At 46.1% G+C, this 72089-nt stretch overlaps 2 protein-coding genes across 2 annotated transcripts; both read right to left on the reverse strand.

Annotated features, from left to right (window-relative positions):
• Positions 1-2974: 2974 nt before the first annotated feature.
• Positions 2975-20946, reverse strand: alg6 (ALG6 alpha-1,3-glucosyltransferase). Its single transcript, XM_086161936.1, has 14 exons — positions 20815-20946; positions 20556-20640; positions 19700-19789; positions 19127-19215; positions 18961-19043; positions 18750-18817; positions 18388-18570; positions 15937-16072; positions 11503-11588; positions 9637-9721; positions 9442-9512; positions 8709-8777; positions 6141-6333; positions 2975-4200 (listed from the first exon to the last, which is right to left on the reverse strand). The coding sequence occupies exons 1-14, from the start codon at positions 20894-20896 to the stop codon at positions 4003-4005; spliced, it is 1518 nt and encodes a 505-aa protein (XP_086018062.1). The 5' UTR covers positions 20897-20946; the 3' UTR covers positions 2975-4002.
• Positions 20947-26236: 5290 nt separating this feature from the next.
• foxd3 (forkhead box D3) lies at positions 26237-28302 on the reverse strand. Its single transcript, XM_086161733.1, has one exon. It carries the CDS (start codon positions 27964-27966, stop codon positions 26692-26694), a length of 1275 nt encoding a protein of 424 aa, XP_086017859.1. The 5' UTR covers positions 27967-28302; the 3' UTR covers positions 26237-26691.
• Positions 28303-72089: the final 43787 nt, after the last annotated feature.

The raw sequence follows: 72089 nt of genomic DNA on the forward strand, positions 1-72089 counted from the left end.
ATTATAACAAGGGGAGGCTGGCACACTCTTGGAGGGAAAAGATATTTAAAGAGATGAGTAAACCAAATAAAACAACACACAAGCAGCCCTTCATGGTTTGCCGGAAGCAGAGCTGAGAGGTCAGCTGGAAAACACAAACAAGTGTTTTCTTCTCACCTTTACAGTCATCACACAGGGATCCAGCATTTGAACTTATGGACTCCCAAGTGCACCTGTTGACATTCATTGAACGCACAACTAGTTATTCAATCATCATCTATACCTTGTTTTCTCAGAGCGGGGCCAGAGGCTGACTAAGCTGTCATTGGCCGAGACACGGGGTTCACCCTGGACCTGCCAATCACCGGGACAGATCTACAGGACTGTCTCAGAAAATTAGAATATTGTGATAAAGTTCTTTATCTTCTGTAATGCAATTACAAAAACAAAAATGTCATATACATTCTGGATTCATTACAAATCAACTGAAATATTGCAAGCCTTTTATTATTTTAATATTGCCGATTATGGCTTACGTCTTAAGAAAACTCAAAAATCCTATCTCAAAATATTAGAATATCATGAATAAGTAATTTTTGTTTTTTTAATTGCATTTCAGAAGACAAAGAACTTTATCACAATATTCTAATTTTCTGAGACAGTCCTTTAGACGCACCACCATTCGCCTTCTCATTCACACATCACATAGAGACACGCAACCGTCAACCCGCTCTTGTAATTCGTGTAGAGACGTAGGGTCTCCAACCAACCTTCATCATGTTTTTGAACTGCTGGAGGAACCCTATGTAGATGCAGGGAGAACCCTGAGGACCAGGAGGAACCCTGAGGACAAGCCACCCACCAAGTCTAATGCAGAACTACCGTATTTTTTGCACTGTAAGGCACACTTAATATCCTTACATTTTCTCAAAAATCGTCCCTACAATCCGCCTTATGTATGAATTCTTGTGCTGACTGACATCCAACCACTTTTAGGTGGCACACTGCGCCCAAACACCTGTCAAAATGTTTTACTGCAACTTAGGAAAGCGACCTAGCCGCTTCATTTGATTGACTGTCGGACCGTTCCCTTGTCGTCTTAAAGTCGGTCCTTGGTTGAATATGGGTTGCAACATCAGACAACGTTACATGTTGTGCTGGAATACAACGTCGTTCAACCGTCACGCAAACTTCAGGGCGCCACCATCGCTGGCAACTATAAACCAATCAGAGAACAGTACGTAGCACGCTTACATCCGCCATTTTTTTGCAATATTGGAACGTTCTCCACTTCAACAGAATATTACTGAGGGCCCCCAAAAATGGCACCTGTTAAGAGACATGCTAATGAAGCAGAATTCAATCTCAAGGCTATCAGTCACGCAGTAGATCATGAGAATAGAATAGCCGCCAAAGAATTCATTATGAATGAATCAATAGCGGAAGTGGAGGAAGCGAGCGGCGAGTAAAGAAGACCAGCTTCTGAGGGAGCAAAGCGAGATGGCCACAAAATTGAACAGTGGGCTATTGAATCTGTGAATGAGTTGAGTAAAGTTCGACTAAACTGACTATTTTGTTTGGCTTTATATACTGTATGTTTTATCCTGAACCTTATGTATGAAAATTGTTAATTGATATTGCATCTTTTGATGCGCGCGCCTTACAGGACGCAAATTATGGTAGTTTCATGTAAGCAGGGAGGGAAACGTGCCAATGCATTTATCAGCGTTACACCCAGGGATGTCAAACGTTTGGCCTGCGGACCGGTACCAGACCCCCTAGAGGTCCAATTTAGCCCATGGAATAAATCTACAATTTGAAAAAAATACATAAAAATCATTAACTACTTTTTTAAAAATAAAATTGCAGTTCCTATATTGTTTGCTAGGAGTGCACTGTTTTAGTCAGCGTTAGCAACATGGCATAACTATGTGACTCAGAACTTGTAGCAGACGGCAGCAATGCAGCTTCCGGATCTGTAAATAGTATTTTTTTTACTTTTTATTAGAAATGTACCTGGTTTTCAGTTGGACCCGACACCCTCATCAGAAAGATGTCATTGTCAAAAAAGAGAAAATGGACCACATCTTATTTGTTCATTGAGGTTAATAAGATTAATAAGAGACTTGTATGCTTGGTGTGGCTGTGGCAAGTTTTGTTGCCACTATAAAACTCACCATGACGAAAAATACAACAAAAATTGAGAAGACAAAAGTGAGGCATAGTGTTGTTACTTTTCTTCATGAATCTCAGGTTGTTCGTCATGTACTTTTTAAATGAACGGTTCATTATGTACAACGATTTTTACCATTTACCTGCTCTCACTAAGGAAAAAATTTGGATTTTGTGTTACTTTGAGGTAATTACGCTATGGTTTTACTGGTCTGGCCCCCTTGACATCAAATGAGGCCACATGTGGCCCCTGGGCCAAAATGAGTTTGACATCCCAGCATTATATAAACATGAAATGTGTGTGTGTGTGTGTGTTCCCCTGAAGTCTGCCGGCCCCTGCGGCCCGTCATTGGCCGCCGGTACCTGAGACACGGGCGGCAGCAGCCCCAAGTGACCTGATAACATTTATAGTTGTAATGGAGGGGTTTTATGCTCCTCATTAACTCCCAGGGAGGCGGAGGTGAGACGCTGCTCGCACCTTTTTTTTTCCCTCCTGTGGTATTTCAACTTTATAGCATTATGTTCAGATATGTCACCTTCCATCGGGCTTTTTAAGGCCCGCCCTGTCGCAGGCTTTGTTTTAAACGTCTGGACCCCCCCCGCACCCCTGTGTGGGACCCTGGCACTGCGCGAGGCTCAGAATGAATATTTAATGATGTTGAGTAAAAGCTTTGAAGATATAATTTCGGTCCAATTATTGGCTCCGTCTCGGCCAGACAGTTAGGGGTGATTGAGCGGACCGCTCGGTAAATGTAGACAGTTTATGCGAAGCTGCTCCAAATCATATCGTTTTAACAATGCAGCGATAAAACCGATATTCACTTTAGGCCAGCGGCGCATTTTATTCATGTTCAAGTTTGTGCAAAGTAACTTTGATGATAAGTAAAGAAAAAAAAAACGCGGAAAACTGCAGAACGTCCCAGCAGCAGGTTCCTCCGGCAGACGGTAAAATCCCAGGATTGCAATTAGAAAGAGACTCTTGGTATCACAGCTGGTCGTCTCAGACTAATTTCTGGTACGGGGGATTAAAACTAGTAACTAAACTAGTAACTAAAGTATGGCAACTCATCCAGATTATCCTACTGGAATTTGTATTGGTCCAAAAGTTGGGGTCTAGAAAGGAGTTTTGTGATGGATATCTATATATATATATATATATTTGACATCCCATCACCTGCGGCGCTTCGTGATTGCATCACCATCTCCCGTAAATTAATGAAGAAAGTCATGATTGTGACACCTGTGACAGTGACATGAAAACAAATTTCGCGCGGGAACGAGCTGGCGAGCGACGCGGACGAATAAGTTGTCAGCCACGCGGCGTTGTACCAGGAAGATGTTTACATTCGGTTGTTACGCCATGGTGGACTGTGCTACATCCGCTTGTGCCGTTTCTTGTGGAAACTTTTTTTCCCCGAGCGTAAGTCAGACTTCTGACAGCAGTGCTTGGAGGAAAAGGAAAGCTTCTCGACAGATGCAGGAGCAAAGTTACAAGAAGATATTGGAGGAGGGGAAGATGGCTTTTTTGCAGCCTGGCCTGGGACGTTTTTGCAAGTAGAGAGTAAGCACCCGTACCCTACACCTCCAAGGCCTCTCCATCCTACACCGTGGAATGGGATGTATTGTTTTGTAGACTTTGGGAGAAAATCGCGTCGTAGGAATGGAATTCCACCAGAAGTTGAGGACTGGCTGTATTTGTCTGAATGCTAATTGTAAGGAACGTCCGGCGAACTGGTCCCGCATCTCCCCTGAGTTTTGGAGTCGTATCGTCCGGTCGTCCCACGACGATGCAACGCTCACGCGGCTGATTCCGAATCCGCCGATCGTGCCTCCGAGTCCACGCGGCTCCCGTCAGCTCTGCTTCTTCTGACTCCTCCCGCTGGACGGTGGACCCAACTGGACGGCGTTGAAGTATACGAACGCCCCCAGGAAATGCAGGAAGGCCAGCGCCGACACCAGCACGGGGAACAGGTCGGGCAGGTGCGGCGGCGGGACGACGGCGACGCTGGCGGCGCTCAAGCAGCCCATGGCGGCAAGGCAGGCGTGGAACTAGAACAGGGACGGACAGAACGGCGGGTTACGTTGCGGCTTGAACTCCAAGAAAACATGCTAAAGCGGCGTGGAGCGACCCGCGCTCTATCTGTTCATGGACGCCGTCCCGCGATGTACAAATGACCTTGCCCGTCTCCTTTTAGGAGGCAACTCTAGTTTAAGAGATAAAAAATAAAAGAAATCTCAACATTTACCGAGGGGATGAACGACCTTTCACAAACAAATATCCTGCTCAAAATGAATCAGGCGAATCCTTTATGATGATTGGATTATTCTGCTCGGAATCACCTGATTCCAAGTGTGATTTGTGATTTGTGTCTCTGGTGAAGACCCGCACGCAGGAGGATCGAGGTTGTTATGCGGGCGGCGATTTTTACACATCCAGATCAATTAGCCGGATTAGAGGAACTGAAAAATAACAATTGAATGTCTTCTATGGCTCGGAGGCTTCGGGTCCAGATGAATAAGAAAAACATTTTGAACGGCAGTCACGGGCTTCTTCCCGCCCGACGGCTTCACGGAGGCAGACGTGATTGATTCCGGTGCACCACTGCGAAAAAAAAAGAAAGGAAACGGCGAGAAGCGGGCACTTCGGGCCGCGACGGCGATCCGCCGAACAAACTAATAACTTCTTTTACCGCCGAAGACGACGGTGAGATCATTTATGTGTCTATTTAGGCTTTACGAGCCAGAGATAAGTTAGTAAGACGGAGGAAATGCATGCTGCCCGCGCCCACAAAGCCATGAAACCCTATCGCCGTCGTCGGGACCCGCTATTTATGCTGCTTGTGTAAATAAATATATCTAGGCAAACCTGTGTTAATGACGCGCACTATAAAAAGACACCTTCTCTTAATCTCTGACACCCTACCGGTGCCCCCTGTTGCGGCGCTGCGGCCACTCCAGACGCCGTGGAAACTTAAATAAGTGATAAATAATTCTTGGCCTGGCAGCGGCTCTCATCCCCGGACAGCTTACACAGCTTACGGTGGTACATGATCTTTATTTGTACAGTTGGGCGGATCTTCTCACGCGCTCGCGGTTTACAAACGCATCAGCTGCGCAGGCTGAAGCCTCCACGGCGGCGTGAACCGCCACTGGGTCGGAGGTCTTCACTTAAAACAACTTCCTGTAAAGCAACAGCATATGGGCTGTTCCATCACATCCAATCATTCATCCACCGTCAATACTGTCATTGGCTGACAGGCAGGCTTCACCGGCCAATCACGGGCCTCTAGTAGAAACACGACCATTCACGCGTCTCCGTGGGAATCCAATCAGGGGTCTTCTGGCTGCGGGGAGGAAGCTCGAACTCAATTGACATTATCGATTTATTTATCCCCCGTCAGCTCCGGGTTAGCACTGTTAGCCTTGCATCCCTCACTTGTCTTCATGACGTCCTCTCAGAAACCCACCGACAGAGTCACCATCCATCCATCTCACGAGGAGTTGCGGCCAAACAAAGGCTGCTTGCGTGGAAAGCAAGTGCTGCAACGTCTCGGCAAAGCACTGGAGACATCAGCTGCTTCCAGACACAACACTTCCAAGAAGTGTCCAGCTCCAGTTGGCTTCCAGGAAGGAGCGGTGTCACGGTGTGACACAGTGCACATTGAAGCTCCACACTCCAAACCAAACCGCCCAAGAATAAGAAGAAGAATACGACGACAAGGAGGTGGAAACCGCCACAGTGTTCATGGAATCATAACCATGGGCTATCAGATGATGGGAGTGTTTTATCTTCTCCCTGCACTGCTTCGATGGCGAAGAACCCTGTTAGCCGTTAGCTAACTCTGCACTTATTCTGGCCAGAATGTAGATGTTCCTCTGCGAGCCTTTGAAACACCTCTGAGGGGTATCTCATGAGCAGGATTGCTTTTAAAACTGGGCTTCCGGCAGGAACAGCCCTTGCTAGGGAAATCCCGGCGTCCGATACTGACCTTCCACCGCACCAGCAGGCCCAGGTCTGCTCCCGGCAGGCAAGGCAGCAGCGTCCGGTAGAACCCCAGCCGCAGCTCGGCCTCCGAGCAGCGCTCCAGAGCCGACAGCAGGCTGGTGGCGAAGAAGAGAAAGGCCAGCGAGGTCACGGCGTAGGGGATCAGGAGGCCGTCCTTCAGGAGCAGCGGCAGCATGCTGTGGAGAAGCAGCACCAGGACATCAGCATCAAAAGATAGCTGACGGACGACACCAATCATGGATTTTCATTCGTCGTCCACCTGTTTGCGCGTGCGTCTTAGTTGAGCGACGGGGGAAAACAGACAAGAACAACAGTTGACTCACAGTAAATCGCACCGGCTTGTGAAAAACAAAACAAAAAAACACACAATCGCGCACTCATTCCGGTCGTCGGGTCAAACAATAACGCGCAAGTCAGCGGATAAATGTTGAACATTTTTTAGAAATACATAGCTAATCCGTTTGCGGCACACAGTCCGAGGTGTGTGCCTTTTCCAAACGGCCGTGGCATGAGGATCCATTTTGCCTAATTGTGGTAACAAACGGCGTTTTTTCCTTTTTAAATCCGGTGGGGAGAAAACGCACGGACTGTACGGAGACTCCAGAATGACCTCCTGTTCCCAAACAACGCGCTCTCAAGCGGCAGGCACGCCGGCTATGCCACATAATCCCCACATATCCTTATACTAAACCACACGCACAACAATTAGAGCTGCCGGAAGAATTTAACGACAGCTGGTGAAAGTTAGATGAAGCATTCGCTACGCTACTTGTCTTCTACCTTAAACCCCCCACCCCCCACCCCCCCACACACACGCATGCACGTGAACGGCTGTCGGGTCACTCTTAATGTTTACGAGTGAAGTAGGAATGATGAAGAGGACGGGTTCTCTTTGCCCAGTGCTTGGACTTGCAGGTTGTGTTGACTTTGGCAGGCATTCCTGCAACACTAAGCCGCACAATTGTGCTCTTGAAAGACACCGAGCTTTGAATGACCTGCACGGCCTTCAGAAGTTGCACGTGACAGTGGAGGTTCTGATTTGAAGCCGAGGATTCAAGAACAGACTGGTGCTTAAACTTCTTGAGGTCACCACAGCCAATCATCTGCCTCCATCTAACCAACTAACTCCCTGTCCTCTTCACCTCTATTCATAATCTCCACATCTTCATCTCTGCTTCTCCTCAGTGTCTCCAACCAGACACCGTTGCTACTCTTCACCTCCATCTTCTCCACCTTTCTGATAATCTTACATCACACCTGACGCTTTTCTCCGCCTCTAGATGTTCCCTCACCTGCTCTGACTGAGCATCACAGTGTCGTCGGCAAACATCACGGCCCTCACGTGCGCTCTACGGAGTATTAAAGAACCAGCTCGTGTCTGCTCTTGTCGTGGCACCTGGACTTGAATTTCTTCACGTGAAGGCTTCCTAAAGAGCTTCTGCAGAAGCTTCTGGGATGAGGGGTTAAACATCTTCAAGTGAAGATATTCAAATCCTAGTGACAGCCATGGCTGACGTTTTGACATTTTTGGTTTTTTTTTTCTTTCCATTCCTGCCATTCTAGCAAATAGAAATTCAAATGCCTCGCTGTCTTGGGGCAGATAGGGATGGGCGCATTGTCTTTTAAAGTCAATAAAATAACTTTACTTTATAAAGACACATAGAGCAGGGGTCGCCAACCCACGGCTCCCCGCGGCTAGTATTTAATTAAAATGTATTTTATTTTAATTTGTTCATTTTTAAATGTGAAGCTCTTGTGACATCTCAATGAAACGTGTTAAAATATTTTTGGCGCTCTTAATAAACGACTGCACGCGCCAGTAAAAGGACGGCATTTTTGTTTTTTCTGCCGATGGATCATTCAGTCATGGAGTATTTTTCTTAAAAGTAACCTTCAACCAAATGTCTTCAAAATTTTCAGTTGCATGGAGAAAATGTCATTTTGTTTTCTCTGCAGTATACATTTATTTTCACGTGCACAGTGTAGAAAGCCATTTCCCTGGACAGTGAAATTCCTACTTTGCTGTCTACAGTGCATTTGCATACATAGCATAAAGGCAAAAAAAAATATATATATATATACTGCTCAAAAAATAAGGGAACACTTAAACAAAACAATGTAACTCTAAGTCAATCACACTTGTGTGAAATCAAACTGTCCACTTAGGAAGCAACACTGATTCATTTTGACTTGTTTTAAGGACATTGGATCAGCCTGTAGTGTGTTTTTCACTTTAAAATCCAAATCCAGACCTCCATTGGTTCAAACATTTGATTTCCATTGATCATTTTTGTGTGATTTTGTTGTCGGCACATTCAACTATGTAAAGAACAAAGTATTTCATAAGATTATTTCACTCCCTCAGATCTGGGATATGCTATTTTTGTGTTTCCTTTATTTTTTTGAGCAGTGTGTATAACGTTATATGCCGCGTGGCTCCCGGTGTCGTCTTTACAGTGAGGAAACGGCGCCAACGGCTCTTTGAGCGGTAAAGCTTGCGGACCCCTGAGATAGAGCGTAAAAACGACAAAACGAAGCCTCGTCGTCTTACCTGAACGTCGACGCCTGCAGGAACCAGATGGCGATGAGGGGAACGTCGCTGAGCACGAGGCAGACGGCTCTGGGGGGAAGAAATCTGTATGTCAGCGGGCGCCGCCACGTACGAACGTTGAATTTTTCAGCACGGGCGCTAGCGGTGCGCTCGACGGCTCCGAGGAAGGCCCATAATTACAGCTAGCGCTCTTTTCCGATCCTGCTGCAGCCCGATAATTGATCCTGCACAAACAACGCCCCGCTGCTGCTTTCTGCCATTCTGCCTTAATCCCCAGACATGCATTACCAATTGATTCAGTGGGGGGGCCTAGTGGGAGATAGAACTCAATAGTTAATAAAGAAACAATCTTCCCTAATCTAGATTAATAGATGAGCTCAGATCTCGGCACCAAATCCCGCGCTGTGGAGTCTAAATGGTAATGAACCCCGGACCAGCTCATCTTCATGCATTCATTCAGCTTGATAGATATGACGCACTTGGATATTAGTGACAATGGAAGTTGGCAGTGTGACGGCGGAGCTCTCATTTAGCAAAATTGCCCTCTAATAGATTTTGAGTGTGCGGCACGTGGACAGCGTCAGTTTTACAAACGTATTCCAATCATAACTAGGCTGCTGGACGGGAGACGCGTCCTGTCCTTTCTGAGCGGGAACCAATCAATACCTGAAGCGGACCAAGAGGTGGAAAGAGAAGATCGTACTCGACGCCACGGACGCGGATTTAAACTCACAGCGACGCCAGGAGGACGGACTTCTCGTGGACTTGGAAGGAGAAGAGGAAAAAGGCCAGGGAAGAGTTCACCTGAGCAAGACAGAGTTTGAGGCAAAATTAACCCAAAAACAGAGCGAGTGATAGGAAAAAGACAAACCGGTCTGGATTGATCAGTGTCACATGGCAGGAGATACGAGAGGCTGCGTTCACTCACCAGAGCCACTTTGAACTGCCAGAAGGTCGGCTTGGTCAACAGTCTGATGGAGGATGGCAGGACGGCGAGAAGGGTGCAGGCCAAACTGGAAAGAACCAAAAACAGAATGCAAGTGGCATTTTCTATGGACATGAGCTGACAAACAGCCAGTCCCGATGAAGATGGCGGGAAATATTCATCATGTATACCAGTCAGGGACACGGGACAATGTGATTGGGCGATAGGCGTGGTTGGACCTATCACAGGTCCACATGTAGAGACATCTGACCATTCGCATGTTCTGGACAATGAAGAGTCTCCACTGCACCTCCAGCATGTGTTTGGACCGTGGGGGGAACGCAGAGAACGAGAACATGGAGACTCCACACAGAATGGTGGTAATCCAACCAGGTACCTTCTGGCTAAGCGTCCCAGAAAACACATGATGCAGAACTCTGACAGTAAGCATGTTGACGGCTTCTATGAAAATGCATGTGCAACATTTTGGACAATTTGTTTTTCTGGAAGGCTAACTTTAGCATACTTAGCTCCGCATTTGTAGAATGTACTCTTCGACAACCGACACTTGCATGCGTTTGACCTTTTAAGATGTTCTTGCGGGCCGCATAAAATGACATGGCAGGCCACATTCGGCCCGCAGGCCTTGAGTTTGACACATGTAGTTTAACCCTTCAATTGTCACCTGTCACTGACTGAATGTGTTGAGACCTCTGGCATGTAAAGAGAGTGTGTGAAGGCAAAGAGCGCAATTCTAGAAGACACGGGGAGAGTGATCAGACAGTAGAAGCTCCCTGATGGCGTTTTTCAGATTGACGACTCCTTCAAAGACTGCATGTGTTTTAATGATATTACCCTTTGCAAATAACAATACTTTCATCAAATGTTTGAGATGTCCCTTAAGCTTGGAGCCTAGCTGGTTAGCGACCCCTCCGCCACAAAGACAAATCTTGCTTCTCATTTGTCGTAAGTGACCGTCCAATTCTGTCCCCCGACTTCACGGGCTAGAATATTGTGAACATAGAACCCCGACATTTAACATGCGGGGTTAATGAGCCATGATCCACCGTGAACACAGCTGTTACATCAGTGTATATATATACATATACACACACACTGATATATATATATATATGGATATAGATATTGTATTTTCTCACAGCGACCAACCATACGGGACCTTTCGTTTTGGTTCGAGTGACACCCAAACACTTGTCGGGATGTTCTGTGGATGAGTGTGAAGGAATGCCCCACTGGTAAAACCTTAGTTCTTACGAAAACCTAGGGTTTGCTAGGCTAGTAGCTAGTTCTGCTGCCAAAGTAACTCACTAAGGGAGATCCCATGATGCTCTTCTCTCATTCCTGTCACTCTACCGATTCCGTCTGCACTCACAGTGCATAAGAGTAGCCTCCAATTGGCTCTCATTGGTCAGGTTCACAGGGGTGCGTGGCATCATCGACCGCAGCTTCTCGCCAGGCGTCCACTTTGGTAATTTCTTTTATGGATGTATCATTTCAGCATATTAATCAATAAACTCTGACTCCGCGTTTCAGCTTCCTGTTTGACCGAAGAAATGTTTCCATTGGGTTGCCTTGTTATCTCTGTATATGACACATGCTTCGGCAGCTCCCTGGGCCATACGGCTTCTCATAACTTCTAAAAACAAGTGTGACTTCATGTGCAGAAGCTCCTCACAAGATGTTTCCTCAAGGGATGGTCTGGTTTTGCACACAGCCTCGATTCCTGGACGAGCCCTGCTTTCCGAGGAAACGAGAGGACAAGAGATCGGAGGAGGGGGGCAGGAAGACAGAAAGAAGGAAGGACGGAGAGAGGATAGACACAGCAGTATGATGGAGGTGGAGGATTACCTGAGGTGGAGCTGGGAGTCAGCGGACAGGATGGATCTGATCTTTATCAGGGAGTTCAAGCTGCACCAGGCGTTGGCCACCTTATCCTGCACACACGAGCAGACCGATCGCTTCCGTGAGGAACGTCCATCCACTTGTCACATTCATTTCAGCAGGGGTCTCGGGCAAATAGGCCCGCGGGCCGATTGCGGCCCTCGGGACAATATTTTGTGGCCCCCTGGCTGAAATCAAATCTTTGTGTTAATGCGGCCTGTACGTTTTTTTCTCACATGTATCTGGGGGTTTTATACAGTGGGTTTCGAAAAAAATTGGGCAAGTAAAAAATAAAAAAAGGAACTTTGCAATTTATAATTTGTTTCAAAATTTGAAAACAAAATGATTTTTTGATGAAACAAGGTCTTGTGACAGTGTTAAAACGATCTTTTCTTATTTCTATAAAAAAACACAAAAGCTGGCAAAATTAAAAAGGTTGATTTAATAACCAGAATAGCCACCATTAGCCTTGTAAACATTATACCTTCTCTTATACATGCTAATAATCAATTTTCTAATAAATTCTAGTGGGAAATTTTCCCACAGTGACAAGATTTTGTCTTTTAACTCAACAATACTTCTAGGGTGTAATTTCACCAATTATTTTTTAATAATCATTTTTAATATTAATTCATCATGTACTTTTTAGAGGAACAGTTTATAACATATAAACATTTTTATAATTTACCTGTTTACCTCCTTTACACTAAAACAAAGGAAAAAGTAGGACCTTTTGTTACTTCTCTGTAATTTACTGGTCTGGCCCCCTTGACATCAAATTAGGCTGTATGTGGCCCCCAGACCAAAATGGTTTTGACACCCTGGCATTTCAGTTATCAAAACAGAAAAGAAGCACCGGCCCATTATCAAAACAGTGGACCCTCGCTACTTTGCAGATTTTTTGTGTGATTCGGTTCTCGCAATTTATCATTCTTTAGTGTTATTTTGCAGTTTAGATTTTTTTTCCATGATGAAATAGCCACATTCTAGCGTAAGACAAGAAAAAAAAAACAGTAAAAATATAGTAAAAATTTATTTTATAAAATAATAAAATACAAACTCAAGATGATGAAGTCTGTCGGCAAGGAAGAAGAAGAAATCGAAGAGACCGGTCTCGCGCTCGAACAACTCGCTGCTATGACAAACGCCGCAAAAGCCCTGCCAAATATATCGCAAGATCAAGGACGACGACACAGTTCGGTCGGTCCGTGATCGACGGGGCCGTGGCGGTTTATAAAACTGTTTTCAACCAGGAAAAAAAAGCAGAGGCGGCAACTGCCTATAACCATGTTTCTGAAGGAAAAAAAATGCCAGTATGTGCCAGGAGGTTTGTAAAGGGTTGAGTGTTAATATATCTGTAAATACAATCAAAATGATCACGTCTACTTTCACTTTTTTACTTTGTAAGGAAAAGTGAGGGTCCACTGTACGATTATGATCACCCATCAAACTCCAGGATATGCTGCGCTCCAGTGTTTCTAATAACACTTAACATTTTTGATTTCATTTGCGAGCAATTACAACCCCTGCCGTGAAAACATGCTCTCAAATGATCAACTGGAATAATATTATCATCAGTTTGTGTGCTCACCCTTATTTGCAAATAGCTCACAGTTGCAAATACATTATAAATATATATTCCTTGCAGTAACACTGTTAACTGTTTATCACATGTATTTAAGTGCATACAAAAAGCTGAAATTGGCAAATAACTGTAATTGCTGCAACTAATTATTTCCCTGCTGAATGAGCAATAAAAATTCCTCGGGGCATTCCGGGATGACATTTGCACAAGACAGCTCCGAGGTGTGTGTGTGTGTGTGTGTGTGTGTGTGTGTGTGTGTGTGTGTACGCACGCGTGTGTGTGTGTGTGTGAGACCCTCGATTATGAATTTACGACCCCGGTCAGAAATAGCACGGGACTTATTTGTAAACTTGAGGATGCCGGGGGTCGGAGGTCAAGCCGAGGAGCGAGGCGTGGCCGCTGGGAGCTGTGTCTAATGGTGACGGTCAGAGCTGATTAGGTATTTCCAGTCCCGTGTGAAAACCACTTCATATATACATAACATTGGCTAATTATAGCGAATAGCCCGGAGGCAAATCTTTCAATATTAGTCCAAGAAGTTAACAAATTAAACAGATCGAAGAAAGAAATAACACATTCTCGCCGGGTTATATTTATCCCAATTACCTGCAAGCTATAAATGACTGTGGATTCATAAAAGTTTCATCGGATTTCCCTCCAGAAGCTTACAACTTTTAGCTCCTCGTGTGTGCCCAACTCTGTTGGATGTCAGTATTAATAAATGCTGCGATGTTAGTTAGTATCTTGCTTAGCGGTTAGCTTAGCGCGTGCCGAGGAAGGCCTCGGGGCGGGGCGTCCTGTTCCTGTTGTCTTCTGCGCCGCAGCTGCTCGCGGCGCGGCTCTAACTGTCCGCCAACTCAGCAATCCGCCACCAAGCGTTGTGTTGTCTCAGCCGCATCCCCGCGTTTCGGCCCGTCCTCGCCGCCCCTGCAAATAACCGCTACCGGGAATGTCCCCGGGGGGGCGACGCGTGAACGTCTCATCTGGCAAACGCAAAAATTTCCCTCGGGGGGAGCATTTGGTGCTGTATTTGTAAACCGGCGGCAACCCGAGACGGCAGAATGCCGCCCGGCGGGTAAACTTACAACCACCCCTTCCCCGTCCCCTCGTCCCAAAGCTAACGCTTACGTGCACAGTTTCACAATTAGTGCGGAACAGCGCGCCCCGGCAGGCCCCGTGCTGTCGTCACACAGGGCTATAGTGTCTCTCACACCCGCCGTATTATGTTTGCATCATATCGCTGAGCAAATCCAGCGCCGTGGCGAGCGCGACCATTGGCCGACAGTCCCCCCCCCCAACCCGGCTAGATTTTTCAATTACCTCTTACATCCATGACACCTCGAGGTGGTTGCCACCTTGAGGACAGGGACCAGATGATCCCTTAAAGGGAAACCTATGACACGCGTGCCACACACAGTTACTTTACCTCGGCCAACCCTTCCAGCGACGGAAGTACTCTTTATCACCGTCCAGTATCCATTGCCTTTTAATTAATATCATATTCCAGCCCTGTGTAAAGCGAGGACTGACTGACAGCAATTAATTGTGTGTGTGTGTATGTGTAAACTTGTGTCTCGGCGAGAGGCTCTCCATTAATGTCATTGTAACACCTGCGTGTACGTACGAATCCAACCTCCCTCCCGGATGCGCCGCGATATTCAGAGCTGGCCCCGTCACCGGTCCGGTTTACCGCGACATAACTGCGCCGTGAAGTGCTGGAAACGCTGAGGTCATAAATTAGCTAAGATTTATATCTGCACGTCAAACCCCGAGCACCTCCCGGGGATAGGACGCAGCTGATCTCCTGACCTTTTCCAGATTTTATTCCTCCGTTTTCTCTGATCCTGCGGCGTATCCATTTCCGAGCGGCTAAGCACCGGCGGATATAAGGGTGTTCGCCATGCTGAGAGTATGGAACAGTGTGGAGGGCACGAGGAAAGTCAGGGCGCGCCTGACTTTCATAAAGCATTAAAGCATCTAGCTATAAATGTTTTAACTCCCATGAAATTAGGACTTAATGTTCTTGGAAAATAAAATGTCAGCGCCTGGAACACAATTGATCACCGTGCACATTTGAGCGTAAATAAAACAACAAGGTGTTTTATAACGCCAACCCCCACCCCACCCCCCCGTGCAGTGTCACAAGTCATGATTCTAAGTGTTGTGGTGAGCCTGGATCGGGGTTACTGACTAGCTAGATGTCCGTGACCGACCCTTTTATTACCGTCGGTCAGCAATTTTTAAAGAACAGCCGCAAATCAGCGCAAGAAAAAAAGATCTTGGGTTATTGAAACCCTTTACAGCAACAGGCTTGAGGGCGTGCGCGCATTCAATAGCTTCTCTGTCGGCCGATGGCAGAGGAACACGCGGCGTTGTGTACATTTTCCACGGGCATAAAGAACCCATTGGCTTGAGTCAAGCTTCATTAATTTATGTTGGAAATTGATGGAAATTCCGTCACATTTATTCTCGGCTTTCTCCGCCATTTCTCACATTCTTGCCAACCACACTGGTATACAGTGTATCTATATGCAGATATACTGTAAATATATATATTTATGAGGGTGGGAGGTTTTACCCTCGGCACCACCTCAAGGGCAAGATAAATGGAAGTGTAGGCAGGAAGTGTACATGTGATCCTCTGCTATAATCTCCAGGCTAGCCTATGTGTTCCAGGTATTATCCTCCACCACATGTTGCTGCAGATAACGTTTGAATTACAAGTTGCGCGTGACTATTCTTAGACGACGGTGCAAATGTTGTGTTTTTTGTTTTGTAAGAGCAAGGCGAGGACGGCGTTTCATTTTAAGAGTTACCTCAAATAAACCGCGGGCCACGGGAAAGATTCTCCTGAGCACCTGTGAGGCCTGGTTGGGGTCAGACAGGAAGGGCAGCCAGCAGAGGGTAAAGGTCACCAACACTGCTGCACCAACTCTCACCAGCAGAAGCAGCCTGCACTCGCACACATGCACACACACACACACACTGTCAGATACAGCTGAAATACTTACATTTCTTTTTGTAAAACTCGAAATATCTTGGCAATTTCTCCAGTTAAACATGCAGACACGTGGGCAAGGTGTCATTACAAGGCCTCGTAAAGTAAAAAATATAAATAAAGTTGACATTTTCACATTGTCAAATCACACTTTTTTTATTCTTTTATATAAAAAAAAAAAACAAAAAAACATTCACTATCAAAAGAGCTCATTGGAAGCACTAACCGCTGCGCCGACCCTTCAATAAAAATATCTTGTCAATCAGCATTCAGCAGAGCTACAACTTGACAAGACCACCTGTAAGGTCGGGAGAAATTAAATAAAGGTGGTTTCGGTTTGCGTCACACGGTTTTTGAGGCCTTAGTTTGGATATTGAATATATGTGAATATACGCGAGTGGGAGAAGCCTGTGGTGTATTAATGATGTTATATGACAGAATAAGGAGCCCGGGTAATATTTAAATGTAAAGTTGTGCATTCCTACAAGATGGTCGCCGGGCAGCGCTGCTGTTGGCGCGTTGATGATGGGGTTGAATGCAGGCGCTGATGTCAACGTCAGAACATCTAAATGCCCGTCACTTGATTTAGCCTCCGATGACAGATGTCGTTAACATGGCGTTATTGCGTCCAAATGTTAACCTGACATCTTTTGACATTGGCGCATTTGCAGGTATCCGAATCCAATCGCATGTCTCCGCGTGTCCAACGTACACGATCGTTAGATACTTTTGATATCCCGGGACTCAAAACCGCTCGCTTATAAAAACGCGCCTCTCGGTATCATCGCTTTCACTATTCTTATCCCACTTACGATGTCCTATCTGCGAGCGCTAAATCCGGCGTTTGACCCGCGTGTTGGGGAATGCGGTGAAAGCCATGCCTCAGCTGAATGTCTTCGGTGGAGGTCAGTCTTTCTTGTCAGCTGTAGCTGCGAGGCTGCCGGCTAAGTCGCGCACGCAGGCATAGCTGAGGAGTTTGGGCAAGGCGAGAGTGTCATCTGGACATATCTTCCCACCGGCCCTTCTAATCCGCCTCTGCATTTGCTACCACATACCCCTGGTACATTGTTACTAGATAAACAGACACCGGGCCCACAAGTAACGGCAGATAGCCTGATTACCTCAATCACTCTGTAGCACCCCGGAGAACAACCGTCTCACTGACGGACATCGCATATCTGCTTTGAGCGCCGGTTGACAGGATGACAAAGCAATATATTGGAAAGAGTGTATGATTTCATAGACACACACATGGACACACATACACGGACACGGCTCCTCTTGATTTATGAGCCAGGCTGGGAATATTTTGTAACTGAAGCCGTGACTGCGACGGGCGGAAGCGTGAAAATCCAGTTGCTCTTCTCTGGTTGTTGTTTACTTTTTCCCCCTTTCACATAATTAATCATCTCCAGTATGTGTGTGTGCGTGTGTGTGTGTGTGTGTCCATGTTTAAAAATAAAAATAAAAATGTACAATATTTATATTCATACTCTAATTATACATTCTCCAAGACACCTCACCAATTACCGTTTCATTTCTTATGATGCACATCATGTTCACTGTTCACTTGATATATACATCCAAAATGGCGCCGCGTATGGCTGCTGTGCGTGCTGTTTTGTTCGTAAACTCGCCTGTTACATGTTGTCTGTTTCGCACCGTTAACCGAAGCAAATTCCTTGTTGTTGCAAAATTACTTGGTGAATAAAGCAATTCTGATTCTGATATCCTGTAACCACTCCCTGCACAAGGCATTTCTTTGATCTCTTCTTTTATATTTTCAGATTTTGTACTCTAGTGTGACTATTGCCTTGGCTTATTTGTATCTGTAGCCTGAATTAATCTTCTTTTATTACTATTTGCGCACTCTTATCCCCTGTAATGCTGCGGTGGCAATTGAGTTTCCCCATCGTGGGATACATAAAGTCTATCAAATCTCATGAGAGGGTGAATGGTTGCATGTCTCAATATGCTGCCCTGTGATAGGCCAGTCCCAGGGTAAACCCCGGCTCATGCCCAATGAGCGCTGGGATAGCTGGCTCCATTCCCCTCGCACTCCTGACTGCAGGGTAAGCGGTGTAAATGACAAATCAATAGATGAATTAACGTTTGCAACATTTTCTCCAACAATAGATAGCGTGAAATGTAATATCATTCTATACTTTTGTATTTTAAAACCGCTAAGTGTTATTCTGCCAGTGCGTGTCAAAATAGCAAAAAAGAGAATCGGAAGAAATCGAGCAAATAAAGAGTGTGACAGACTCACCCACGGCCCGTCAGGCCCTGTTTGAGAGACTTTCCCAGGAGGTAGCAGAAGAAGGGCAGAGCGTGGTACAGTTCCATCTGTTTGTAGTTGAGAGCCAAGCAGAAGGCTATGGAGCCCAGAGCATCCCAGCCCAGACCCAGAGCCAGGACGCCCCACAGGGCAAAGCCCAGGCTGACGGCGTTGTACCCAACACTGTTAAGGCTAACGTTTGATTGTTGGATGGCTTTCAGAGCATATACTACAAGTTGCTGATCAGAAATGACAAAGGATGAAGAAGCTCTCTGCGGATTTGGCTTCATGTCTCAGGATGTCATTCTGTCCCCAATCACACCACAACCACAACTGCAGCCGTGCATGAAGGATACTGGAAATGTCCGTAGTCTATGAGGATCAGCCCGGGGTAGAGCAGGAAGCAGAGCAGAGTGCAAACCTGGGAGGACGAAAATGACAAAAACACGGTGTCATAGCAACAATCACGTTCAGAATGAGTGTGTGTGTGTGTGTGTGTGTGTGTGTGTGTGTGTGTGTGTGTGTGTGTGTGTGTGTATGTGTGTGTGTGTGTGTTGTGGGCACCTTTTTCTTAGAGGATCCATCAATCAGGAGCAAACAGTACAGAACCACAGCGGGGATGTAGATCAGCAAATCGGCCACCAGCACTGACAGGGAGAAAACATTCGGCTCTTTTGCAAATGGAATCTGATCACGCAAAGACGACGCAGATGGAAAGAGCGACACATACCTGTCGTTCTCATGAACAACTTGTGCCTCGGACTCTCGTACCCTCTGGATTTATGCAGCTCCACCCACTCGGGGTTTATCATTTTTGCTCTGTGGGAGAAAAGGGAACATGGTTTGGTCATTGTGGTTATACGATGATACTCATTACACAAACACGGATACTCATAATACAAAAAAGGATTTTTGTGACACGTTTAGAAGGGCATGAGGGCATTTACAGGTGACATCCAGTGACTTCATAAACCCGGAGAAGCCTTTATCCTGGATTTGAAAACCAGACTGTAGTGCTGGCTTATGAAGTGACATATATTCATTTTGTCCCGTTCTCTGAGAGCTCCCTTTAACCAGTGAAATAGCAGAAACACAGAATATCTGGAGGCGATAAGAAAAGTACTTGTGCTTATCTAATGCAGTAATAAGTCGGATTCCAGAACAAACCTCTGGGATTCGAGCATTTGATCTCAGTCACGGCACAAGAATACGAATCTGGGGGGGGCACGCACAGCTGTATATTTAATGATGTTTAATTCGCACATTTCATTTATGTGTTATAGTCAGGTAACAGTGCACTTACACGTGAGCACAGATCAGGCTGTGATAGGCAGTGAGCGGAGGATAGTCAAGTCCCCAGTAGTTCAAGTCATTGTCAGTGGTATTGAAGTACCTGGAAGAGCGGGATAGTTATATGCGTTTATTATTAGCAACAACAATTGCCAAATACTTTGCAAACTTTAGTCCTGGTGATCGTAATGTTCACGATAACGATGAATTCCGCATGTTCCGTGTCTGAAATGCCCTGCAGAATAAGATGGCTTTAGCAAGATTTGGGGTATTATTTTTAGGTGAGCCACAAATATTTGTACCAGACTTCTTTTGGACTACAATGTGATTTATTGAATTACTTCAACATTGGTTCTGATTATTGCATTGATATATCGACCACATGTTGGGACTGTGGCCAGAATCCATTTATCTGTGAACAAAACAAACCACGGGTGTTTATCTGATGACGTGGACGGAGGTTATATAAGAGATCCTTTGACAAATGGGTTTGATTTTTGCACACCAACGGTCCAAAAGGATTTTAGTGGACACTAGATCACTGGACACAAGCTGGGATATCAAGTCAGAGTAAAAACTAAATAATAAAATGCAGTTTTCTTCCCGTCGATCAGCTTTTTAGTGTAAGCATCATTGCTGTGTTGGATAATGCCATTCGTATTTTAAGCAGAAGTCCACGATAAGGGCACTCCCCAAGATCCTTACAATCCTCCACAGGTGGGACAATTTTCAGAGTAAAATGCTAGACTGCCACGTATCACAGTGTGCCACTATTTTCCTCAGGGTTGTTGATGTTTAAAATTAAGATTATTTTTTCTGTGAAGGACTCAGGACCGGACTGAGTTGCTTTTGGACACCTTCAGACTGACCATTCTCGCACTGGGAGGTTGTAGGTCACTTCTTGCCAGTGTCTTTGTGCTTCATAGTCGCCAAACATGGGTGGCTTCCCAGCTCCTGGAGGGGAAAACAGCCTGTTAGTCTGATCTCTGGGAAAGTAAAGCGGCTATTGTTACACTGGGAATAGACGAATGGCGCTAAATACAAAACTCAAGTGACTTTGCAGCGAGAATTGCACAGGGGGAGTCACAAGAGGTAGCGATAATTGTGTGTTAAAGGTGCGTTTCTTACCCGAATAAGAATTCAAAGACACGCCCCATCTCACCACGACCCCGAGCAACACGGAAATGGAAACGAGACTCCACGTTTGCATAACTTTGCGCTTTAAAATTAGCTTATCAGAACAAAAAAACGCGAGTAATGTGGTTCAATGTGGAAAAAGTGCTCTGTATGCATTTCCGGGTACGTCACCATAGACTGCTTCGTTGCGTGTTCTCATTGGCCAATGTGCGATGACGTATGATTCGAGGGCCGTGAGACGTTCAGGGACAGTCGGAGGATTTTCATCCGTTTGACAATCTGCACGGTATTCCCGCGGGTCGGTGACGGATAGACTGACGGATTGATTTAATATGATTTGTATAATTTGCATAGTGACTCTCCCCCCTCCTGCTACTGTTTATGTATAAATAAATTGAAAGATGGAGTAAATCATAAAACCTTAATTTTATGACTTATACATGGCAATAACATGGTTAATTATATGAGAAAGAAAGGGAATTTTCCAAATCAATTACTGGTGGCCGAAGTGGAACCGCCCTGATTTCCTCATCACTCCAAGCAAATAGGATCTATTTTTGAAGGCCTTGGTTTTATCACATTGGGACAAATCAGCCCAAACCATCTTCAAACATCTGCAGCCCACAAAAACTTATCACATCTCTGTGCAAGTTCTCTCTTGAAACGTTGCTTTTTTTTCAGTACAAGGTGAATTAGGCTTCATCATGACTGTCGTTATTCCTTTTTCGCTTAAACGGTCACCTGTTTCCTGCCTGGGTTTCAGTGACCTACACCGAGCCTCACGGTGTCACCAGCAGCGGTCGACAAGACGTTTGCCGTAACCTTCTGTATACAGATGTGCGGTTATGACCCTCCGCCCGCCGCCATCCTCCCCTCGCAATGTAAATCTCAGCCCGGGGCCATCCGCTCCCCCGTGACCTTTCCTTCTGTTGACACCGACGTCTTTGTTCCCAAGGTGCCGGGATTTGTTGGCCAAGACGTGTTCCTTGTGGTTTCCGGCATCAATTATGCATAAATAATAATAACCTTGGACAACTGCTGATTTGCAATGACACTTTCATTACAACAGGAGCAGCCTATAACTCACTGGCGGCCATTAGTTATTAATGCCCGGCCACGCCAGCTTTACTTTGTCATTTATTGCTTCATCTCTACGCCTTTTTAAATATTCAGTAACTGCTGTACCTACATTTACTGTCTGCGCCGTTGCGCCCAGCAGAAGGCTGCAGCTCTTGCTGGAGGATGACCTAGTTATGATGGAAGCCCGGGCCTCGCCTGCAACGCCATGGCGAGCCTCCCGGTCCAAATTGATCTTATTTCTTGCTGATCTGTCGCTTTTCTCAGTCAATGTGGCGTCTTCTTGTCCCTCTCAAGGCCTAATAAGGTGCTGATTACTCTGTCATTATTTACCCAGCTTATTTTACTGCTAATAAGTGTATTTACTGTCAAAAAGTGCAGCATAAAAGATATACGGTCACTTTAGCAAACATTGTTCGAGCTCTGAAAAAGCATAACTTGAAAGTTGCTAAACACACAATAGGGTCTTTATTCGAGATGCATCTTTCCCGCTCGGACAATGCGGGCCTTATGAGGACTTCATTGATCTTAAGACGCAGATGTCACGCTTTAGACGCGGTCACTGCAAAGAGCAAAGGCGACTGCGTGATTAAAATATGACTAATTTATAATACAATCTGTATCAACATAATTTAGACAAAAAAAAAAAAAAACTGTTGAAAACAATATTTTGATCATCCGTTGCTTACAGTTCCTGTTGACGCCTTCATTAATGTGGAATAAAAGCCTGAAAGAGCATAAAGGATTACAAAATCACAATAGATAGATAGATAAATAGCTGACAGTGATCTCCTCCTGTCAGTCTCCTGTATCTCCAACGTCATCCACAAAGGTGCTGTTTGCATTGCTTCAAGGTGCTCACTAGCGCCCCTAGTGGCGACAGTCGGGACGACATCCGCTGACATGAAGGTGAGAAGATAGATTATAGATGTGAATAACAGAATATTAAAATATTAAATTAATCCATTCATTCATTCATTATATACATCCATTATCTGCAGTTCCAGCTGTCATTGGCCGAGAGGCGGGGTTCACTCAATCCCAGGGACGCATATCGAGACATCCAACCATTCAGCCTCTCATCAGATTAGATAGACTTCATGAATCCCACAATGGAGAAATTCGAATGTCACTGCAGCATTAAAGGTGATAAAGTACGCAAATAGTAATAATAGAAGATGTGACAGGCACAAAAAAAAGAATTTACAAACAAAACAGCGGACACAGAAATAATAGTGAACATGAAACGGGAATAAATTAGGTGTCTTGAAAAATCTATAATTATAATACAAATTATAATACATTTATAATACAAATGTTGTATAAATGAGAGTGGTGCTAGTGCAAAAAGATATTTTTGTGATTTCTTTAATTTACACAGTTGAGCAATACAGGGTCTCCAGTGAACCTCCTGGATGTGTTTGGACTGTGGGAGGAATCTGGAGCACCCTGAGGAACCCCTGAAGAACCCCACGCAGACAAGGAATCCAACCTGGGAGCTTCTGGCTGCGAGGCGGAGGAGCTAACCGCTGCACCGCCGCAATGACCCTCCCAGGAAGTGGAGAAGAGATGTCTGACACGAGAGCATTCAGATGTCAGATTTGATTGTATTCCTTCAGAAGGTGTTCACAGAGAGTGAAAAAATGTTGAACCTTGAAGTCCCTGCTGGTCTTCAGAGGACTTGCACCTGCAGTTCCTTTGCCCCTCCCACCCCTCAGCTCCTCCCAGTGTCACAGTTTGCCGCGCTCCCTTCTCATCAGATCTCAAGGCCTGGTTCAACGCCCGTTTTGTGGCTCCCACGGCAACCTGCATTCCCTGCTCGCCATCTGACTTTGAGCTCTTGCGATCCCGGTTGGACGGCGGGTGGGTCCGAGGAGGGGCGGCTACACGCTATGTAACTCCATCATTTCAAAAGCGAATCATGAAAGCGGAGCTGTCGAACCTCAGCTTCAGTCGTGAACCCTGATTCCCCCCCTCTACACACACACACACACACACACACACACACACACACACATGATTAACCCCATTATTCACATCAGCGCCTCCTCGAACGACCACATCAAAGAATGTATGCGTTTGGACTCTGTGACCTCTGCACACCCCGGCTTGACCCATTCAGAAAATAGACGTGGATGTTTGGTATTTGTAGTTCATATCATTGCTCATTTTGTAGTCCATTGATGGTTTTTGCATCTGAGAAAAGAAAATGCGGGTCAAAATAATCCAGATTTAATTGTTATTCACTGCTGAAATAGTGTTATTTTACTGCTATTTTTATTTTTCTCTGCTTTTAAATGATTTAAATTTTATGTAATTATCTAAATAATTTTTAACACATATTTATTTATGTGTGTGTGTGTGTGTGTTTGTGTGTGTGTGTGTGCATATTGGCTGCAGGGCTGCACGGGGTAGCTGAGTGTCTGCCCGGCCTGCAGAGAGGCAGTGGGATTGTTTGCTCTCTCACTGAAAATAGTCTGCCAGCGGAGTGTGTGTGTGTGTGTGTGTGTGTGTGTGTGTGTGTGTGTGTGTGCGTGTGTGTGCGCGTGTGTGTGTGTGCGCGCGCGCGCGCGCGTGTGTGTGTGTGTGGTGTAGCGTTGAGAAGAAAACACCCCTGGACCCGGGTCCCCCCCTTCCATCAGCTGGACCCCCTCCCTGATGCCACATGCCAAGCGGGAACGAACCGATGGGGAAAATAAAATAAGAATATTTAATTCACCTGGTATCTGATTTTGAGGAAAAAATTGTGAATTTTTATGTATTTTCTTAATAAATGTTAGTAATGTACTTTTTAACTAATTAAATTTCTAATTTCTCACAACGATGGAATATAATATAATAAATCGATAATGTCATCATTTTATTCATATTCATTTTTTTTTAACCTAAACTGGCAGGTTCTTAAATACCAGCCGTTTTATTATGTAAAGAACAAATCACGGACGCTCATGTTTTCACCTAAATGTTGATTTTTCACCCTCAAATGAGAAGAAGTGTCAGAGGGCTGACGTCCCCTAGTGGCCACACACACACACACACACACACACACACACACACACACACACACACACACACACACACACACACACACACACACACACACACACACACACACACGCCTCGCACCTCCTGGCAGCTGGTAGTCAACACGATAACTGAGAAAATTAAAACGACCTACAATAAAACATTAATCGATTCGTGCATTTAAAAAAACACCTGCATGGAAATATTAATGATTTAATTATAGGGTATTAATTAAAAGAAAAGAATTTGCCCGGCGACAATAACAAAAATAAAATACAAGAGACTGTAATTTTTTTTTCTCATCGCATAAGACGAAATAAGAAAGAGGCCGCGCCTCCAATAATAACCATCGTAATAACGGCATTCATAGTGAAATAATCGTGTAATAACAGCGTAATAACGATAAGAGACGCGGTGACATTGAGGCGAATCTGTTTGCATCATCAGCGCCTTCAGTCGAGGCTCCTCTCTCTTTCCCATGGGGATCAGATAAATATAGAGCCTGCAGACCCCCGACACACACACACACACACACACACACACACACACACACACACACCCTACTCTAACTACACACACCGCGCCACCACCATTTGCTGTTTGTGTAAAAGTGATTAGCCAGACACAACTGCGAAACTGTTACCTTTATGGAGGCGCGGGGGCGCGGAGGCGCGGGAGCGCGCAGCTCGGTGGCAGGAGTCAGGCCGCGGGCGGGAAGCGTCCTACCCCCCCCCCATCCCCCAGGATTATTGTGGAAAAATATATCGAAATTAAAATGAGTATGATTTTAAAACGTTGCAGCTCTGAACGTTTCTTGCGATTTTATGTGTGATATGTACATGTTTATATATATAGGAACACGGTTAAGACATCTCAATTGAAAATGAGCAAGTTCGCAGTTTAAAATAAGATTATTTATTTTCAATTTAACTCGATTTTTATTTTCAGCGCAATTGAAAAAGAAAAAAACAACCCCCAAAATATTTTTTATCCTGACAACAGAGGAATCAACGGTTATTACAAATTTATTCCCTTTCCAGATTTCCCGATTTGAATGTATAAATATAAATTAACGAGCGGATTGTCTTTGACGGCTGAACGGATAAACATTCATAACACAATTATTCCATTGTAATTATTTTAAAAGTATCCGCGCTTGTATCGTCGTAATTACAATGTAATGAGATCGGAGCGCATCATCTCTCCAAGGTGAGAGGAAAATAAAAATCACTCCTTTTAACAGGTGGAATTAAGACAAAAATGTGCATCATCTCGCGGCTGTAAGGAGATAAGACAGAAGGGATGCGGATTCTTCCTCGGGGTTTATTTACAAATAAAAGTCTGTTTACAACACGATAGAGCTACACAGAATGACATATATCTGATTTTTTTCATTATAAACACTTTTCAGAGCTTTGAGTGTATGTGTGTGTGTGTGAGAGAGAGAGAGACAGAGAGAGAAAGAGTGTGTGTGTGTGTGTGTGTGTGTGAAAAGAGGGGGAAGCAAAACGTGTCCTTTTTTAGCTTCCGGTAAAAAATAAAAATAAAATGAAACTAAAAATCACAGACAGGTAAAATCCTTTTTTTGTACAAATATTTACAAACATTACCTGTAATTTGTGCTCAGTGTCCAGGGGCTGCACACACACACACACACACACGCACACACGCACACACACGCACACACGCACACACGCACACACACACACACACACACACAGCCGGCAATGTCCATAAAAAAATAAGAGTCACTTTGTGTCCTTGCGCTCACTGTGACGGCCACTTGGACGCCGCGGCGGCCGCTGCCGCCGCCGCCGCCGTAGGCAGGACGTGTCCTGAGAGGATGCCGGACGGCACGCCGAGGATGGGCGTCCGGCTCAGGGACAGCGAGCCGCCGAGCAACGCGGCCGACTGCACGGACACCGGCGGCCGTAGGAAGGCCTGCTGAGCGGCCGCGGCGGCGGCTGCGGCCGCAGCGGCAGACGCCGGCGCCGGCGATGACGCGCCGGACACGCCGATGATGTTCTCGATGCTGAAGGACGGCCGGCCGGAAGGCTCCGACTTGATGACGGACGCGGCGCTGAGGCCGCCGAGCTGCAGCTGCAGGCCGGGCCCCAGCTGCTGGTTGAACGCCTTCCGGTTGAGCTCCGCGGAGGGCAGCAGCGGGACGCCCGGCGGCAGCACCGGCCCCACCGGCGGGATGTAGGGGTACTGCAGGGCCGCCGGGTGCGAGTAGGCCGCCGGGTGCAGGCCGTAGTGGCGGCCGTAGGGCCCCCCCAGGCCGTAGGCGCCGAAGCTCTGCATCATGAGCGCCGTCTGGTCCCGCAGCACGTCCGGCTGCACGCGTTTGAAGCGCTTCCGGCGCCGCAGGAAGCTGCCGTTGTCGAACATGTCCTCGGACGCAGGGTCCAGGGTCCAGTAGTTGCCCTTGCCGGGGTTGCCGGGCTCCCGCGGGATCTTCACGAAGCAGTCGTTGAGGGACAGGTTGTGGCGGATGGAGTTCTGCCAGGCGGGGAACTTCTCCCGGTAGTACGGGAAGCGGTTGCTGATGAACTCGCAGATGCCGCTAAGGGTGAGCTTCTTCTGCGGGCTTTGCAGGATGGCCATGGTGATCAGGGCGATGTAGGAGTACGGCGGCTTCACCAGGCTGCTTTTGGGCTTCTGCGCCCCGCCGCCGCCGCCGCCGCCGCCGCCGCCGCCGCCGGGCGCCGCACCCGGGTCCAGCCCGTCCCCCTTGCCGGCTCCGGCGTCGCCCTCCCCGGCGCTCTCACAGCCCGGGCTCCCCAGCGCATCCTCCTCCTCCTCGTCCTCTTCTTCCTCCTCCTCCTCCTCCACCTCCTTCCCCACCTCGATGTGGTCCTCCTGGCCGCCGCCGCCGCCACGCAGGCCCCGCAGGACGCCCCCCGCCGGGCTCCCGCAGCCCGCCGCGTCCAGCCGCCGCTCCACGCAGTCGTCGTCTCCCTCTCCCACCACGTCGATGTCCACGTCCTCCGCCGTGAGCGCGCCGTGGCCGGACATGTCGCTACCCCCGGACAGGGTCATCTCCCGGCGGCCGCCCCGGTTCGTCTACCGGAGTCCCGAACCGGCGTGACGCGGGCGATCGGTCACCCACGCGGCGCGACAAACTTGGCGCTCGCCTCCCCTCCCCTTTCCCCCCCTCCTCCTCTCCTTCCTCCTCCTCTTCGTCCTCACCTCCTACTCCTCCTCCACGCACAGGGGAAACTTACACTTCTTCCAAAGTGCGTGTGCGCGTGTGTGCGTGGGTCCTCCCGGTGCAGCGCGGAGGCCCCGGTGAGCGGCGCGGCTCGGGGGGCGTTTCGGGCCGGGAGGGGGTTCCGTAGGCGCGCCGTCCTGCAGGAGAACCGGACCGGGGAGACGCGTGCGTGGACCGGACACTCTGATAGATGACTTTCCCCACTATAAGATATACTACCGGCGGGGACACGTGGTTCCGTGACGACAGACGCCCCCCTCTTCTTCACCTCCTCCTCTTCCTCCTCCCTTCTTCCCTCCTTCCCCTCCTCCCTCGCTGTTAAACCATGCAAACTCGAGTTGTTTCATGAATTTGTCAACAATGGGACACCGGCGGGGCGGCTTCCCGCACGGCCCCGCGTCCGTCCGTCATACGCCGTTGAACGGCAGGAGGAAGAGGAGGAGGAGGAGGAGGAAAAGAAGAGGGAGGAGGAGGGAAAATTGCCGAGTGATTGAAAGATCCGATGCGCGTTTTGCTCGGCCCGCGGGAAACGAGGAGGAGGTTTGCGGGAGCGATGCGTGGCCGGAGGCGGCGGGATCGGACACGACGGCAGCTAAGTTGGCACCGGAAGTCGCCTTTGATTTATATCTGATTTGTATTTTTTTTTCATGAGATTTCATTTTGCATTTTTATTTTATTCCGTTTGCATGTTTCGTTCCCGCGCCGCTCCTCCGATGCGTAAAAGGAGCTCCGTGCCGAGGGAGGACGCGCCGGCGACGGCGGTGGTCGAGACGGAGACCCCGCGGGCGGAACACCACCATCACCGCGTCCGCCTATTATTGTTATTATTATCATCATCATTATTATTATAACCATTATTATTATTATTATTATTAGCATAACTCTTGTAATTTCTTACGTGTGACAGCGCAGGTTGAATGCGCAGATTCAGACCCACGGAGACGCACGGCGGGACCGCGCTGTGTTCTATAGAATAAAATTAAAAAACACCATATATTCATTATTATTATCGTTACTTAAATTTAAATAAAACAATTTTTTCCCACATCGGAATCCTTTTAGTAGATCGATTTCTAATATCGATTATCAGTCGATTTGCCGCGCGCTTTTCCAACCCCTCAAAAAAGATCGATAAATGACAAATAAAAAAAATAAAATAAATAGATAAAAATGATCTGTTGTTGAATTAAATCTACCGAGATTTTATTTCTCATAAATCTCGCTTGGTTTTAAATCGCTCGTCCTTAATGAGATTAATTAACGCGATTCGACCGAAATGATCGTTTTATTCCTTTTTATTAAATGACAGTTTTAATTATGTTGTATTTATATTTATCTATTTTGGGATCCGTGGGAGGGGATGAACGACCCCTTCCATCGCAGAGAGGAAGAGGAGGAGAGGAGAAGAGGAGGCCCGCAGAGGAGGAGGAGGTCGAGAAGGTGCGGGTTAAATCCCTCCGGTGCCGCGTGAAAACGCGTGATTTTACGCGCGTCTTTCCCTCCACCTGTTTTCCCGTGGGTGATGTTTTATTGGAGATGATCCTCTTCCCCCCCACCTTGATACCAAAAACTCCAATCGAAATTCCCCCTTTTTCGCAACCACGCCTCGTCGTTTCCCCCTCATTGTTTCTCTACGAGAATCACAATTTGGCAGGTGCAGGTTTTTCTTTAAAAACAGCACACACACACACACACACACACACACACACACACACACACACACACACACACACACACACACACACACCTCAGAGTTGCAGTGTAGTGTGAAAGGCGGTGTAACTGCTGATCTAACCTGTGTGTGTGATGGAGGTGTGTGTGTGTGTGGGGGGGGGGGGTGCAAACCCGCCGTCCTTCGTGTGATCTTTTTTGAAGCCTCATAAATCCGCTTTTATACCTCCGCGGTTTGTTAATGAAATGTGCGTTTTAAGCACTCACGCACGGCTTAGCGCGACAAAACCTTTTAGGATAATAAGCCAACTCGGTCGGCGCGGCCTGGGCGTGGGGTGGGGGTGGGGGGGTTGCAGGTGCAGGTGATGGGGAGGGGGAACCATGTGATCCAAAAACTACCTGCAAGGTCACCCGACTGATAACTGTCATCTTAACAACGCAACGCTCCGCTGCTTTCGGGGAAATAAGAGTGTGTGTGTGTGTGTGTGTGTGTGTGTGTGGGTGGGTGGGTGGGATGCTACCTGTGTGTCGCAGGGTCAAAAGTTCAGAGGTCAAGGGTCATCTGCAGAGCCCACCTTTCCAAAGCACGTCTCCTTTTTTAAACAAATCTATATACACACACAACAAATCTGTTTAGCCGGGGGAAACACAAAAATATACATATATATACACACAAAAGGCAGACCACGTTTGATTTCAGATGAGCTCCCGATCATTCGTCACATCCGGTTGTCCCTCCCCGCGCAGGTTCATAACCCGGAAATGAACCGGAAGTTGAGTCACGGTATGGCCGTAGGTTAAACCGATCCAAGGAAGATTTTTTTTTTTTCGATAAACGGAAGGAGGGCTAGAACTATTTAAAAGTATCCTGGCCCTGCGTGACTTTCGAGACCCGCACACGTCCTCTTGCACGTGCTTCAACGCACCGTCTCGGGAGGGCATCCGGGCATCTCCACATCTGTGTGACGTAGAAATCCAGTCCAAATGATAACAGTCATAATAATATATATTATGATTTGAATTTTATATTTTTTATGTAAAATTGATATTAATAATAACAAAAAGCTCGAAAAATAACATTTAAGCAAATGATTTTGTCTTGTCTCCGGATGATGGCGGGGCCAGGTGATCAGGTGGGGGCAGCAAATCGTAGAATATTGTAATTAAAAAAACATCATATTAATAATTGTGAATAAATTTACTTCGTTTATTTATTAAAACAAACACCAACAATTCGGATAGAAATTTTTGATATCAAATTATGATTTCGTCTGACCTGGATCTTTAGTGGTTTGACTTAGAAGCAGCGGATACCTGGTGTTTTCTCTCCTCCATCTAATACGACGGAGCTCATCACTCACTCACTCACTCTCTCTCTCACACACACACACACACACACACACACACACACACACACACACACACACACACACACACACACACACACACACACACTTCATGGCGCAGGGTGACGCAACTCATGTCTGAATCCATGTATAAATAAAAAAAATATTTATACATGATGGAAATAATATTTTATGTGGTTGGATTCGTTTCAACAGATGTCAGTCAATCAATCAATTAATCAGACTTGTCTCCTCTCCTCCTCCTCCACCTCCACTCCTAAGACCATTTTAAAATAAAAATAGGGTGATTCCCATGAATTTAAATCATAGAAATAAATTGAAATAAAATTTAAAAAATAATATCCGGTTTGCGACAGGAGACTGGTGAGATACACACGGAAAACCTTGCGTGAACGGCAGGCGAGAAGACGGCCTGCGCCGCCGGGATGTTTCGTTTGAATATCATTTTTATTTAAAAAAAATAATAAACATAAATAAACAGATAGTGCGTGTTTCTGTCTTTCCGATGGGATGAAGATCACGTGGATCGATGGCTTCGGATATTCATTCATATTTTTGTATTTATTGATCATATTACTTCGAAAACGTCAAATCCGTGCGTCTTTTCTCCGGCGATCATCCGCACCTCCTCCACGGTGTGGAAGTGACACCTCCACCCGGATCTCCATGCAAATGCTCACTTTTTAAGTAGGTGCCATGTCGTTCCCCGGGTTTTTGTCATTCAGATCGGCAGCCGCGGGCTTCAGCCCGCACCTCCATCACCCGCATCCCGCAATATTCTACCACGAATCTAAACCGGAAGTTTACAAAGTGTGAAGTCCCCCCTCCCACCCACTGCGCATGTCTCAATGTCAGGTACCATCCTGCACCCACATCCACGGGAGTTCCCTAAAGCCATCCCCCCCACCCACACACATACACGAATGCACGCGCACACGCACTGTGAATCCCCTCCTCCTGCTCCTCCCAGAGTGATGGCCCTCTCACCTCATCCTTCAGAGACGCTTCACCTCCGCTCACACGCCATTAGCAATTCAAGGAGGCCTCTGACTGCTTCTTCTCCTGCTCCTCCTGCTCCACCAGACCTGCAGACCAGATGTTTGGGGAGCTACTGGGGAGAATCGCCACGACCCACACCAACACACACCCACACACACAGACCCACACCGACACACACCCACACATACTGACCCACATCGACACACACTGACCAACCCCGACTTCAGGCCTGATTTGCTGTATTCACACACATATAAATATATCTAATATGAATGTGTGTGTGTGTGTGTGTGTGTGTGTGTGTGTGTGTGTGTGTGTGTGCATAGCTGCCCAGGCTGCCATAACAGTACACACATATATCAATCTAAAATAAAATATCTATCTATCTATCTATCTATCTATCTATCTATCTATCTATCTATCTATCTATCTATCTATCTATCTATCTATCTATCTATCTATCTGTCTATCTATCTATCTGTCTGTCTGTCTGTCTGTCTGTCTGTCTGTCTGTCTATGAGTGTGTGTGTTTGTATAAAGAAGACTCCTTGCTTGTCATGGCTGCTGGGGTGAGCACACACACACACACACACACACACACACACACACACACACACACACACACACACACACACACACACACGCCTCAACATGTATATGTCTATTTCTATATCTATGTAGATATATACACTTGTGTGTGTATAAAGTGTGTATAAAGAAGCGTCCTTACCTGTTACGGCTGCTGGGGGTTGGAGGATGTGCGCACACACACACACACACACACACACACACACACACACACACACACACACATGCTCACACACACACACACACAGCTCTCTCTTTCTCTCTCTCTCTCTCTCTCTCTCTGTATATATATATACACACTTATATATACGTATGTGTGTGTGTGTGTGTGTGTGTGTGTATGTGTGTGTGTGTGTGTGTGTGTGTATGTGTGTATGCATAAAGAAGAGTCCCTGCCTCCAATGGCTGCTGGGGGTTGGGGGGTGCCTGCGCACACACATGCGCGTGCACACACACACACCTCAACATGTATATATTTATATCTATATAGAAACATATTATATATATAAATATGTGTGTGTATCCTTGCCTGTTATGGCTGCTGGCGGTTGCGGGGTGCGCACACACACACACACAGACACCCACACACACACACCCTCACAAGCTAATCAAAGTGGTTCTGCTGTCTCCCGAAATTAAGGATTGCACCTTTAAATTGTCAATTACTGGGAGGTTAAGTGGACTGAATAGACCCGCTGATTCAAATCAGGTGTTACGATTTACCGCGCAGGGCTCCCCGACTTCATTACATCCTCTCGCTCTGGCAGGCGGCGGTGGCGGCGGCGGCGGCGGCGGTGGTGGTGGTGTGCACCCATTGCACAAAGACTAAGAGGAACAAAAAAAAACAACACACACACATGGTGTCACACATCCGCGGTCACTTCTTCTATTTTCCGATCATCTTTCGGAGTTGACGTGTGTGTGTCTGTGTGTGAGGTTGTTTACCTCCTGCAGGGGTCGACCCCTCACACACACACACACACACACAGACACACACACACACACACATACACACACACACCTACTCTGGAAGTCCAAAGTCGGGTGCACAAGCATTAATATTTGAACCCCCCCCGAGAGTTCTCTTCACAGATGCAATCAATGGCTGCTATCCATCCTGCCTGTGTATGTCTTCTAGGTATGGCCTTTGTCATTAGGCCATAATTCTCCCCCCCTCTGCACCGTCCCGCATCACTCCTCCGCTCCACACTCTCACAAATGCCTCGGGGCCATAAATACTAATGAAATGTCTTTGCTTAATTTGATTTTGCTGGTACACTTGCAGTTATGGCTGAACTTTCCCACGAGAGAGGCTGATTGAACACTTTGGAGTCCTTATGGAAGCGGGAAAACATTCCGGAGAGCTGGCGAGATCATTTCCATAATTACCCCGATCGGCAGCCTAATGACCCTCTGTGACAATAAAAAGATCTCTTGTTAATTCCGTCCCTGCCGCTGACATTCAGGAGATTCCTGTCTTCCATGTTTGAGGGTTCACAAGATAACAAGTGTACTTTTTTCCCCTCCCTTGGAAAAAAAGAGAAAGAGCAGCGGCATTCAGCCGCGGCTGCGCACGCACGGCTCGTCCACCCTGCCCCAAAGTTGGATAATTTATGGTCTTCAGAGGGGGGATTATAAAGATGGATCTTTGAGGCGATCAATTGTCGTGTTGCGTTTTGAATGGTGGGGTAGAAATGAAGAGCAGAATAATTAAAAAGATCACAAGTCCCCCCTCGCATGGAATAATGAGCGGCTCTTGGAGGCCTCTGCTGCAACACCCACCCACACACACACACACATATCAAAGTTTGGGGGGATTTTTTGAGGCCGTGCACATCATAAGCGCACTGGTCGGTGGTGGTGCTTGTTGCCGGGACGCCACAGCGCCGGGTGACTCAGAGCAGGCACGGAACGGGACGGCCGCTTGGAATATATGACGGGGCGTCCACAATGTCCAGAGTGTTTTGTGCTAAAATAAAAAAATGAATAACCCCATCTGCTCGGTGCATTTGTGGACGGGCCGTTGTCCCCGTGCCGCTTGTCTTATGAGACTATTTATGACTCAGAATGCATTAGACTTAATGTGGCTCCGCCATCATAGCCCACTCTTGTCTTCCCGCCGAGCTGCAAATACAGTTCCGTTTGTCTGACGGCGGGATGTGCGCGGGGTGGCCGGGACGCCGGGCCCGGCTATTTTCAGCGGCTCGACCACACCTGGCCGCCCGAGAGTCGAAACCTGCCGAGACGGCGGGGAACATCTGACGGTCGTCCACAGCTGTGGAAGGTCCCGCTCACAGAGATGTTCTTTGACGGCGGAGTGTCGAAAAGCAAAAATAATCAGCCACATGAATGCAGGCAGTGATTCTGATATTCCACGGCCGGGAGCATGTTCTCAAGACCATTTTTCACGGGTTCTGATTGGCAGGCTGATGGAGCGCACCCCCGCCGCCTTTCGCGGGACGACCAAACCAGGTTAAATGCGAAATGAATGGCGTCAGATTGGTTCGGACCGCAGCGCCGACCCGCGACGTCCCTCTTGTGACGCTGAAAGGACGACATCCGGCCTGGACGGGACCCCAGCACGTGGCTGGATTCTCACAGAGAATCCGGCCAATTGTGTCATTTAAAGATGTTACCAAATCATCAAAGTGCTGCGGTTAATAGTTTTTGGGCCAGTTAGTTCTTTAATGTCACAAGAGCCGAGGGGGGCGCGGGGTGGAGGATTAGCCGGCCAGCTAATCGGCCCATGTGACTGCACTTGAGAAAGTGGCTCAGAACAGAAAATTCAATTATCATGTTAGAATTCGGCATGAAAACAATCTATACTAGAAATTAGAGGTATTCCTGTCAGATGACTCGTGTTAGCAAAGCTAATGTCATTTGGGAAAGCCTTACGCCTTCTTTGGATGTTATCAAATGTTTACAAAAGGGCTTAATGTGCTAAACTGCAATCGGAGGATCTGGCGGTTATTCCTCCCCGAACATGAGCGCCGGTCCACACGACCGGCCGTGCATTGTGGGTAACGGGAGTTATATCAAAAGTCGCCCTGAATAGTTCAGATTGATCCGCCGCGTTGTTTTGATGGGAGCCAAAGGAGAATCGCCCCGTTCTTCGGAGGCCGACGGTGGATACGTTCCTTGGCAAAATGAAAGGAAAATGTTTGATGGAGTCATTTGAAATGTAGAATTAGGCTTTCTGACTCGGCGGGTCGTGTGGATATTTTCAGGAAAAAAACCTTTTCCACGAGTGGTCGGTGCAGTTTATATGGGACAAACGTATCAATCTCCCTCTATCGCTTCATTGTTAAATATTTGTCGCACTTATGTAATGATTACTCTTACTTCCCCCGGGGGGACGTGTCCTCCCAGGTCAGGTTTTGCTGCATCCTGCGAGGGGCCTTCAAACTTTCAGAGGGCCCACAAAGGCCCCCATTCTCCTCCGTGTTGCTCTTCTTCATCGCCCGGCTCCGGGGTATAGCGGATCTCCTCAAACCCGTCCATTGTCCGGCCAGAATCACATATTAAATTTGCCCTACATGAGCCGTTTCATTGAGCCGGGACGGGAATTCCTTTGCCGGGTCGTCCGTCTGTGTACATGGTTTGGACACACATTTGAGACAAAGCCAGTCAGTCAAGGATAATATTGAGGAAGTTACATATATTTCAAGTTTTACTGCATATGTCATTGCTGTTTTGTGCTCCCCGAGCGTCGGAGTTGTCGGTTTGGATTCTTGCAGGGGTACATGGAGGGGGGCGGACGCCGACTGCATGTGTTCCAAAAAATTTCTCCCAGCGTATGTAATGTTTTGCACCCCATTAGGAATTCTGGATTTTCCCCATCAGGAATGTCAACTGAATAGAAAGCGGGGGGGGAACTAAGAGAGGCCTCTATCTACAGCGGACAATTAACAATGAATAATAAAGAAGCAAAATCAGATTCTGGCCGGCCGGCGGTCCAGTGGAGAATTCATCTGTTCTGCGCGAGGAGGTCGCCGTTTTTTATGCCTTATCTGCATCCGCACGCCGCCGCGGTTCAGCTTATCGCCGCCACCGTGTCACCGATTCATGCCGCGCCGGTTGTTGTCCCTGGCATCTCAAAACTATAGTATGTTTTTTCATCAACCGTGCAAACAGGTTGTTTTTTTTTCCAATGGAGCATAAAAAGGCAATGAGCTCGCTTGCAAACCAACCTATATGGTGGCGGACACACGACATATGTTCTCCACCTTGTTCTGCTGGAGAACATCCGTTTCCAATGCTTTTGGAGAATCGATATCTTACCATAGATTTCAGCTGGTTGAGGCGTCGACCAACCCCATTGCTGCTTAGTTACCCAAATCCCACATCGGGATGCGTCTGGACAAAATGGCGTCCACATGAACCCGTCACGTTCAGTGAGCGTTCAGTGTTTTGCAATCCGGCGTCCAAAACTGAAAAATGTATCTTCAAGTTTGATTTCCAGACAAATGCGACACCTCCTGTGTGTGGCCTCCTGTCCCCATTACATGTCAGGCAGCACGTCAGGTCATTATTATTATTATTATGATTATTATAATAATCATAATTATTATTATTATTATTATTATTATTATTATTATTATTATTATTATCATCATTATAATCACCATTATTATTATTATCATTATTATCATTATCAACATCATTATTATTGTAATTGTTGGTATTATTATCATTATCATTATTAAAATTATCATTAGCAACATCAACATGATTATTGTTACTATATTTATTATTATTATTATTGTTATTATTAATTTATTTTCATCATCATCATCATCATCATCATCATCATCATCATCATCATCATTATTATTATCATCATCATTATTATTGCTGTTGTTGTTATCATTATTATTACTATTATCATTAGAAAAACGATAATAATGATAACAACAGCAACAACAGCAATAATGATAACAATAACAACAACAACAACAATAATAATAATGATAACAATAATAATAATAATAATAATAATAATAATAATTATTATTATTATTATTATTACAATCCACTTCTCAGGTACTTCTCTCCTCGATTACCTTCACTGGCTTCACTGGCACCGTTCAGTGACCTGAGGTTTGAACATCCACAGCATCGGCAGACCTGGCAGAGTCACAGCACGTGACGCGGTTCTTCTTCATCGCTCCTCCTCAGCACCGGGGGTCCAGAATCCCTGTGCGAATGAAAACACCGATCAGGAACATCAGGAAGGAAGGCACTTCCAGGGATCAGGCCACCGACGTCTGGAATGTGGTTTACATTGGACCGTGTACTCACCAAGATTCCTCTCAATTTATTACATTAATCCCTCTGTAAACACTCGATTTATTTCAAAGGCCCCTCCTGTTATCTCAAATTGTATTTCTCTCGAATCAAAGTCAGCTGACATGAATTTGGTGATAAGCTGCAGCGGCAGTCCAAGCATAACTCAGGCACAATCTAATTATTTGTCATTTATTATTCTAATTCTTATTCTCACACGTGGCCGGTGCTGCTTTCAAAGATGCCGACGCTCAGGACTGAGGTAGAAGTCGTCACAGGCGAAACTGCAATCCAGTTTTCTGACAACAATCTGAGCAAACACTGCTTTTCAACCCGAGGATAGCGTTTTAAACTCTTCACATATTTATTCTCATTTATAGCAGCATGTAAACGGCATGGCGAATGTTATGAAAGGAACACGTGTCTGAACTGTGTGTGTATGTATGTGTGCGTGTGTGTGTGTGTGAGCGCCCAGGATGGTTGAACGGTGCAGGAATAATGCACTTCTTCCATGCAAAGTGGTCTCATGATAATAAAAAAAATAAACAAAATGATAAGATGAAATAATAAAATAAAATAATAAAACTAATACTACTACTACTACTACTACTAATAATAATACTAATAATAATAATGATAACAACAATAATAATAATTATAATAATTTATTATCGAAAGGTGGTGCAGTGGTCAGGACTTCCACCTCACAGCCAGAAGTCCCCTGGTTGGATTCCCACAGGAGGTCTTCCTGTGTAGAGGCTCCCTGTGTGTGTGTGGGGTCCCTCAGGGTTCTCAAGGTTCCTCTCGCAGTCCAAACACATGTGGGAGGTTCACTGGGGACCCTATATTGACTTGTGGATGAGATTGTCTCTATATGTGTCCCTATGATCAGCTGGTCCAGGCTGAACCCGCCTCTGCTCCACTGATGGGGTTCAATGAGCCTCCAGCATGTGTTTGGAGTGCGGGAGGAACCCGAAGAACCCTGAAGAACCCCACAGAGACACAAGGAGAACATGAAGACCTCCCATACAAACACTGAGGACCTTCTGGCTGTGAGGATGAGGACCAACCTGGTCCCTCCAGGTTTCCTCCAGGGCTAAAGACATGGCGTGTGATGGAGATCACATACCGCCTTTGCAGAAAACAGTTCAAAAGGAAGCGGATGCAGCAGATGGGCTGTAACACAGAAACAGCTGGGCAGGCACGGACACCTGCACAACAATACTTGGCCGCTGACTGCGGCCAGGCATCTGTCCATCATGGCTCAGCCTGAAGATGCTTTCAGTCAGTGAATAAATGAAAAAATATTTTCCACTGAGGAGAGCGCCAAGGGAGCTTCTCCTGATGTCCTCTCTCAGTGAAGAAATACTCTCGGTCTAAAATAAATGATGATGGTACCCGGATTTACACCTTCCTCTCGGGGAGCCGTCGATGTTCACTTTGCTTCCTGAGATTCTGATCGGACGGGTCGGTTCTGCCTCCACGCCCGGTGAGTTGGATCCTCTGTGAGCGAATCCAGCTGAGACGCCGCTGAGAGGCAGAATGAGGGATTTCATCTTATTAAGAGCAACCCCAATTTGTGCACCAGGGTGCAGCGGTTAGAGCTTCTGTCTCACCAGAAGGTTCCTGGTTGGATCCCCACTGGGAAGCTTTCTCCGTGGGGTTCCTCCCACGGTCCAAACATTTATGGGATGTTCATGGAGATGCTAAATGATCCAGATGTTTTGGAAAACATCAATTGTCCACACATGCGAATGAGAGGGTGAATGGTTGCATGTCTCCATATGTAGCCCTGTGATTGGGCGAGAGGATTCTCCCTGGCCCAATCACAGGGCTACATATGGAGACAAGGGATAAGGGAATAGGCTCCGCCCCCCTCCTCTTGACCAATACTGCAGGGTAAGCTGTAGAGACAGCGAGTAATGAATGAATGAATGAAAGATGATGCACAGAAGGTGCTGGTGATACCATCTCCATGCATTCTTGTGGAAATCTTCAAATTTCTTGACTTGAAGACGTTTCACCCCTCATCCCTTCACCTCTTGGCGAAGTGAAGATTTCCGCATGACCTGGATGACTGAGAAACTCCACGGACAATCTCCTCTCTACAGATGTTTGAAGGTGAAGGAATGAAGAGGAGGATGAAGGGGAAGATGCCTCTCATAAAGATCAAAAATGGCCGCTGAAGCCATCATTCCCTACTTAACCCGAACGAAAGAACACCGGAAGCGAAAACCAGCAAAATTAAACCTGCCACATGAATCGCGTTTTAATATTTGGTTGCCACACCGCCGTGCTATTCATAACAGGATGTTTTGAGCTGTCAGGGCCCCAAACACAGCTGGAGGAGGTCCGCCGCCGCCACCGCCTTGCACCTTGTGTCAACACTAATGTTCTGTTCACCCCCGGGGGTCCGCTGGGGCACATGTCCTCGCACTGGTCAATGTTTGGCATCTGTCCCGTAATGCCTGGGGTCGGGTTCGGGGGGTCCGTCTGGTCCCCATGTGTTCGGACACAATATGTGGCTGCTCGCCATCTTCCGTAAAACTGTCAAACCTATCCCTTTATGCCGTGCAAGCATCTGGGTTTGGATGTTCCTTATTTTTCAGCATGCGCTCCCAAGTGTGTGTGTGTATGTGTGTGTGTGTGTGTGTAGTATCATCTCCCCAGTGTATTCTAGGCCTCTTACTCAACTCTCACATGAGGATAACACGGGGGTTCTGGTTTCACTGTAAAATTAGGTTGACATCGATAGAGTCACAAATGTCACCATGTGGCCACCCTCCGCTTGACGACAATACACAGAAGGTTCTGTGGAGGAGCCGAGGTTCTCCACCAAGAGCCCTTTCTTCTCCCCCCCTCCGTGTTTGTGTCGGTCTTTGTCATCGGCCGAGTCACGCCGGCTTTCCTGGAAGTAATTTCATGCAAGTTGTTAATATTGCCCACCAGCTCCATCTCCATCCAAACGCGTTGGACGCACATGACTGTTGACGGCTGATAAGTCCTATGAGGAACATCTGTGTGGTCCAAAGAGCAGGACGGTGGAGACCAGAGTTCATGCTTATCCGCTCGGGAGGTTCTCTCCACGTCTTCACGGAAGGATCTCTCGTGATGGAGATGGAGGAAAGCTGACCTAACCCCTGGAGGTGATGCGTTTCTTCCCACTTGTCCAACTTGTCGCTGGTGTTCTGCCCTTTGCAACATCAGACCCCAGAAGATAAGCCTCAGAGTTTGTTTGTCATTAATTCACACAGAATCCACTTATTTGCCATCTGACATACGTGGATGCAGATCTTCTGGAGGCTTTGCTTCATTCATCCGTTCTCTAAAATTCTTATCCTGCACTCAGGGTCGCAGGGCTGCAGGAGATCACATGGCCACATTCACATCTCCATCCATCCATCTATTCACATGATAGAAGACCATCAGCCAGAATGAAAGGAAAGGCAGGGGAGATGGTGGCGAGACCAGAGATGCTGTATGGACTACAAACAGTGACAAGGACCAAAAGACAGGAGGCAGAGCCAGAGAGACGGATGTTGAGGTTCTCTTTGGGGGTGAACAGGATGGACAGGAGTGGGAATGAGTCCATCAGAGGGACAGCACATGTTAGATGTTCTGGAGATAAAGTCAGACTGAAATGGTTGGGTCATGTGCAGAGGAGGGGTAGTGACTATATTGGTAGATGGATGCTGGAATTGGAGGTCAGGAGGCTCCTCTGTCATGAAACTTGGAGAAGATCTGGGTAGAAGGTTGTTTGAGGTGCAGCTGCCAGGCAGGAGGTCCAGAGGAAGACCAAAGAGAAGATTTACGGACATCGTGAGAGAGGATATGAAGTTAGTTGGTGTGAGAGAGAGATTCGGGCTAGAATGGACAACGTGAATTTGCTGTGGAGACCCTTGAAGGGAAAAACCCAAAGAAAAAGAAAAATTTGTCACATGGGGCAGGACATGTATGACCGAGGCAAAGTGATGACTGAGATGGTTTTGCCATACAGATATACTGAACTCATTCACATGATACATTGAGACATACAATAATTCACTATCATTCATGTCACATCATTCATTCACACATACCAATGAGACATGCAACCGCTCACTCAATCATCCACGCATCATATGGTGACGTATATGTGGACGTTGTGGACGAGTACCCTGGCATCCGTGTGGACAATGAACAACATGCCATCTAAAATAAAGGTCAGAGCCGCCTGTTCTTTCTCAGGAGAGTCAGATCTTTCAACGTCTGCAGAGCCATGTTGCAGGTGTTTGATCACACGGTGGTGTCCATCGCCATCTTCTACGCCGTGGTGCCCCGGACAGCCCATGCTAACATACAAAATGAGGAAGGCCGGCTCCGTCGTGAAAACTGAACTGGACTCGTTGGTGGAGGATGCTGAAGAATCTGCAAGCCGGACGGAAGTCCAATCAGAGCGCCTTCTGCCGTGAACTGCGAGGAGCACCGCAGAACGCTACAGAAGTTCTTTCTCACCTGTATGTTTTCATTTCCTTGAAAACAGCAGCTGCAGTGTTTTCATGACACACACTGTTTCAGTGAGGGTACCAAAAATAATCGTAATAATAATAATAATAATACATTTTATTCAAGGCACCTTTATTCACAAAATAAAGATTCAAAAGAAAAATACAAACAATTAAAGTGACAAAATTGTAAAAAAAAGACAAAAATAAATCAATAAAATAAAATAGATTTAAAAATGTATAAATCCGTTGTCTATTTTATCCTTATCATTGCTTATTTTTCTTGTCACTCCTTGTCTTTTTGGTTGTCTATTTTCATCCTCGCTGTTTTTTTTCCCTCCATTCTTATCCTTGTTGTTGTTGTTCTTTCTGCTATCTATTTATTTGTCGATGTCTTTTACTATCTTCAAATTGTCTCTATTTATATTTATATTCATATTTATTGATATTATGACTGTTACGCCGCGGTGACGAAAGAATTTCCCAGATGGGGATCAATAAAGCTTATCTTATCTTATCTTACTCCCGTGTCTGAGCATCTCAACACGGCTTCCGGTTTCATTTGGATCAATCCGTAAAGAAACGGCTTTCCTTATTTTTTCGAAGTGGTGGACGGAGGCTTTGTTTTTTTTAAACGGCTTTTTAAAAGCTCAGAAGGCCCGATGCCAAGTTGGAAAACAATTTTACCGACCATCTAAAACATTTTGGCTTTTGGTCGGTTCGTTTCAATATGCGGGAGCTTCCATCTTTACACACTGGCCACGCTACAACATTTCACACGCGCTAAATGCGCTAAGAAGTTGAAGCCCGGCCTGCGGCGAGCCGCCGGCTGTGACTGGTTGACCCTCTCCGTCCACATCATTTGTCTCACGTGGCTGAAGGTCTCTGTTGCCCCGTCTGAGGCGAGGCCAGATAAAGAGGTGCACCCAGGATGGATGAGCGCCGAGTGAATGAAAGATTGGCGGGGCAGGTTGAGATTTTTATTTTTCACATTTTTTTTTTCCTTCCCCTCCTTTTTTTTTTCCCCTCTCCTGTTTCTGTCAGACAGATGATGTGAGAGGGAAATATTATTTGTACTGTTTCCACTGTTGATCCTGTCTTGTCCTCCTCTGAGCTGCTATCTCAATTTGGATGATGGAACTGAGGGATGCGGTCAGAGAAGAAGCCCTACGTGCGCGATGCAGGGGGGAGGGGATCTGGGAGGGATCTTAAAATTAAGAATAAAACCTCTTTTTGACAGACCACCACAGTTGGTTCCTGCAGAAAGCCAGATGGCGACACGTCTCATTTATTTATCATATAGTCCTGAGATATTTAAGTTAAAAAAAACAAAACATTCAGCACCTGATCTGTGAAGTATTTCACTTTTTGCATAATCCTGCTAAGCGGTGGTCAGACTGAGACAAACAAATAAGAAGCAGTCTGAGACGACAAACCTCTGCCAGAGAGCTGGAAATTCCCAGGCTGGAAATTAATTCACCAGACTGTGTTTATTCATACTGATAGGAGCTCTGTTTGTGTGTGTGTGTGTGTGTGTGTGTGTGTGAGTGTGTGAGGGTATAAAGAGCACTGAGTTGATTTGTAAAGAGACAATAATTCAATATTTCAAGGGGGGTGTCAAATTGGAGAGCTGCATCTACATGATGTCAACAGTAATTTGCTTCTGGTCTCTTCCTGCTTTGGTGGCAGACAAGCAAACATTAAGACAACAAAGTGAAAGATCTGAAAATGTCCTGGACTGAAAAACTCTCCTCCCTCAACAATCAATCTGCTTTTTTTTTTTCCACGACTGCTTCCACTTCTGCGCACGGCTGAATGGAAGGAATGGGTTTTGTTTCGCAAATGCATTTGTGTGGAGTTTTGCATGTTCTTCCCGTGTCTGTGTGGGTTTCCTCTGGTTCCCACAATCCAAAAACATGCAGGTTAATCGGGAAAATATGGGGAAAATTGCACCGAATGATTGAGTGAATGATTGTTTGTCTAGATATTGACGGCCCGATTACAGGATAAGCGGCAAAAGATGGATGGATATTCATCCAGTGCTTGTCTGGGAGTATCCCGGACTTCCGTCCATGGCGATGTCGGGTCTGTGGCGAACCTCCTGCATGTGTTTGGACTGGAGGATCGACATTCTGGTCTTGAGTTGGAGGAGCTAACCGCTGCACCGCGAGCGACACCATTTCTCTGAGGTTCCTCCTGGCGTTGCAGAAGCGATCTTGAGGTATTTGTGCAGAATGGGTTTGACAGAACAAAACACAAAGATCAAGACAGCCGGAGAAGAATTGCCACCAACATTGTGACAAGTGTGCGACGGCGTCTCTCCAGCGTTTAACAGCGGTGGCGCCGGCTGACCCGCGGAGCGTTGCGGCCTGCGGGTCAAAGGCCCCGGTTCAGGACGGATGAAATACTCCCCAGCTGGAGATTTCTGTCACGCCAAAGCACAGGGGGTTCGAAGGTCGCCTGAAATGTATCGATCCAGAAAGCCACATAAGGCAGAGCCGAGAGCGAGGAGCGAAATCTCGACAGCCCCAACGTGGACCTTGCTTTGGCGTTGACGACAGGTCGCTCGCAGTTTCACAGTTGTTTAATTAATTAGCGCGTGCCAACCTCAATGCTAATGAAGCGCGCGGGGGGCGGGGGGCGGCGAGCGGCGAGCGCCACATGGACTCTTCTCTTGACGGTTAATCAGCCGTGAAATGTGACACGTGAGTGCAAACGTTCGGGGTATTTAAGCGCTCGGGTGAATGGCTGCTCCGTGGGCGATCACAACCCGATTCACCCGACAGAAGCCGACTATTTTTACTTTTTTCTGAATGGGATTTATTTTTCCTGCGCATTTATCCATACACACCTCAAAGCGTGACTTCCAGTGGCAGCATTTGTATTTTCCACGGTGATATCACCTAATAACGTCGCGCCATACAGTATTCACCGTTGTCAAAAGCCATTGAAAGGATTATTTTGAGGGTCGATCTCGACCCAGAATCGCCCCCTTATATCCCCCACGATAATTATCCATGCGGCTGATGTCAATAATGCCATTTCTCACACAAAACTTGCACACAGGGAAGGAATGGTGTGATTTCATGTTGCACCACACACGATATCTATGTGCTCAAATGCCCACGCCGATTAGCAGATGTCGGAAAAACAAATAGACAGGTAAAAAGGATGAGGATTAAATGAGGATTTGGAAATTAGACCTTGTTTCTAGACATGCAGGTTTGTCTGGTTGGTTGTCCTCTTGTTTCTCCTCTGTGTTTTGCAGACCTGGGCAACATATGGTCTGTTTTGCTTTTTATCTATTTTCTTTGAATATTTTAGTATTTTCAATCAATGTTGAATTTAGAAACTCACTTATTTTTTTCCTTTTGTATGGATGATTACATGCAAAATAATGTCGGTACATTTCTATGATCATTAATGATTTCAAAGTGCCCAAAAATGTAAATATTTAAATTGCAATTTTCATTTTGTTCAGTTTCCGTGATACCGCGTTGGCCCGCACATAATTATTAAATAAGAAATGTGTCCCGTCAGCTAAAATAGTTGCCCATCCCTGGTGTATAGGCTGTATAGATGTCGTATTTGTTTTTTGGGCTCTTTCTCAAAACAAGTTGAAGAAAATGTTAAAATAGAAATATATATCTAATAAGAGGCACCTTTTGTGAAAAAAAAGGAGAATCACATGATCGCGTCCTTTGAAACGGCACCACAGTGACATCATACCTGTTAAACATATTTGATTGGATTGTGGTTCGAAAGGTCATGTTAAAATAAATTATCTTTACATTTGGAGCTTATTTGGTGTGTGGATTTTTTTAAACCTTTGTTTAGTCCATATTTTTGATCCAGCACCCATCCCTGACTGGGCAGCAGATGTGCGTGTTTTTCTTTTCCCATCAAACTTAATTACATGTAGCATGTTGTGGCACGTTGCTAAAAAAGGATAACAGTAATCCTTTTTGGGGATCCAATCGCAGGTTCTGAGCCTTACATTTTTCTTAATTTTATCCTAATTATTCCTGTATATTGGTAAATATTGAGAACTTTCTTTAGATTATACTTTATACTTTTTCCACTTTAGTTTTTATTTATTTTGATTTTTTAAATTATTTTATTGATTTCTTTTCACCTGTATTTTTAGCTTCTCAGGTCCTTGTATGTCTTGCTGCAGCTGCGAAACAAATATCCAATTACATTCATCTCAAAAGCCAAGCCAGAAAAAAGATAAAAAAAAAACGATGAATATGAGAAAAAGCAAACATCTGATGTAGAAAAGGTTTTGAATCGTCTTTTGGACGGCCAATCGGTGACGTGAGCCGCGTGCCCGCCGCCCGCAGTCATGTGGCCGTGGAGTCAAGAGTGAACTGAGTCACTGGGTGGTTATGAGATCATCCTTTAAATTACAAAATTACAATACAGCGGGCTGTTCTGTGTGAGTGTACATCTGTGTGTGTGTGTGTGTGTGTGTGTGTGTGTGTTTCCTCTCTTGCCTGATCACCCCCTCCACCACTAACCTTAACTACAAGAAGCCCATCCTCTAATAGCCAACTAAATTCCTTGATTTCAGCCAAATCGGCGTGTTGAAGAATGACTCCGGAGACCTCGCCGGGTTACTTGGCTGTAAATGGTGGTTCCTTAGCATTTGGTGGCATTTGGGGGCCCCGATGGCGGGGTAACTGCAGGTCATTTCTATGTTAATGACTCAATGACATGTATTTAAGTAGCTGTGCGGCTGAACGCCTCGCTGGAGTGAAGCGAGGGAAGGAATTGCGGTCATAGAATTGAGCCGAATAGAGCTTTGCAAAGTTCACCCGCTTGCTTCAGCTCTTCTGGGGTTTTCTTTACAATCACATGATCGCCATCGGTGGATGACTTCCACGATGTTTCTGGTCGAGAAGTAAAACAAACGGGGAAATAAAAGAGAAATGCACTGCTTACATGTCTGAAACGTGGTGTCTGAAACGTCCTCCGAAGTGGAGATGCGTCTCAGGCACATCGGGCACCTGAAACCAGGCGATTTTTATGTGATTTGCAGAAACTCACAGAAAATAAAGTTAGCTTTTACAGAAATTCAGTTCTTAAAATATATAGTTATATAATTATCGTTTACAAAAATTCAGTTTATACAATATCCAGTTATATAATTGTCATTTACAAAAAATCAGTATCTAGTGATAGTTTACAGATATTCACTTTATACGATATATAGTAAGTGCTTAAAAAAATTCTGTTTATACAGTATATCGTGATAGTTGACAGAAATTCAGTTTATATAACACATAGCTATATAATTATCATTTACAAAAATTCAGTTTATACAATATGAAGTTAGCGTTTACAAAATTTCAGTCAATACAATATATGTTGACAGTTTACAGAAATTCAGTTTATACAAAATCACGTGATATTAAATGATATTTACAGATATTAAATGTTTAAAACACAGTGATAGGTTACAAAATTGAGTGTATGAAATATATAGAATAATTTGCTTTAAATAATATAGAGTGATAGATAGTGATAGATAGACAGAACTTCATAGAATATCGTGAATATACAGAGTTTACATAAATTCAGTGTACAGGATATATAGTTTACATAAATTCAGTGAATGAAATTTATATTAATAGTGCACAGAAATTGAGCTTATAGACTATGGAGTCATAGTTTACAGAAATTCAGTATACGGAAGATGTAGGTCACAGAAATTTTGTGTAAAGAATATACAGCGATAGTCTCCAGAGATTCTTCGTATGAAATGTGTCACGATAGTTTACAGAAATTCAATGTCGAGAATATATAGATGGTTTATACTTATTCGGTATATGGGATATATCATTGACAGAAATTCAGTGTATGCAACATATTATTTACAGAAATTCAGTGTGTCAAGAATATATGGTTTACAGTTATTCAGTATATAGAATATATATTCTATAGAAATTAAGTATATGGAAAGTAAAGTTTACAGAAATCCGTGACAAGACTATATAGACAATTTCCGGAAATTGAGATTATGGACTATATAGTTCCCAGAAGTTTAGAGTATGGAATATATAGCCATAGAGAAATTCCTTGAACAGTGAGCGGAGTGCGACTTCCCCGACCGCACGAGGATCTTCGCGTCGCTTATCGGATCTTTCCTTCTGTATTTGACCAGCGCGCGACACGTGTATGAATACACGCCTAGTTTTACAAGGCCCGGACTCTGTTTGCTGTTACCTAACAATGGAAGACAAACAGTTTGTCAGAGAACACTGTGGCGTTGTGTTTTTGATTCGAAACAACTCCCACGTGCAATTTAACACAGTGCCGGCTTATTTCAGCCAGCACGTGAGACGGCCTCGCCTGCAGCACTCCTAAAGAGAGAGCCGAAAGTTGTGCGAATGTTCTATGCAAATGTTTAGCGTATTAGCATACACAGTTGTAATTAAAGCATAATTAGAGAGACAAATGGTGCCGTGAAGCTCTGCGCCTTGGCTCCGGAGTCTGTTTATCAGCAGCCCCTTGTTTAGTCGACTAAAACAGGTTTATATGGAACAAGAGCTGCTGACTGCGGCATTAATTGTTATCATTGCCTTGGAAAGCAAATAGGTGCCATTGCGCCGTGGACTGTGAGAGGAGAGAGCCGGAGAGGGACCGGGACAAATTAGTGTGGAAAATGAGAGTGTCGAAATTGGAGAGGGATTAGCGCAGACGATAATGAAGCAATTAAAGAGTAAGCGCTCAGCACTCAGGTGCCTTTACAGAGCTGGTTCACTCCAGCTGCTTTCAGACGCTCTAATGCAAATATATCCCCAACGGTGAGGGGAGGTAACGCTCGGCTCTCATACATCACCGAACGGGAGCGAGCGGGGAGCGCATGACACGCCGCTGTATAATGCAATGTGACAGAGTACAACACAATCTGACACGACGAGACATGACAAGATAACAAAACACGACTTGACGCGACATAATGGAACTCGGGCTGGCAGAGCGCGATAAAACTACATGACAACGGGGCACGGACGCGGCGCAACGCATGATGAAGGGGCAGGACGGGGCCGAGAACGCGCGCGTGAATGATGTCATCGGGATTCGTCTTTGCAGGTTACACTTATCAATTCAATCGCGGATGGCCGTTAACCCGTAAGTCACGACAGCGGCAGGACCGTCGTCATCGGGCGAGTGGAGCGATCGCCCCATGAAAACCGTGGGTGGCATTCGGAGAATGGAAAAAGGCTCGTTGACGGAGACAGTTCTGGTGCAGTGATGGGATTAGAGCATGAAATGTTTGGTTTAGACTGTTTTCGTGAAACACTTGACACATAGTCGTTCATTCGTTCATTATCTACACTGCTTGTCCTGCACCCATGGTCGCCGGGGGGCCGGGGGCGATCCTACCGACCTTTGGGCCATTACAGGGTCACAAATAGAGACAAACAACCATTCACTCACTCACTCATACGTCATACAGAGACGTGCAACCCGATAAGAAGGGAGGGAGAGCCAGAGGTCGCTGAGATGAAGATGTTCAGGTTCTCTTTGGGAGTGACCAAGATGGAAAGGATCAGGAATGAGTCCATCAGAGCGACGGCACTGGTCAGATGTTTTGGAGAGAAGCCAGACTGAGATGTTTGGGTCATGTACAGAGGACGGATAGTGAATATATCGGTAGACGGAGCTGCCAGGCAGGAGGTCTCGAGCCATGGGTCAAACTCAAGGCCTGCGGGCCAAATGTGTTCCGCCATGTTATTTATGTGGCCCGCGAGATCGTCTTAAAAGATCTGACCGTCTTGAAATAAAACGTCAAATGCATGCATTGACCAGAAACTACACTTCCCACAATTCATGCCAATCACGTTACCCGCTATTAGATTGCAGTGTATTCACATCAATGTTATTTTTCAAGTGGAATTGAGAATTGCAAATGAACCCTAAATGTCCAAGAAGAGAAAAGTTGACACATATGGAAGGCTGTTTCAAGAAAGATGGGAAGATGACTACATGTTTGTGCTTCAAGGAGAAAAAGCGGTATGTCTTTTGCGTTATGAGGCCGTGTCGGTTGTCAAAGAGTACAATCTACGTCGGCATTTTGACACCAAACACGGAGCTAAGTATGCTAAAGTTTGCCTTCCGGAAAAACAACAAATTGTCCAAGAATTAAAAGCCAAAAAGTTACATATGCATTTGCATAGATTCTGCGCAAATGCATATCGGAAACACATTTTGGATTTGAGTGAGTCATTTAACATTAAGGAGTAGTTACATTTAATTTACATTAAATTCGATTACTTTTACTGTTACATGTGGCCCTTTGAGGCAACCGTTATCCTGATGTGGCCCTCTGTGAAAATGAGTTTGACATCCCTGCTGTAGAGGAAGACCGAAGAGAAGACCTATGGATGTCGTGAGAGAGGATATGAAGTTAGTTGGTGTGAGAGAGGAGGATCCAGAGAAAAGGGTTAGACGGAGAAGGTTGATTTGCTGTAAAGACCCACGAAGGGAAAAGCCCAAAGGAAAAGGAGAAGAAGGAACCGCTGCACCTGATGGTACGGTATGTAAAATAATTCATAAATATTCACCGGAGAACGTGTGAAATTTAAGTTTGGAATCGTCGGTTGTTTCACCTTCCGTGTCCGACACCTGCACCTGTACCTGGGGGTGCCAGCGGTCTAGCTAGCAAGAAAAAGGCTCACATGACCGTGCGGTGTTTGGATTACGGTCACCTGAGCGGTTCACGGAGTGCAGGCGCAATGACGTTCAGTCCATCATCTATGCCTGTCTGCTCCGACACTTCAACAAATCTGCAGTTATTATCCGATAATTGCGTGCCTTCAAGCGTCTCTGTCGGCGGAGACGACCCCGAAGGCCCCGATGAAAAGGCTCGTCTCACCCCGATTCAGAAACAACTTTTTTTGAAAAACTTTTTTTCACGTTAAGTACGGCGCTGTACGGCGAGACGGTTCGGAGGCGACGCCTCCCGTCGGATCGCCGACAACTCGGTCCGGTGGAAGGAAGTGAGGAGCGGGAGGAAGGAGCTACTGTGGAGGGGAAAAAAAAAAACCTGTGTGATGAGGAAGGGAAGGGGGCCTGTCTGTAGCCATGCCAGACATCCATGGTTGGGGGTAATAAAGCCCCTCTCAAAGTCAACAGTTCAGAAACCCCTTTGTCCTCCTAAAAGAGCTTTTAATTTTTAACACAAACTTGCACTTAGGTATGCATGAACTTTGGTGAAACCCTGAGACATGTGTATAAAAGGCTGTAATAGATGACGGTCATGTGCTCTGCTGCCGGGTAATGATGTCAGCCCCTCCGTCTCGTCCCCGCTCTGCCTCTCTTTCGCCTTCTTTGATAGAGGAGGGCCTAATGTAAATTTAATTTGGAGTGATGTATGGCAGCGACGGCTGAGTGAGTGAGGTTCGGGGGGTTTTTTTGGGGGGGAAATTGCGGCCGACGAGGGAAAGCAGGGGAGGCCGAGCGGATGAGGGATGGAGGGAGGTGAGAGGTGGGGTTGACGGGTTTGTGTGCGGTGTCTCTGCGGGGGGAGCAGCTGCACCGGGGCGCCGCCGTTCTGCCAACGCTGTCTTCTTTAAGCAGGATTAATGACGGCGTACGCCCCGAAAAAAAACCCCATCCGCGAACACGGCGCGGCCGCTAGCACGCACATATGCGCGCTCTCCCAGCGCCCCGCGCACCCTTTATGTCTGATTTACGCGGCCTCGTCCGACCCCCGCCGGGCCGCATTCACCCCCGACAATGCAAAGGGGTGGGACGCTTGCTTTGGGTTTCCTAAAAGACGGTGACACGTGAATGGGACGGGGCTAAACGCGCTCCTAGCAGACCTCCCTTCCCGGTCTCCCCTTGTCTGACTTCAAATGAAGTGGACAAATGCTAAATCAATGTTTTTAGTGTTGCTCATCACCGACCCCCCCCTCCGTTCTCCCCCTTTCTCATTGTTTCCTGGCAGATTGAGAGGGTATTGATGGTCATGACTGTCATGATTTCAGCTATCAAGGTCTTTGCCCTCTTCTCATCGTGTCTTCTGGGAGTTTGCTCTCTCTCTCCCTCGTGCGAGACGTTCAAATAGAAAGAATCAATGACGGCGCGGCCATTGTGGAAACCTCCTCTGAAGCCGCCGCTCAGGGGGCGCGGATGAAACGCAGGTTCTGTCTGCGGGCGGAATTGCATTTGCACATTTATTGTCGTGCCGGCTTAATAAACAAAATAACCCGGCGAACGGGCGATGCGATCTGACGTTATTATCCCGTAGCAAATATAGACATGATCGCAAACTATCATCTCCGAGCATCGTCGCCGTCTCTTCGCACTTCGGTAATGAATGCGGGGTCGGGGATGAACAGGGGATGAATGAATAGTGAGTGGCATTTATCAGACCGGGGGGAAGCTGCAGCCAAGATCCAATTATATATATTCATTAAGTGATAATGATATCATGGTCTTTTAACTGAGCAGAAAAGGGAGCGTAATTGAATAATAACAGTTGTACAATCCCAGAGGATCGGAGGGCCCCCTCCCTTCTTACATGGTGACCCTCCCTCCCAAGGTGCGGGGTGCAGGGGGGAGGGCGACGGAGGGCCGAGGATTGATGGAATTCTATTACTTCCTGATAGATTTATTATGAAGGCCTGAGTGGACTCTGCGCTCCACTTTGTCACTCACACTAATCAGCGGAGGGGAGGAAGGGCATGCCTGCTGCATGCCCCCTCTGCGAGCCCCGCCCCACCGCCGCCGCTCCTGCCCGTCACCGAAGACAAGGTTAGCAGCCGTCTGACAGGCAGACGGCGCGGGTGGCCATTTTGGGTGGCGATCGCCGCGGCAAATAGGCCAGCTGAGCACCGCTGACCTCCAGGGTGAGCCCTTCATTTGTTTATTAATGGGGGGCCATGTGTAACACCATAAGGCCAACGTGTCATCCAGAGATCAACAGCCTTCACGCCGCCGCTCCCTGACGGGACCCCCGTCCACCCCCCAAAACAATTTGTAAACACTGAGCCCGGTGATGAAGCACTAGTTTATACCTCCACCCACATTTGGAATTATATAACTTGACAGGTGGAGGCACTCGTCGAAAGCGTGCACACACAAACAGCCGGTCTCCTTTTGCACCGAATTTTAAAGACGCTCCCCAAATTATTGCGGTTGATTTGAGTGCAGACGAGCCCCGAGAGAAACATTGATGTTTACAGTTCCTTGAAAACGGCGGCGGCAGTGGTTTCATGACGCACGCTGTTTCAGTGAGGTTACCGAAAATAATCAGAATAATAATACATTTTATTTTAGGTGCATCACGCTACATTCATGGACAGTGTGCACACATATACACAAAATACAGATTTAAAAAAAAAAATAAAACCAATTAATTAATAGACATAAATAAATCACAAAAAAAAAAATCAAAAAATGAATCCTTGTTGATTTCAGCCCATTCGCATCCTGCTTATTATTGTTTATATTCATCATTGCTATTTTCACTCTGTTTATGTTCCTATCCCTGTTGTTGTCGTTTTGGTTGTCTATCTCCCCCTAGCTGTCTTTTTTTTTTAAATTCTGTTGTCCATTCTTATCCTTAAATGTTGTCGTTCTTGCTGCCGTCTATTTATTTGTTAATGTTTTATGCTATCTTCTAATTGTCTATCTATGTTTTTATTTATAGACACTGTAACTGTACAATAGAGTTCATCTTATCTTGTCTTAAAAGTGACAGTGCCAGATAGAATATGCCGCTTTCAACAGAAGCGTCTTGAATCGCGACTTCGGGTTGCATTTTTGACGTGGTCGTAATAGTTCATCTTGCGTGCAAAAAAACGTCATCGTCGCTAAATATCGGACGCAAACGGCATCCCATCATGTCAGGGGGATCAGGGGCGGAAGTCAGGCCGCTCTGTCACGCAGGGATTGCAGAAGCAAAATGCAAATGTGCCAATTAAGCTCCGAAACTATGTTACTGTGTAATGCCGAGCCGGGAGATAAAAAGGAGTGTTTTATCATCCTTCTCAAATTTCACGGCTGTCATGGAGAGGAGCTCTAAAATTAACAACACACTTAGTAACTTACAGTAAATTCTCTGGAGAATGACCCGGTTTTATTCACACGCCGTTCCGACCGGACGTTCCACAAATATTGTACTAAGAAGCAACAGGGTGACGTCCATTTAAAGTCCATTTACTTGCTGATTCGCCGAGGCTTCGCGTCCCGGCGCCGGCGCCTCACACCTGCGACAATGCGACCAATCGGAGACCTTCTACTGTCGCCCTGCCATCCATCCAATTCCACTCCTGTCAGTGAACGCAGCACGCCATGCTGACGAAGGGATGTGATCCGCGGTCCCCCAACAACTGCTTTTATAAAGATAGAAATCGTTCAAACGGGATGCGGCTAATTGATAGATTTTTTTGGGGAGCTAAAGAGGCTAACGCCGCCAAAATATTTAGCCTTGTCACATCGGACCAATGAGATTACCGGGGAATTTCGAGGCCTTTTGATTTCGACATCGAAGAAGATGACTTTGACGGTTTTAGCGCGCAGGAGGAAGACCATCATAGCGATCAGCTGCAGTTGGACAAAGCGGGCATAGAAAATGGATGGACTTTTCCTTGTTTCATTTATTAATCATCTATGGACAAGTGCGGCCTACGTACGTATTTATTTAGATATTCTTTATTTTTTTTTAGTTATTTTTAGCCCGCTTATATTCAGGTACGCTCAAAAGTCCAGAAATAACGGTACCTAAGGGGTGTTTCAAGTAATTCAAGTCGTGCTGAAGGCTTTGCTGACGAGAAGTCAGCAAACACGTGCTGTGTGGTCGTTTTCTTGGCTGTTGTCGGTTCATGCTAACTTTCTTGAGTCTGACAGGTTCTTGGGGAGAGGGACTGAAATTGCATATCTAAATAAAATCCAATTCAAATCTAAACCAAACCTGCCGGGTTCATTGGGGACCCCGAATTGCCCAGACATGTGAATTTCCGCTTCTCTCGTCCAATCATAGCTGGGATAGGCTCCCACGTGCAGGGGAAATTCTTTTGTCAGAGCGGCAGAATAATTACAGTATCGTCAGAGAGAGAGGTTAACATAGGAGAGGCAGGCCGCTGTCTTCCAGAGCCATCTTGAAAAAAAAAAAAACTACAGATACGTGGTATAGATGATGTACAAACCAACGACACGGCCCAGCCAGTGTTTGTTAAGCGTGAGGCTCGCTGACAGGAAAGAGAAGCTCTGTGTGCGATTGGCAACTGCAAAAGCGAAGGTTTTCCCCCCAAAGCTTCCTTTCCTCGGATAGAGGAACCCCGAATACAGAAGGACCGCTCCGCCTCAACCACATCAAGACAGGAAACGCCCAACAGGATAAACACTTGACCGATATCATGGCTCTACTGGCTCTTTGTTTTTTTGGCGGGCGTACAACCGACGGGGGCCATAATGTTTACCCTGCCGCTTCTGCAATTAACTGCAGAGCGGTTGTATCGAACTGAAGGCTGACTGCAAACCGGCAAAGTCCTGCCTTCTGTTTACGCGAGGAGAGGGACAGCGGGAAACGCGACGGGCTGGCGGACGGGAGGGTTTCAGATGATCCGTCCGTCTGCTGTCGAGCCGTCTCTATACCTGCAGCCCTGGCCTTTTTGTTGCTCTTTGTCGGATCCATTTTCTCCCTCTGTCTGCTTCTCCCTTTAACTATGTCTCTTTGTCTTGCACACACACACACACACACACACACACGGGCACGTGAGCGCGAGCACAGAAATTCTCATTACCTCATTAGCAGAGGCAGCTCTCATTTAGCAGTTTAATGATGGTTCTAGATGAATGGGCCTGGTGCAGATCCCAGTGCTGTGACTGGATTAGTGATAATGACTGATCTGTGGGAAGTGTGACAGCCTCATCTCGACTCTCCCCAGGTCTCATCCTCTTGCCCGAGGCCAATCAAAGTGAGGTCCACGGGCCAAGTCTGGCCAGTTCTGCAAAGGTTTCACAACAGAGGTTATTCTGCGATCGCTACTAAAGAGTGTGTGTTGTTAAAAAAAAAAAAAAAAAAATGTCATTCTCTTGAAAAGTTTCCGGGCAGAGCGGGTCAAACGTGTCCAACCCGGCTTGTATCTCACCCTCAATGTGCCTCTTGTCTCTGTGAAGGACTGCTGTCCAATAAAATGAAAATGTCCCCCCTCCCCAATAAAAGGCCTTAAATAGTTTTCCGTCAATTTGAAGTTTATGAAAATGTTGGCTGTAAAGGCAACAGGCATTAAGCCGTTAAGCTGTCTCTCAGCGTGACTTATTGCTCTTTTTTAACACCGACCTTAAATGTGTCTCATCGCATTTTCTCAATTTATCTAAATCTCTCCAGATTGTTGTATTCTCAGACAGAAAGGAAAACAGCCTGAAACATTTGAGCGATTACGCAATCGGGCCAGACTACACCCTGGAGAGGTGGAGATTCACGCTCTACGCCGTTTTTGTCATTTCCCAAAGATATGATATGATTTGCATCTTTTAAGGTGTTTACAGAAGCCTACGGTCATTGCAGTTTGCCTGGACGGTGACAGGAAATGCAGTAAATGATGACGCAAAGGTTATCTGAGCGGACGACACCGACTTGGAACATCAATGAACGGAAAACCAGGCTCCGTCTCCTGGAGTCCATCCCTCGGGTGATCCGTCAGAGAGAAGACCACAGGAGACCAGGATTTCTGTCTGGAACCCCCGGCAAGACCCCCGAGTCCCACCGAGGTCCAGCCGGGCTGAATTAGTCGGGGTTATTATACCGGCGGAGGTGTGCCTTAAGACCTCAGCCAGCACCGCTGATGAGGCAGCGGCTCTTTTAGCCGACGGAAAAGGAGATTAAATAACAAGAAGAAAAATAGTTAACTTTCATGTGTGTGTGAATGACACACACAAAATGGATCCCGGTCACGTTTCCTCTCAACTCCCAAGATGCGACGACTTTCTGCAATATTTCTGTGTAAATACTGTTCCAAATCTTCTTGTACATATTGAGGCTTGTATGTCCTCCCATCCATCCATCCATCCATCCATCCGTCTATCTATCTATCTATCTATCTATCTATCTATCTATCTATCTATCTATCTATCTATCTATCTATCTATCTATCTATCTATCTATCTATCTATCTATCTATCTATCTATCTATCTATCTATCTATCTATCTATCTATCTATCTATCTATCTATCTGTCTATCTGGTGAGAGTGTGGCGGGCAGAGGGACGACAGGCTGACCTTTGGGGAGATTAAAATAAAAAGCCAAAGTGCTTCTTAGTTGTTTGGAGCAAACTCTCCACATCTGATGAACATCTCTGAGCTCCTGGCCGTGTCTTTTATGACTCCAGACTGTCAGGGACGATGTTGGACGCAGCGTGATGTTTTTTTGGAGCGGGGAGACGGGAGGACGGAGCTGCTGGACGGGTCGGTATCTTATCGTCTTTCAACTTCTAAGACGGCGACTCCTCAAGGTCGGAGCCAAAACAAACAGCCGCCGTGGAGCCGGCGCCAAAGCAGACGGCCTGCGTCGCATCACCGCAGCTGAAAAAGCTGCACTTGAACGCACCGCGAACACTCCAGCAGACTTCCTTCAGGTGATTCTGACATAGAACTGTTGATTGAACGCGCCGACCCCTGTCTGTCTACTGTCATCCTCAGACAGCGCGCCGTCCACGAAGGCGAAGGACGTTTCCGTCCAGCCGTTCGAGCAAAACCCCCTCAAAAATAACAACCGCCCGACGAGGAACGCGTCCGGGGTGTCGCGACGCGTCGGTTTATCTTGCTAATTACGCAAAGATGTTTTGGCCGCTCCGGGAAAAAGACCTTTTCCGTCCCACAGCGCCGATGTGAATTGCACCGACGGAAGTGTCGAGTGGAAAAAGGTGATCGGGATAGATCGAAAATACGGAGAAAGTATTTTGTGTGTGTTCTTGATGACCCGCCGGTAAAAACATTTCGACTCGAGCCTGACAGGCGACGCCTGCAGCTCTTACTCGGTTCCCGACGCTCGTCCGGGATGAGCCAAGCGTACGGGACGTTGGGGCCAAGTAACGCCCCCCCCATCCTGGTCTCCTCTTCCGACGTTACCCCACGGTGTGGGAGCCCAAGGCGGTGGGCGCCTCGGCTCTGGTGACGAGTGGGTTTGCTCCCTTCAGCGGCCCCACTCATCTCCCTCTTTAATGTCATTTAGCTGCGGGGTGGCCGGCGCCTCGCTCGCCCATTAATCCCATTCCAAATGCCATAACATTTCCCAAAAAGCCCCTGCTTCTTAAAGCCGATAATTAGAATGTCTATTTAAAGTTCACCGCTCTCTCTTGCTGTTATCAATTAAAAGCCGTTTAAGGGAGATCGGTGGCAATTGTCAACAAATTAAATCTCCTCCTCGCTCTTTGACGTGGCGTCTCCGACGCGTAATAGGGGTCAAAACGGGCATTCGGGAAGGAGAGCAATATGCGAAATTTCCCAATGTTTCCGACGAGCCCGAGAGCCGCCATAATTCAAGGCGACTGTCAGGAGGCTCCTCATAGAGTGAGATTACAACCGAGCGGCCGGGTGCAAACGCTCCTCACGGGATGCAAATGAGAGGCCAGGGGAGACTCAAAGATTGGGAGAAACGGCCCGAAAGGTCAGCTAATGATTGTTTGCATGGAAACAAAATAAGAAATTCGGCCGATGCGACCGATGGGGAACGGAGACCCCGGGTCTCCCGCGTCCGCATCTGCTTTCTGCAAACACGCTCAACCGTGAGGGGTATTTCATTGAAAAAGCGGGTATTTATTTGGATGTTTCGAAGTAAATGACTTTAGAAGTAGGTGCAGCCGGTTAAAGCGGCGCTGACAGGCGTTTCATACTCGGAGACAGGGCGATAATTTGCGCGGTAAATCACACTTGGAAGCAAATGAGGGGAATATTCATTTTAGTTTCCGTGCAGGAAACAAGCCTCGCTGTGAATCGTGCATCGCCGTACTCCTGACATCCGATTCCCCCAATCGGATGTTTTTGCATTTGCGCCAGAAAAATAAAGACACGTAAAATCCTTTGCTAGCAATTTGAAGAGAGACAAAAAAAAAAAAAAAAAGTCGAGGACAGAAAGAACATTTATATTTGAGATTTTCATACGGGGGAGTCATCTCATTACCGTCTGACGATGATACATGAGTGTCACACACAGGAAAAGGATCATTTTCCAAAGGAAGCCCAAACCTTATTGTTGGGAACGTACCATCTGGATCTCAAAGGCCTTCGCTCCCACATCTATCTTCTGCGGGATAACAGAGGAGTCAGCATAGGCTCACAAGACTGATTGGTGATGAATTATGTATAATTTTAGGAAACAGGGGCATTCGTCTGGCATCATGATGCTGCTTTAGACGTATCCACATCGCCGTTCGGAGCGCGAAACGATCATTTTCTAAGCGCTTCCTGATCGCTTTTGATATCTGCCAAGCAAGGGCCTTTCATGGAGGGGATCTCACATATCCCGCCCTCTTCGTGGGGCATAGCCGGAATGACGGACCGGGAGCGGAGATGTAAAAACAAATAAAACAACATATAATGGCGTTAGATGGATAACTTTTAGTCGTCCGTGTGCGTGGATTTTCCGTTCCATCATCTCAGAGGCGCACAGAGCCCCGCTTGTTCCTCCCGCCTCCGACGGTGTGAGGGGTGAGCCCGGGGAGGTGTGCCCTCTAATAAAACATTTATATCCAGGGAAACAGTGTGTCCAGCTCCAGCCACAACACGGGCTTTGACACCAGGCTCTTTTGAAGTTGCGCGCTAAGATTTAGAGGCTTTTCTAAGGGGGGCCCATTGTTCGCCGCTCTTCCACTCGCATTCCCTCCCCCCCGTATCAAGAAGCCTGGTGGTAAAGTCTCACAGTGGTCTGCGGGTACTTCAAACGGCCGCCGCATAAAAGAGCTCAGTTTGACCCCTGCCCAATGAGTAGGGGCCAAATTGGTGGATCGAAAAGCCGAGTAATTTGTATCTACTCAGTAACTTACTATGCGGCCAAACAGGAAGGTCGCGCCTCCACGCAGTGGCCTTCGCCCCAGTCCCATAGCAACCGGGGACATCAATGTACAACACCGGCTCGCACTCCCTGAAAACCATGCGCGTAAACAAGGCCCGATTGTGGCTCGCAGGCGTGCAAAAGGAAGCAGACAGGAAGTGGTGCGTTGCTCTTTTTTTTTTCCCTTCTTCTTCTTCTTCTTCTTCTTCTTCTTTTTCTTCTTCTTCTTCTTTCCCCCCAACAGTGTCACGGAGTAAGTGTCCTCCTCGGCCCGGGAGATAATGTCTCATAATGGTGGCCTAATAACGCTCCGAGTGATTGAATTATGCCAGAGGTCCAGTGGGTCAGAGCCCTGGAGCCTGCGAGTGACTCACCTTCCCCCCGCAGCACGGCATACAACCTCCTGGGAAAGGCAAAATCGGTGATCCCCCCCTGCCTCCCCTCCCCGGTTCCAGTTTTTACAGCTCAACCAAAATTCTCATGGCACTAAAATCAATGTTGCCATTGTTGGGGCCAAACAGCGCGTCCTGACCATAGCCAATGCAAAGAATTCCAAGTGGCGGGCCCCGGCGGCCTGTTGGGATCCACAGATTTGATTATGAGGAGGGCCAACGTTGTTTTTCAAGGCTATCACATAAAGGGGGTCTTGTTCGGCGGCCGGACAATGGGACCTCTAAGTGGCATGTGAAACTGACCCTACTGTGTGCAATAATTCGAGCCTTTGATTTGACAAATGTTTTTGTGCCTTCCTCCACATCTGCAAAATACCTCCACTTCTCTCCATCCGCTCCCGGCCCGCCTTTGGCCGGGACGGACTCGCACCGGATCCGGAAAAAAAAAAGAGGGGAGAGAAAATTAAAAGAGCAGAGGAGGTTTTGGTGGAGGAGAGGCGAGAGGAATTTGTCATGTTGCAGAGAAAATGTTGGGCAAGCAGATAAGTTTGGCTGTTTGGCTTTTGTTGTTTGAATTAAAATAAAGGTTTCCTTCTCTGCTGTCACATCGCATTAGCGGCAGCTGCGAGGGCTGCTATCAGCCCTGCTCCTGCCGGCGGCTTTGTGTGGAGCGAAGCTGGCGGTGTGTGGAAACTAACACAGGCACTGTGCTGTGACCGCGTCACCTGCAATCAGGCCCGGTAGCCGGCCAGATTAATCATGACAGTAGGCAATATTTCCAACATTATTAGAAGAGAAACCTAATATTTTGGGACATCAGGGATCCCGGTGCCGGTGTCCATCAAAGTGAGAGCCTTCATTTAATGCTCCTTGGATGGGTAACCCTGGCACTTAACCCCTTTTAGATATTCCATCTCTCTCCTCTCGCTCCTCTCCATACACACTGACACACACTCACAAACAGGTATATAGGAGGAGGGCTTATGACGGGCCAAACCTCCCAAACAGAGGCCATGCATTTATTTCCAACACCATTTCTCACTGCCATTATGTCATGTTTTCACAAAGCCGAGCAGGAAATTGTACGCCTATATCTGCCGTGCAACATCGGTCCTATTTACTGGGGCTCGTGTAAAGGTTTGCGGGGTTCAGGAATAACGAAATGTCGTGGTGTGTGTGTGTGTGTGTGTGTGTGTGTGGGTGTGTGGTCCACGATAACACTTTATTCCTCACAGATGTGTTGTGAGGTCTGTTGGCGCGTGTGATGCCGAATTATACACCCAGAGCGCCGCTCGCTCTTTGTATTTAGTTAATGTGTATGTGTGTTAGTGCTGAATTTGATTTGACGTGATTGTGCCTGGCATGCAGTGAGTGCAGGTGCTGTGAATTGGAGAAACCCCTTCATCGTGACTCATCTCCGCTGCTCCTTTCGCCCCCCTCCGTCGGTCCGTCCACCGACAACATGTTTGCATTTGAATTAGCAAACTCTCAAATAAACACGCGCATTCGTACCTAAATCTAGTTTTTGGCGCAAGTAATCCGGCACATGCTGCAGGTATGAACAGTCAGAAAACGTGCGTCTTTTTTTTCCGTCTTAGTTAAATTTCTCGAGCTTGACTTGTCCAAAAACCAATAACATGTGATGACGCGTCGACGCCACTCAGCTAACGTGTCAGTGTTTAAACTAAAACTCCTATGGCGTGTTTTGCTTTTTACTTTCTGAAATCACCAAATTACAAATCTAATCTTGCTGGAATAACAGACAAACATTTGCTTCCATCATAAGGGAATGGTTACTTTGGTGCCGATGGGCTGATGGTATCAGGCGAATCCGAACGGGGAAAATGAATTCCCCTTAAAACGACAGTCCTGCAAATGCAAGGGACGCAGCACTTCTCATGAAATGCTATTCAATCTCTGAGCACCATAAACCCCTGCAAGATGCAACATGGGTGATCCAAAGACGTATCAATCCCGTGGAATCCTTGCCCTTTATCTGCTTGTCAAAGGACTCGATTGACAATCAATGCACAGTTTTGCCCGCCGAGTGTGTGTGTGTGTTCATTCTCATAGCCTTGTTTAGGGGAGGAGAGGAGAGCGAGACAATGTTGTCCTGCTGGCGTGTGCCTCGGTTGTGTTCATCAGGGGGTTTGGGGTGCCTAATACACCATGGCGGTCCCCCATTTGTTTAATTTGTAAGGCTCTGACATCAATTGTTGAGCTTCATTTGCCCCGTCGAAACGTCACATGTCACCGCTAATGGCCCAAGCTGTGCATATAGGAAACACGCGTGCAAAATGTGTCCGCCTGCATAAATGTGTGTGTGTGTGTGTGTGTGTGTGTGTGTGTGTGTGTGTGTGTGAGCACAGCTGGCCCCGGGGCAGTGCATGTGAATATGATCAGGAGGAGGTAACGTTTGGGGGAGGAAAAAACAAAACAAAAAAAAAAAACAATGAAGTTTTCATCAAGAGCAAATCTCACACTGCAAGATAATCACCATTTATGGTTGTCACTTAACTCACTGGATACGACAACAGAAACGCTTCTGTCTCGTGCAAAGGTCGCTTATTCCTCCCACGACATAAAAACGTACCGCCGGTTAATATGGAAGTCCCGGTGCGGCGCAAAACGCGGGAAAAAGCAAGAGTAAAAGCGTCGGCTCGGAGATTCAGCTCTGCCCCCGGAATCTTAAACTTTACAAGAATGTAAAAAACTCATGGCTGTTGTAATTACAGTTGTGGCTTTGACATGCGAGTGACTCGAACCGTTTAGATGTATATTATGCGTGTATTCATGGTATAATGTGCAACTTGAGATTTATATTATCTATTTATAATTCTTAACATAAAGACACTGCTGGACACGGGACCGGCATTTTATTTTTCCATTTCATGGTTTCTCAAACTCCAGTTTTTGCAGTTTGCAGCGATGACTAGATGAACTAGACTGGAAACGACATCGCACGACTTCATTTCACCCTGAACCCAAAACAGACGGGGAAGAGCCGCTAAATTTGTTATTGCATTTTCTGGAGTTTTCTGGAAGAAAGCTAACATTGAATGTATTTGTATTTGAATGGACATGCTAGAAGCAGCTACGGCTAATTGCAAACCCAGCAAGAATGTTGTGAAGTCACTTGTTGAGCTAGCTTACGTCGCACACATATTCATGTCACCCAGACACTTATGAGGTACTTTAAGTTTTTATCAAAAGCCGTCTCACTGGTTTACTTTGTCATCTTCAATAAAAAGATTTCCCCCGGATGCAAACCTGCGACCTGACACGAACCGAACGGTCCAAGTCACAAACCCAGACAGAGTTATTTTCTCCTCGGCGTCCCCTTCGCAACAGCAGGAGTTAGCACAGCCTGTCAACCTTGGTGCTAAACCACTGAACTACACAAGCCGAATGTTTGAAAGTTGTCCAAGCCGAATGTAATTGCAGGGGATTCTGGGGTGTGTTAGCCAGACGAACAGATCATTAGGTCCCGCTGGCTGTTCTGAATGAATGAATTGTGTCCAGAACTCAATGGGTCATCATGAGAACTCACATTAGCACAGACGCTGTGTGTGCGTGATAACGGCTAGTGGAAAGCGTGACTTCGGAGCGGCCTGCGAGTGCGTGTGAGTCTTCATCCGAAGATACTTTTCCCAGGGAGGCCGTAAGCGTGCGCGCGCACACACACACACACGCATGATCTATACCGCGACACATACAAATACACTTTCACACACATAAATCTGCTGGTGAGACAGAGAAAAGCGAAGCGCGGGGCCGGACATACAAAGTGCCCGACGGCCCACACACCACAGCGATAACCCTCGCTGCATGACTCAATTCAGGGAATATGCCCCGTCACATCAAAACATGCTCTTTGTCACCAGCCCCGAAAAACATGTTTGTCATGTTGCCCTCTGAGGGTTATGTGTTCCCCAATTTGCAGGTCCGAGAGTAATTATTCAGCATCTCAATGGCCGCCATTCATCTGCCCTTATGGTAGATCATCGCCCGGAAGTGATCTAAACATGACCGCGGGAACCTATCACAGAATATTTCAAAGCAAAGCGGGGGCGTCCAGGGGGGCATAATTCTGTTGTGAAGGGCTAATGCATTCACACCCACACAGATTGACTCACCCTGACAAAAGAGGCTGTTGTCTATTCCAGGCAGCTGGGCAGGATGGAGAAACTTGGAATCCTTTGTAGGCCGGGAGAGAAGTCGGCCTTTGTCGGATTTTTACAGAGTATATTTTACTCTACGCCCTCACACGGTCCGTCAGGCATTCAATGTTGCAACAAGGCTGGAGAAAGTTTGCATAGATTAGTAGTGTTATCGCAAATGTTGAGCCTACTTATGTGTTAATGAAGCCTTCGTGAAAATGCAGGCCTTGTCTTTAGGGGGAATTTTTCAAACATTTCGTCACTTTGGCCATTAGGGTTTGTAAACAGAGCGGTTTCAGGATCTCATAGTCAGGCTGATACTGCATTTCATGTTTCCTCCTCCTAGCTTTTATAAATTGAACATATTCTCAATGACAACATTTTGAGCGAACTAATTCTTGCTACAACCTTGCAATCATGGGAAAAATCAGACTTTGATATCAGGCCCGTGTTGGCTATTTGCTATTTTTGGCAAATTCCTCCTTCAAATTATTGTTAGCCAACTTTTCAGAAGAAGTACATCAAGGCTAACTCTTTTCCTTTATAGAGACCCAACCCAAGCTGTGAACAAGCTTTCAGTCAAAATGGGGTGAAACCAAGTGTACTTGGATCACAAGCACATTTACACACCCTTTTTGTGATATGATTTTATGTCTTGGAACTTGAATAGGATCCCCTGAATCAGGGGTGTCAAACTCAAATACACAGTGGGCCAAAATGGGAAAGTAGGACAAAGTCGCGGGCCAACATTGATATTTGTTAAAAGGAAATCATCCTCCAACTATAACAATGAGCCTTTTTGTATGGAAGTTTTGCTTAAAAACAGAATATGGAACAAGCAAAGCTTCATTCTATACAATATAGACCTTATGTAACACATGCAAAATCGAATTTCAAATTGAAAAACACATGGCATTAATTTCTTAAATAAAAATGATATAAAAATCACATCTACAGCCTTCAGCAAATTAAAATTTCAACAGTCATCTTTTTCCACAGGCTAATAATAAATGTTAAAATAAAATAACAATAATAAACCAGTCAACTAATAATAATGTCTTGGAGTAGCAAGAAAAAGTGCATAAAAAAAATGGTAATTACAGCTCAGTTTGCTACACACCGATCTACTCCGATCTTCTGCCTGTCTTTTCGCCACTTTTCGGAGGGGTAGCATGTTACTAGTATTAGCATGAGGTTGCTATGACTACTGTCAACAGAGGAGAGGGCCTTTTTGGGTGCTGTCGTGATTTTCGCGCCAAAACACCAGCAGAGCATTCAGGGATTTGCAGTATTTGCAGTACATGCTCTGTCGGCTAGAATACTTATGATTATAATACTTAGGCCTAAAACCAAGATTTTCCCAACCACATGAATGGTAACACTGGCGGAAAATCCACTAAAATTAAACCGCATTTTAACCTTTTCACACGTTATGGTATTCAAAGAAACGAGGTGTAAGCATGAACAATATGCTAACGCATTAAACTGCAAATGAATGGGCACCGGATCGCTGGGCTGCTAGCTGCTAACTGCTAGCTGCTGGATACAAGGTTGTCAACTTCAACTGAACCAAAAGTGAACTCCCTGCCCTTCATTCATGAATGATACTCTTATCGAAGACACATTTACATTTTCAAGCGACCTTTAAACTCACTGTCTGAACTTTTTGCAGCTCCTTCGACTCTTTCTGGAGCTAGGCTATTTCTTGGTGCATGGGGACTGCAGAGGAATTTCATGAAACCGTTGTTTCACAGTTCCGTAGGAACTCCTAGGACGTTGGATGTCATTTGAAGAATTCAGATAAAACGTCATTGATCCCAAAGGAAATTCTTGCACCGCACGGCTCCAGAAGTAACAACATACGGATAACAACAATAATACCATGAGGCGTTGAACAAACAGAAGGTCAACGACCAAGTGGTAAAACCGAGATTTTCCCAACTAGTGTCCATAAATGGTCACACTAATTGGTCACAAATTCAATATATGCAACATTTAGTCCACGGCACTGTGCAGCGCTGATGCTAACTGCTTACAGGTGTGAAACTTCCAGCGGCTTGTTAGTATGGAACGCGCTAATAGACAGGGAGTATCCTTGCTGCCAATCAAAATGAGCCTCTTGCCCCGGACTGGGTGGAGAAGCATCCTGCTCAGTTATTCAATTACCATAAAGGTGCGTTACATCAAAACAACTTTATTGAGTTATAAACAAAAAAATCTATTTTGCACAAAGAATGCGAAGATATGTAAAGTGCGAGAGCCCGCCGAGTGTGTGACCTTTGCAAAGAGTGTGACCGTCTGCTGTCGGATATACTATATGCAGTTAAACTTTTTATTCTGGCGAAAAGGGACCGTTCAAAATCGTCTACGGAGGAAGAAGGCAAGGATAAAAGAAAGAGACAGAATGTACCGAGGTATCGCTTTGACTTTAAATGACAAATTTCGAATTTACATTCGAAACTAGTTTTAAAAGGCTATCTTTTATAGCAGTTTCAGGAGTTGGAATATGCACCTTGTGTTACAACACGTTAAAAATTGTTAATCCATGCAGCTGATCTAAAATAGATCTCTGATAGAAACTTATGAAACTGAAAAACCATACTTATAATTATGGAGAATGTCATGTTCTACTCCAGTAAAGATTGTAAGTCCATCCGCCACTCACGCTAGTGGTTTACTTCTCTGAGCGGGCCAAGACGAGGGCGATGGAGTCTCCTCTGTGTGCACCGTAAGAAACAAAAACACCCCGCCGCCTGTCACAATACATTTGGAGGCTCTCGTCGCCGGCGAGATGCTGAGCTGTTCCGTCAAAGCTCCCTGGCACCGGGCCCGAGCTGCAAATGAACGTATAGCTCCTATGCACCTCGGTGATTTGTTATCCAAAGGACCGTCTAAATAAATCATTTACAGGGCGGCGTGAATGCAGTCGGCCTCTCCGCAGTTTTGAAGACGCTGACGTTTGTCTGATTTTAAAAAAAACAACACACGCGGTGACAAGTGACATTTCGTCTCCAGTGGGAAATGAAGCCTGCTGAAGGAACCGGGTGGAGTTGACCGGCGAACGCTCAAAGCACCGGAAAAGCTCCGGTTGTCCGGGTCACCCAAAGACCTTCTGTGATTCTTCATGAACCCCCTCAGAGTAATAAATGTGGATTATCTCCAGTTCTTCAACTCGAAACCGATCAGACGTACCAATGCACCGAAGTGCACAAGACGAAGAGAGATGAAGATGTGAGGAGGACGGAGGACGGAGAGGATCAGGAACGAGTCCATCAGAGGGACAGCGCATGTTTAGATGTTCTGGAGATAAAGTCACACTGAGACAGAGGAAGGACGCTGAAGATCTGGGACCAGAGAAGACACAAACAGAATAGTTGGTGCGAGGGAAGAGGACGCAGAGAAAGGGGTTAAATGGAGGCAGATGATTGGCTGTGCGTTAGATGGAGGTAGATGATTGGCTGCGGGTTAAATGGAGGCAGATGATTGGCTGTGGGTTAGATGGAGGTAGATGGTTGGCTGCTGGTTAAACGGAGGCGGATGATTGGCTGCGGGTTAAATGGAAGCGGACGATTGGCCGCCGGTTAAATGGAGCCATATGACTGGCTGTGGCGACCCCTGAGGGAAGCAGCCCAAAGTGAAAAGAATGTCCTGATGGTGTCCCTGCCCCTTTCCTGGTTTGGTAAACGCACATAACCCCTGGCTCCTAGAGAGCGCTTGGCTCCCATGGATTCTGGATTCATCCGCAAAGAGCTTTTTAATGAGAATTAGTTCTGAAATTAGCTGAAAAAAATATAATTACGCTAGCTGTTATTTGGACCATTAATTTCCTTTCAGAATACATACAGATGAAAAGCATGTGGCTTTTATCAGATGTCCTAGAAGTACTTCATCCTCCATTTCTGCTAACTTTTTATTAAATTAAACTATATAATGTTCTTTGGCATAAAGTTATGCATGAATGCATTCAGGCTCTTGTGACTTGTATTTATGATGACAGTGTGCCTCTCAAAAACAAAAACCCCCACATTTCACAAATAAAAGGCACACAGAGGATTTTTCCCCTCCGCTCACAATAGTCCTCTTTGACTCATCACAAATAAATAATCTTCTTAGATCACTGAATTCTGACATGTTTCTCCTGCCCCCAAAACGGTAAATCAATCTAAGATAAATGATCCTTTCCACTTTGAGGAAAAACAGCAGGAAAAAAAAAGAAAAACAAGAAACAAAAAAAGTAGGATGTTATTTTGCTCGATTTCTGGGTTTTTCAGAGTTTTATCAGGCGTGATTTATTCAACTGCGGATTTCTGATACGGTGCAGACTCATATGTCAATCAGGCCTCCTGGCGGGGTGGTGCTGTTTTCTCAAGAGGTGATCATTCCGGATCAAATAAAAAAAAAAGAACCATAGGGAAAAAAAGAAGTTAAAAAAACCTTGAAGGAGATTTTTTTGAAAATAGAAGGATGATTCCCCGAACCGAGGGAAAGATATGAAAGCAACGTTTGATCTTCGTACTCAACTGAGGTCATTTATTAGCTAACTAGAGGGATTAAATATGTGAGATGCACCATTGCATAGTAAAAAACACCAATCATAAGAAGGCAGTGTTTCCAATCCTTAACAAGAACTTACTTCCCACCATCATGATGGAAAAACCTATAAAACAATTATGACGTGAAGATGAAGATTCAAGAAGCAGCTGAATATGAAGGGGGGGAGCAGGAAGTGTACCTTAATTTGTCATTGCTGTAGATTTACCCTTCACACACACACACACACACACACACACACACGCACGCGCATGCACACACACACACACACGCACACACGCACGCACGCACAAATAAAACAAGTAGAACATCAAATTTATCACTGAAATTAATTTAAAATCATGAATGTTACCTTATAACACAATGTACCACTTGGTAAATTAGCTTATTTTATTCGGCATGCTTCGCATTAGCATTAAAACTCCAGTTGCACAAAGTCGTCTTATTTGTTTTGTTTTAATTGTTTTATTTTTAGGTGATCTGCAGCAGATAGCGGCCAGGAACACAATGGCTCCTCTTCAGCCGCGGCAGGCCTGCGAGACTTTCCAGCACGAGATAGCCGCTCATTGAAGCGGTGGCACTTCAAGACACAATCTCACTTTGAACGGACTTATTTCTTGAGAAAATACCGCATATATTAAATTGGAATCTGTGTTAAATACAGCCACATGGGCCGTCGGGTTTCAGAGCGATAATCAATTGGATTAGAGTCGGCCTTGTCTGCGGAGCTGACAGCAACACAGGCCTGATTTAAAGCCGGGTCGGTATCCTGTTGTTGGCTTGTCACATGCGCTGAGTGTACCACAAAGTATATGAATCAACTTGAATAATTCAATAAGTCCGAGATTGAATTAGAAATCAGACCGAGAAAAGCCTCAATGATAACATTAAATTGCAGGCCCAGTAAACTATGTCTAATATAAACTTCGAGCTGGAATATTAAACTTTCAGTTTATCTTGTTGTGTGTATTTATCGTCATTAAAATTGTACCGTAGAGTGTAACGACAGCGTCTTTTCCTGCGACTGCTTTTTATCTGGATACCTCGGTACCCCTTTATTTCAGCGAAAACAGTGTAGTGTGGCTTTCTAACGACAGAATGGTCACAATGAAGAAACCATTCAGTTATTGAAGTGTCCCAGAAATCAAGATGGCAATTATGAGATTCTTGCACTTTGCTTAACTTTGCACTGAGTGTGTCTTACTTAAGTACTGCTTATTTGCAAACTACTTGTTTATGCTTTATTTATACTTGAGGCTTTTCTTGTTGTTATCCGTATGGTGTTACTTTTGCAGCTGTATGGTGCAAGAATTTACTTCAGGATCAAGAACATTTTATCTTATCTTAATTCTTCAAGTGACTTCCAACGTCGTAGGAGTTCCTGTGGAACTGGAAAAAAAACTCTGGAGCTGAGGTCCATGAGTTTCCTCTGCAGTACCGATGCACCAAGAAATAGCTTGGCTCCAGAAAAAGTTACAGTACAGGAGCTGCAAAAATTTCTGACAGTGAGTTAAAGGGGCTTTTCACGATTTTGATCAAAATTCACTTTATAGGTTTCCAAGATATGTAAATACGCCTTCAATCAGATTATCATGATTGACTGAAGGCCGGGGAAAGTTGACTTTTGGTTCAAATTAGGTTTACAAAGCTGTAAACAGCAGCTCGGAGCTAACAGCTATCAGCACATAAATCCGCTGCCCATTCATTTGCAGTTCGATGCATTCAGCACATTGCTCATGCTTACACCTCGTTTCTCTAAATGGCATAACGTGTGAAAAGGTTACAATGAGATTTTGCAAAGAAAGTCACTCATTGATTCTTCTCCGGGACTTTTCTGCCCTGTATTCCAGCAACCCCCCCGCTCCCGAACCATCCAGCTGTGTGGGCAAAGTTCAGAAAAAAGCCCCTCAGGTGTTTTCTCATTGATCCGGCCCTCAAACAATGGAGCCAGTGTGTCTCACTCAACGCCACCTTCCAGCTGTGGGACGGAGAGGGCAGCCGCGTCTGCTCCCTCTCCCGCAAACCGGCGGCGAACGGCGAGGAGTGAAAGGTGTGCGGCCAGCAAATCGCCGGGACTGATGACTTGCGTCACGGAGGTGGAGGTGGAGGGAGTGAGCTTGATTTGGTTACGCAGCGCAGACAAAAGAAGGATATATGTACGCCGCTGGAAAAACGGCAAGTCGGATGATGGTAGTTATTTGTCCAGATTCATTTCAACATTGAAGGCCTTCACGCTGCTGGGGAAGCTCTGCATGAATTAGGCTTTTGTTGTGGAAGACATGAACCTCAGAGGTCTTTCTGCTCTCCTGTCTTGGTTCACACACACATAAGAACTGGATGGCCTTGCAGATACTGAGGTTTTAGATCGGTAAGTTGCACACTTGGATTGGGACTGACTTTGTGTTGACTTTTAACTAAAGTTTATCTCCACGGTCCACGGTAGC

This window comes from Fistularia commersonii, chromosome 16 (assembly GCF_037954325.1).
Source record: "Fistularia commersonii isolate RoL2024-O1a breed Wild chromosome 16, RoL_Fcom_v1.0, whole genome shotgun sequence".
Taxonomy (NCBI): Eukaryota; Metazoa; Chordata; class Actinopteri; order Syngnathiformes; family Fistulariidae; genus Fistularia; species Fistularia commersonii.

Coding starts and splice junctions, on each gene's coding strand:
- foxd3 (XM_086161733.1), bottom strand. CDS start 27,966: ATGACCCTGTCCGGGGGTAGCGACATGTCCGGCCACGGCGCGCTCACG.
- alg6 (XM_086161936.1), bottom strand. CDS start 20,896: ATGCAAACGTGGAGTCTCGTTTCCATTTCCGTGTTGCTCGGGGTCGTG. Junction 19,044..19,126: donor GTTGTTCATGAGAACGACAG/GTATGTGTCGCT, acceptor TCTCCCTGTCAG/TGCTGGTGGCCGATTTGCTG. Junction 18,571..18,749: donor GACTACGGACATTTCCAGTA/TCCTTCATGCAC, acceptor CAGTGTTGGGTA/CAACGCCGTCAGCCTGGGCT.